The 70651-nt window shown below is 52.4% G+C and overlaps 1 protein-coding gene across 3 annotated transcripts; it reads right to left on the reverse strand.

Annotated features, from left to right (window-relative positions):
• Nucleotides 1-3188: 3188 nt before the first annotated feature.
• On the reverse strand, nucleotides 3189-50001 carry KY (kyphoscoliosis peptidase). 3 transcript variants are annotated; one of them, XM_057546056.1, is made up of 13 exons: nucleotides 49893-50001; nucleotides 48520-48851; nucleotides 45192-45254; nucleotides 41350-41412; nucleotides 36744-36833; nucleotides 30699-30773; nucleotides 28871-28933; nucleotides 25628-25710; nucleotides 21424-21532; nucleotides 19129-19246; nucleotides 10700-10888; nucleotides 8839-9029; nucleotides 3189-4957 (listed from the first exon to the last, which is right to left on the reverse strand). In XM_057546056.1, exons 2-13 carry the CDS (start codon nucleotides 48653-48655, stop codon nucleotides 4062-4064), a joined length of 2076 nt encoding a protein of 691 aa, XP_057402039.1. In that variant the 5' UTR covers nucleotides 48656-48851; nucleotides 49893-50001; the 3' UTR covers nucleotides 3189-4061. The 3 variants fall into 3 exon arrangements, with proteins under 3 accessions (XP_057402039.1, XP_057402038.1, XP_057402040.1); XM_057546055.1 differs by lacking the exon at nucleotides 49893-50001 and having other exon boundaries at nucleotides 48520-48906; XM_057546057.1 differs by lacking the exons at nucleotides 36744-36833; nucleotides 49893-50001 and having other exon boundaries at nucleotides 48520-48906.
• Nucleotides 50002-70651: the final 20650 nt, after the last annotated feature.

Below are 70651 nucleotides of genomic sequence, written 5' to 3' on the forward strand. Positions count from 1 at the left end.
TCACACGACAGCTATGAGAATGGTCTCCATGGTTACGGCAGCTTCTTAGAGGTGCCTAGATTTTCATTTTCTATATTTCCCTAAATGTCTAATTTATGAATAATCTGTTTAGGTAACCTGCTGGAAAGTTTCTGCAGGTATATGTATATCAAGGAATATATATTTATATGTATTCACAACAACAACAAAAAGTAGGCTGATAGGCATTTTTGGAACATGTTTTTTTTTTTCTCCCACTAAAAACAGAAATTAGGATCGAATTAAAACATTTCAAGTTAAACAAGATTCAATGAAACGAACACTGCCTTCATGTTCTTCAAAGGCACGTGAGCCGGAGAGGGGCTGGAGCTAACCTAATTATGTTTCCTTTAATGTGAAATAGCTATTTGCCTGACATTCTATTTGCATCTCACCATCACATTCAAATAGCTGGGACATTGATTTTTTTTCCTAGTGTTCCCTTTGAACATGAAAGTGTTTTTTCCTGTTCTTTCCCCTCCTTGTGAGAACAGTGATAAGAATGGATCGATAATTACATTGTTGGATAAAAATGAATATAAATTTTATTGAAAAACAACACGAGCAACAATGTGGGGAAAGCATACTCAACAGCCAGCGGCCCACACAACTCAATGCACACGTTATGAAAACTAATCACCTCTTCAGAGCTCCAACTACTCATCCAAATGAAAAGAAATGATCGACCTCAGATAAACTGACGGGGGACACAGATGCAGACAACCTCTGAATGCTTAGCCAACAGCAAAGGACGCGACCATACCATTGTGGTCCCCTGTTTGCTGTGGGTGATGGAGCGTATTTCAAGAATTAAACTGGTTTGGAAAGAACCTAGTCCTTCCAGTGAGTGTGGCATCAAAGACCCCAGACCACTGGGAAAACTTCTCTATTTTTCCCGTCCTTTAAGAAGAGGATTTCACAAACTTTCTTGGCAACTTGTCCCTCCTGCTTAACAACAGGAAATACTTTGTTATGTCTAGCCTAAATCTTTCATGCTTCAGTTAATCTATTTATTTCCTTTTAATCTCAGCAGGCTGTGAGGGGTTCGCCCTGGTGGGACAATGTAACATATGGGGAACACACAATGATCACAATCAGATTGAAAACGGAGTCCAGCTGTGCTGGTGGCGCTTCCGAAACAAGCTGAAAAGAAGTTAATTGCAGTTGTGTTTGTAGCCCATTTGCCCCATCCTACTCCCCCCACCCTCCACGACCTTCCATGCCCTTCTGGGGACTTGCAGCAAAAGCTCTCTGAGTTCGATCAGTTCCAATCCTTCAATGGCGCAGGAATGAGTGTGGTGAAAACTGTTCCATCCACTGCTACGGGATTTCCGGGCAAAATACTCCCCAATCCCATTACATTCACGTCGTCTCACCATGCCAGGCAGGCCCCAGTCTCGCCTCACAACTTGTGCGTGGCAACGACGTGCTCCACGTATACACGAGGAAGCGCTGAGAAGCCATGAGAAAGCACTCAGTGAATTTAACATAAACATCTCTGCTGCATTTTTCAAATTCTGTGAAAAACCCCGGTGATAGATTCAGCCTCAAGGGGATTTGCAGCGCCCGCAGCTCCGCACATCGGGCACCAGGGGGCGCCCGTGCCATTCCGCTGGCCGCTGGAACGCCTCGACCGGGAAACAAAGATAGGGATTTGAATAAAAGACTTCGAAATGCAACCCCGAATTCTACCCTGAGCAGCATGCGTGTAAAAATTCATGAAGATTGGATTTCATTTCATGTATTTTTACTTTAGTGGGAAGAAATGCACGTGTCGTCTGACTGTGCCTACAGCTGTCTTTACAAGGGGGGGGGCGCCTGGTTAAATGAGCAGGGAGGGCTGCTGACGCTCCCCAGCGCTTTGAGAGGCTGGGCCTCCGTCTCCTTCTAGGGACAGCTCCTATTTTTCTGGGTGGCATCCTTTGTGTGCTGTAGAATGTATAGATTAATTATATTGTTTTGTAAAGGATGCATGTTGTTCTCGGCAGGACCGGCAGCCAGCTCTGGGTCCCGGGAGGGACATGAGTCATAGAAGGCACTTATTATTTTGATGAAACACAGCATATTTCTTTCAGCCCATAAAATCAAAGGGGTGAGAAAAGGCTGTTTTCAGGGTGTAAAAACTCCCCTTGTTTCCCTGTTGTGGTGCACAGCGGTTTTGCGTCTGCGGCCTTTGTGCATTTTCCAGGCATGAGTGACACGGTGCTGAATGCCTGGGTGGCAGAGCCTATCAGAGGACGGCTGGACACAGGCCAGGGCAGCTTGGCCCCCTACGGTGTACTGCCCTTGAGTTCCAGGGCCCCCCGCCTGGTGGAGGATGGGCACCCCGCAGTAACATCTCTCTGGACCGGGTCCATACTGGGTGACAGTGGGGATTTTCGGGGGAGAGACCCTAGGGGGATGATGGACTGAAGTGTTAGGAGCCTGGAACTTGAAACAGGCCTGGGCAAGAGAGGCTGCCGCCACCCACCCTGAGCTCTGGGATGGCAAGGGCAGGGCCCCTTGGTTCCCTCTGTAGCCCCAGCGTGAAAGGTCAACTGACGTCATACCTGGTGCTTATCAAGTGCTCCATGAACATCTGTTGAATATACAAATGTGAGGATGAAGGCACAGGAGGCTGTGAGGATCCCCGGGGGCCCTGGCTGTAGCTGAGCCCGGGCATTTGGAGCGACAGTGTGGGGAGGAGAGTGCTGGGCAGTGCTGGCTCTCAGGGGCTGAGGCACTGATAGGCAGGGGCTGCAGAGCTGGAGAAGCCAGGAGGGCAGGCGGAACCACCTCCAGTGTCTCCATGTGCTGGGATGGTGCTGCAGTGGCCACGCAGGGCCTCTTGGGGCCTCTCCATCCTTCCCTTCCTGCTGCCCTTGCTGGAGCCAGCCTTTCTGCTGTTGCCATGGCAACGTTGGCCCGAGGTGCTGCTAAGGGCCGGCTGGGCAGCGATGCTTCTCAGGCCCGAGCAAGTAAGGGGCTCTGGACTGTCCCTACGGAAGGCGGGCCCTGGGGGTCTCTCTTGTCTGAGAAAGGCAGGAAGGGGCATAGGAGAGCGATCAGCACAGAAACTGCTCCCAGGACAGGTCGAGGTCCCCCCAGGTGTGGCTTTGGGGGTAGGGACCTTGGAGCTGGCAGGGCCCTGTTATCGTGGGGGCCCCTTGGCGCTGCGGCATTCTCACTACTTCACCCAAAGTCTTTATTTAGGGTTATCGTCAGGGCTCCCCAAGGGCCCAGCAGCCTCCTGGGGCTTCCTGTGAAGGGTGCAGGCTGGGGCCTGAGAGGACCTGGAGGGGCCGAGTGAATTGCTCTTAGACAGAGTGGACTGAATTACTCCCTCTGAGAGCAGAGTCGGAGGTCTTACATCCTTAGACTCAGGTGGCAGGGCTGCCAGGTATCCCTGCACCTCCTGGCCCCTACCCAGGACACCAAGAGCGGGCACTGGCTGCTCTTGGCCTTGGAGTCTCCCATAACTTTTCTGTTGCCACATTCCCAGCACACACTGGGATTGTGGAGGCCCTCAGCCCCCAGTCAGCTGGGGCGCAGTTAGTTTCCTCTCCACAGCTTCCTTCTCAGATCCTGGAAGAACAAGAAGTGGCGTCGGGAACGCGGAAGGCGGTCAGGTCTGGGAAAAAGATGACAGTCCAGCCTCCCCTGGGGTCCAGGAGTTGGTGAGAAACACCGTGATGCTCCTTGAAAGGGGCTCTAGGATTCAGGACGACTCAGCCCCGTGGAGCACGCCCTCTCCTCTCTCCCCATCACGGGAGAAGCTTTCGGCCCGGGCAACATCCCGGCTTTCCCACACCAGCCAGGTAACAACGACAAGAGCATCAGCACGAGAAGGGGGCGTCTGGGCAGTGGTGTACAGTTTACAGTACCTTAGATTTACATAGCACCTTTGTCTTCTAAAGGGCCTTTGCCTCTGTCCCCTCGGCCACCAGAACACAGACGTCAGAGCAGGGAGACTGAGGCAGAGGCCCAGAAGGGATTCCATGCAGACTCAGGGGTGTCTGGGGCTCTCTGCATCGCCCGGAGCAGGGGTGGCGGGGCCCCGGTCCTCACTGGGCGTTCACCTTGTATTTCAGGATGTAGGAGTAGAAGTTGTGGTTGGCATTCTCCAGCACCATGACGTAGACCTCCTGGCAGCCGGCCGTGCTGCAGCTGCCCTCCCAGTAGCCCTCGCGGTTCAGGGTCAGGGGCCACGTGTCCTGCCCCTTCACCAGGGCTTTGGCGACACCGTGCAGCTTCAGTTTGAACGGGACGTTGCGGTTGGCGGGCAGCACGCCCGACAGGGGCTCCAGCAGCTCATTTTCCTGCCCCCAGTTGCCGAAGCTCTCGGGGAACACGGGCCAGTTCACTTTGCTGTTGGTGCAGCACAGGAGGTAATTGAAGACGAAGACGTAGTTGCCCGGTTCCTGCCTCTTCTTGACGAAGATCTTGAGCGCGAACTTGCCGGCGTGGGGCAACTGGACTTTCAGCTCCGTCCGCTTCTCCCACTGCAGCTGGAAGATGTAGCGCCGCTGTGTCTCCTCGGTGACGGGGCCATCGTCCCCGTGCAGCGATGCCAGGACGCTGATGCCTTCCTCCACGCTGAAGCTGACGGAGCAGCGCCCATCGCTGGTGTAGATGACGGGCTCGGGGTGGGATGGCTTTGTGATGCCCATCTGCTCTGAGAACCAGCTGGGCCCCACAGGCTGGTGCAGCTCCGCGGGCAGCCGGACGTCGATGTCTGCGTAGTGGCACTTGAGTGTGTACTCCAGCACCGAGCTGTAGATCTCCGAGTTGCCCTTGGCAAAGATCTGCAGCTTGTGGGTGCCCACGGTCGGAGGGTACACGTCCAGCTTCATCCCGTTCTTCCTGAGGCTCAGCAGCCCATGCTCCTGCTTGCCGTTGAGCATGAACATGAACAGCGTCGGGGCGCAGCTCTCGATGGTGACTGTGACCTTCCCGTTCACTGTGGAGAGAGAGCCGGGGTCAGGTGAGAGGGGTCCGGCCTGTGCTGATGTGCTGGTAAATGTTTAACAATGGGATCTCTGGGGGGAAAGCGCTGACATATAGTGTCTGCCCATTTCCGTGGTGTAAATACCTTCACCGCGATAGTTTTAAGTCACCAGTGTGACCTCACTGAACATGATATAAGCCGGAAGCAGCACACCTCTGGAAGGGCTCCCCTACCCCCTCTAGGTGGTTCTCTTCGAGAGCTGCAAGCTGGGTGGGGGGGGTGTCTCAAGAAAAAAATCTGCCCCCAGCTGTATGTGCTCACCTTGCCCATTTGATTCGTATCAGATGAGTGTTGCACGAAGCCTTAACCTGATTCTAGGGCAGGGGAGAGGGCCGAGGGACAAGGAGGGCCCAAGACCCTGGCTGGAGAGCCTCCAAGTCTCAAGTCTTGCTTTCACACTGCTCCCTCCAGCATCTGGGCCTTACCTTATCACAGCTGTCATGTCAACACATCACCTTAAAAACGGGTTGGAATGGCTTCCCTCCTGGAGGCTGTGCTCAAGGGGCAGGGCTGCTTCCTTGCGTGTCCCCCACTCTCCCTGCGCCCCCCCTGCCACCCCAGGCCGCATGTCTCTAATGGGGTCAGTGAGTGCAAGGGAGGGTCTTCTGCACCCACCTTCCCCACTCCTTGCCTCTCCCCTTGCCCTCCAGCGCTGTCTTCCTCTGTCCTGGTCATTGCTGTCAGGGAGAGGGGCTGAGTTGTCTGGTTATCGCAGCCCACCAGCACTCCCCTACCTGGTCCTCCCTTCTTCGCAGGACCACAGGGAGGGGGAGGGCTTCCGTGAGAGCCTCACCTTCCTCTCAGAAGCTGATCACCTGCTCCTCCTCCCGGCCACCTCCCCAGTCCTGTGCGTGGATGAGCGCAAAGGAAGGAGACAGACTAGTGTCTGATCCATGCTCCCTAGTAGCCTTTCCCCAATTGGGGGTCCAGTGCTCTTGCTGGGTAGGCAGAAAGCCATGCCCAGGCTCTAGGACAACTGTCCCTGAGACTTCCTATCTAATCAGCCACGAGGTCCCCGACTCCAGGCTGCTCAGCTACTGCATTCAGTGCTACCTCCCATCGTGGGAGCGAGTGAGAATCCCCACACAGGCAGCAGGACCGGGATGGGGGCTCCATCAGCCTCCCCCCTTCCTTCTTCATGGCTCCTCCATCTGGAAGACTGTCCCTGCCTTCCCAGGTACTGCCAACTCCTCACCGACCTTACTCTCCCAAACACCTCCCCACTGCAGCTCCCCTCCACCCAGTCAGCTCTCTAAAATCTGGCCTCTGTTCCCGTGCTCCAAGTGTTCAGTGACTTCCTTGGAGGATCTGCGCCGCTGGCCATGCCCTCCTGGAAGTCCTCTCCTCGCCTTGCATCCACCACCCTCTCCAGCCTGGCTGTCTCCCCACCCTCTGACCACCACCTGATCCCTTCCCTTTCCCGTACACTAATTGTGGCATTCTTTGTGCTTATGTGTTATTTTCTTTGTCTACACTCTTTCTCCACTGCCACCAGCCACTATGGGACCTGGTGACCTCCAAAGGAAAGTGACCAAGAACAGCAAACGTATCAGCCTCTCGCGGTTGAATCCCTCCTCTCCCCTCACTTCCTAATCTAAGCCAGCTCAGAGGGCAGAAGCTGTCTCAGCTCTCAGCTGCTCGTGGACCCTGTCCTGCTCCATCTTGCACCAGTTGGTCGTGTGGTCCCCGTGCAGTTCACCTTTGATGCATGGAGTGCTCCCAGCATCTCCACATGGCAGCCCGGGGTCTCCTGAAAATATCCACCCGGTCACTCTGGGACTCACTTCACCATCAAACCGGAGGCCAGTGGAGAGGCCTGTCCCCTCCTGCCTTGCCTGAGTCAGGACCGTCTTCGGGCCCACACGGTATTCCCTCACATCCTCCCAGGGGACACCCCTTCACGTCCCAGGGCACTCACACATGCTCTTCCCCACACCGTTGTCCCCCAAACCTGGATAAGGCCTCAGTGTAACGTTCTGACTGCAAAGAAAGCTTTCCTGATGCCCTGGGGTGAGGCTGAGCTGCCTGGAAGCCTCTCTCCTGGCTCTGCATCTCCTCCAGGGAACTTAGCACCATAGTAATGAACTGGTTATGTGTAACGTCTGTCTGTGCTCCCTGCGGGCACCACAGGGAAGGGTCCACCTGCTTCCTTTCCTGCCATATCCCAGGCCTGGCCGGCGTGCCTGGCCCAGGGCGTTCTTGGCAAAGGTGAGTTGACTGGCTGGGAAGACTTGAAATAAAGGTTTGGAGACCCCTGGGGACCAAGTTGGAGCCTGTGACCTCCTCTTCCCCTCACCCCTCCTTTGCCCCCTCTCACTCTCTCCTCCCTGCCTTTTGCCCACCTCAGTTTTCCTCTCAGCTTTCTTCCCATCCCCAATCTTAAGAAAACTAGCTCCAGCAAAGAAATAGTCTATAAATATGCTTCATGAATATGCAATCACATTTTAGGTTTACTATATATTAAGAAACCCAGTGTTTACATTTCTCTGTCTCTTGAAAAGGCAAACCCCTTGGGGGCACTGTTTTGACGCTGGTGTGACCTGGCCCATTCCTCCCTGTGGCCCCGTGGCCCGCGACAGCTGGAGCAGGCCCCCATCTGATGTACGTGGCGGAGCCGCGCTCCTGAGACGGCAGCTTCACGCCGTCACCTTAGCAGCGGGAGCTGCCAGGTGTTTGTAGTGTTAAAAAAAGTATTCCAGAGCTCAGCAGCCTAGTTAAGGAGACTGTTGTGAGGTGGAAGGGACAAGTCAGCTGGGACTAATGTGGATGCCCCCATAGCCCTGAGTGTGGGGTGGGGGGTCCCCCGAAGACCCTCCCACAGACCCCGCTGTGCTCACACCAGGTGAGCTCAGGCCTTCTCTCCTGGGAGCACACAGGCCCCCGGGGGCAGAGATGGGGCCCGTAGGCAGTCCTTGGAGGGAGTGTTGGGGTGCACTGATCCTGCTGGGCTGAGCCCTGACTGTGGCTCTGGCACCCCTGGGCCCAGCCCCCCATAGGCCTTGTAGTGCCCAAACACACCCAGCTGGCTGCCCGTGGTCCCTGTGGGGAGGTGGGGAACAAAGATCAGTCCAGGCCAGCCTTGGGGACAGCTTGGCCGGGGATCCTGCATGCCCAGCCCTGGGGAAGTCGGCTGAAGAGGCTGGTTCTGCCTTCAGGAGGGAAGGAAACAGGGCAGCGGGCAGAACCGGCCGGCATCCAGGCGGCGAGGGGAGCTCTGAGAGGCCAGGCAGCGCCCCTGGAGCCCGGCCGTCGTCTGGGGTGCTTGAGCTCAGACCTTGGAGGCCTTGCTGTGTCCTTCCTGGAGCACTTCCTCCCATCTCCCGTGATGCCTGCTCTCCTCCAGCTCCCAACACCCAGCTCAGTGGCCACCTCCCTACTACAGCCCCCAGCGCTCTGTCCTGGGACACCCCCGCTGCTCGCCCACTAGCTGCTTAGGCCACTGACACGCAGACCCTGGCTCAGCCGGGTCAACACACATTCTCTGCCAGGAGTTTAGGAGCATCTGTCGGGCACCTGAGCTGGGAGGCGGGTGTAGCCCGGGCTGAGGCAGTCGTTTCCCTGCTGTGTGAGCTGAGAGAGACTCCCCCAGCTCGGGCCCACCAGCCCTGGTGCCCCGACCCCGGGCTGAGAACGCGGCCCACAGGCCAGGGAAACCTCGGACCCCCTACGCATCCCTGGTGGGAGGGGCTTCCGTCCCCGCAAATGTGACCTGAGGCTGCGTCCTGCCCTGATGGCCTGACGGCCTGGGCTGCCTCTGTCGCCCCTGCACAGCCCCCATCTACAGCGTCCAGCGAGCTGGGCCCTGGCAGGGCAGCCCCACGGGCCCTGGTTACCTGTTTTGATGATGGAGGTCTGCGGGTGGGCGCTCAGCATCCCCTTGTTGTAGAACTCACTCTTGTGGTACATGTTATTCTCAAACTGCCTCAGAGATTGAGGAGGTTTGAGCAGTTGCCAGTTCTTGTTGTCCGGGAAATGGTCCTCGATGAACAGCGCAGGGTGGGTGAGGAAGTAGAATTCATTGTAGCTGGAGGGGGAAAGCAGGTCAGTAGTCATGTAAGGGAGCAGGCCTCGGCTGTGCAGAGGGCCGGGGGGGCCCACAGGGGGTCTTTGGGGCCTTCTTTGGGCTAACATATCTGGGGGGGGGGGTCCCAGGCACTACCCAATGGGAAGAGGCACCATTTCCAACCCTAACGTGGGCGCTGCAGATGCCCCCTCAGTGGCTGCTTCCATAAATAGGAGGTGGGGGCTTCCCTGGTGGCACAGTGGTTGAGAATCTTCCTGCCAATGCAGGGGACACGGTTTCGAGCCCTGGTCTGGGAGGATCCCACATGCCGCGGAGCAAATAGGCCCGTGAGCCACAATTACTGAGCCTGCGTGTCTGGAGCCTGTGCTCCGCAACAAGAGAGGCCGCGATAATGAGAGGCCTGCGCACCGCGATGAAGAGTGGCCCCCGCTTGCCGCAACTAGAGAAAGACCTCGCACAGAAACGAAGACCCAACACAGCCATAAATAAATAAATAAAATAAATAAAATAAACCCAAAAGTTAAAAAAAAATATATATATATATAAAAAAAAATAGGAGGTGAGACAGGATCTGAGGCCCCTTTTAAGAGAAGGCCACTGCCCAGGCGGGGCTGTGACCAGGTGGGGAATGGGCTGCCCCTGCTCTCAAAGCCAAAGAGATTTGAAGGGAGCAAAGGCATGACCCACAGACCAGGTGCCAGTGGAGTGGAGGGAGGGCAGGGAGGGAAAGCCTGGTGCACCAGCTCCGTCTGCATGGTGACCTGATGTGAGCAGCTGTGCAGGTGGGAGGCCCTGATGTGGTCCCTGGGGCTGCCTAGATGCGGCTCTCTGGAGGTCAGTGATGGGGATCAGGAGAAGAACGGGGGACTCATCCAACGTGGGTGAGCCTTCACTCGACCCGAGCTGATGCAGCAAAGCAGGGGTGTGACTGAACGCGTCCTGCACGTACAGGCTCTGTGCACGCACTTGTATCTGCCCCGTGTGCAGGACCGTCAGGATTTTAACTGCACAAATGGGACAGCGCTCTCATTTTTCTGGATGAAAAGGCATCTGAGCTGCTGATGGACATCAAGATCCAGCACGAATGTCATGGCCTTAGCTTAAGGCCTGAGCCTGAGGACAGATGCGCTCCAGCCCCCGGTACCCAGGCCACCCTGCCCCGCTGTGGCCACAGGGAACCTGTACACCCCAGCACCCCTTCCCGCAAACCAGACCCCCTTTCTCAGAGGTGGGATTCAGCTGCATTCAGCCCAGAGAGCAGGAGGAGGAATCCCTGTGTCTGGGAGAAGCAGTAGGAGAGAATTCTGGCATCTGTAACACAGTCAGTGGCCAAAGGCCTGATGGGAACTTACGGACTCTTAGAGAAGCTTCTCAGCCCGGCCTTTCCTTGCACTTGGCCTGTGGGCAAACACTGTGCTTTTAGCGCTTGGGTGGAGGGAGTGCTGGGGAGCCAGAGGGGGGATTTAGACAGTGGAGAGTGAGGTGACAGAAAGGTCTGGGCCCTTATCATTGGCCTGGAGCTAGCTCACTCCCTCCACCAGGGGAAGGGTGGGAGCGGCCAGCAGCACACGGAGGCCCCCCAGCTCTCCTTCCCCTTCCATCCAGCCCTCTCCACCTGCTGCCTCCTCCATCTCCACCCACCAGACACCCCGCAGAACCGAGGTACTTACAGGAAGGTGAATTTGGAGGTGGTGGAATCCACCAGGCCGCTGCCCCAGGTGCTGTCCACCAGGTGCCATCTCCCCTCCAGGAACACGGCGTTCCAGGCGTGGTCGAACTCCCCAGAGAAGCTCTGCCCCGGCTGGTAGCCAAAGCCTTTGGAGTAGCCAGGCACGGTCATGCACTGCACGCCAGCGATCCTGGGGCGGGACAGGGCTCTGAGAGGCGGCTCCTGCCGGGGCTGCGTCCAGCACCACAAGTCTGTCTGTCTGTGGCCCCAGGCCTTAGGCGCATTTGCTGTCCGGCAGTCCCTCTGGGCCTCTCCTTTTCCCTGCCTCTCGCCCAGTCACACACACACAGCCTTTTGTCTGCAGAGCCGGGGGACAGGGGGACACAGGGCTGGCTGGTCCCTCCGGCGCAGCCTGGCTGCAGTCCCCGCTGTCTGCTCCCCCTCCAGCCTCTACAGAGCACTTGGGGATGGCTCTCCCCAGAGCCTGCCTGAGGGCTCCGTCGGCCGCCGCAGGAGGACACTGGTGCAACAGCGAGGAGCGCCTGGCGGACACGGAAACCAGGGGCATGCCAGTGCTCTCGACTCTACACGCGTGGCTGGGGAGCTGGGTCGAGGTGACACGGGTGGGGCGTCAGGCAGGGTGCTGCACGTGAGGGTGCGGGAGAAAGCTGAGCCCACCTCCACCGCCACGTCCTGCCCATGGACACCTGTGCGGGGACCCCTGGGGCAGGCCAGCCGGGGTCCCCATCTTGACCTGGGGAGGACTGGCCCACTGCCAGGGCCACCACGGTGCATTAAGGCCATTTGCTGACTGATCGCCCCGGCCACGGTTTCAGAGTCCCCTGTAGCTGTTACTTTGGGAGTGGAAATGCTGAGCGGTGAGCCCGAGCTTTTATCAAGACCCCCTTGACAGTGTGTTCCCCCACTGCTCACAGCCAAGCTGGCCTGGACAGTGGGGCGATGGGTGCTGGTCACCTATGGGGACCAAATGGCAAGCTCTAATCTGGGCACCTGTAGCTGGAACCCTGAGGCCCAGACCTGGGCTGTGGGCAGCACCCCACGGCCACGGCAAGCACCCCGAGAGCCTTGCCATGGCCAGCTGGCCCTCTCCTTCAGCAGCCCTGCCCCCACATGGCAGCTCTTCTGGCGCAGGGGACCCCCGGAGCTAGCCCTTCTGGGGCCTCTGTGTGAGTTAGAACAAGGTGCTCCTTCTTCAGGACACATTCCTTTCACTGTGGAAGGTTGGTGTAATCAACGCCCAAACCCGTGATATCCAGGATGTTGGTGACGGCCCATCGGATGGGGCTCAGCACGAGCTGCCCGCTGACTCTGCCCTCCCCTTGCACGAACTGGGGCTGTGCTCCGGGTGTCAGCCCGGCCTGAATCAGGGAAGCGGCCTCGGGCGGCTGGGGTCCCTCCGGGAGCAGGTCTGCAGCCTCAGTTGCTCTGAACAAGAGGCCACGGAGCCTCAGGCTAATGGGGTGAAATGGCCATGCACACAGGATAGGAATGGGGAAATTTTCCGTATAAAAACGACCATTTAATTAACAATTAGTAGAATATTGGATTAAATACGACTTATCTCTATTTAGATATCATTTGTTGAGAGACCTAGTGAGGCAAAATATGGAGCCTGCAAATCACCAGTTTCCACCTTGCCATGGGGGCCGCGCAGGTGCCCACGCGGCCTGAGCTCCCCTCTCCTGCCGGGGGCAAGCCTGCTCTGCTGACGCTCCTTATGGGCTGGGAAGTTCTGCAGCCCCCCACCCTTCTGCCTGCCAAAAGGACCTCCAGGCCTCCCAGGCTGCCTGAGAAATCCCATGGGAACAGACCAGCTGGGCCCGTGGGGAGGATTTCGGGAGCACCTGGGGGGCCGGGGCAGAGAACAAGAGAAACCAGATTCCGATGGATGTCAGGATTCTGCTGGTAAAAGCCAACACCGACTCCCTGGAGCAGAAGGGCCGCCCAGAGGCCCGAGGCCTGGGAGGGGTGGGCCCAGGACCCCAGGGGAGGGAAGTGCAGCAGGCATGCCTGGAGAGCCCCTTCCTCATTTAGCTGCAATGGGATGAGGCCCAGGGGGTTTGTTCTCAGCCTGTGTGACCTGACTGAGTTTACAGTCTTAGAGGAAATAGCCGGCAGAGGGGCGAGGCGAGGGTCGCATGCCAGGCCGGAAGGGTGGGACTGAGGTACGTGGGATGGGGGCACCTTCCATAGGAGGTAGGGCTCCATATACTCAGAGAGTGGACGAGGAGAAGGGATGTTGTGAAAAACGTTTAACGAGGTAGGAGATGCTCCTGCCACGCTAACTGACAAGAGCCTGTAAAACCCCACCATCAGCACAGGGCGTGTGTGTGTGTGTGTGTGTGTGTGTGGGTGTGTGTGTGTGCGCGCGCGTGCGCGCACACATGCATGGAAAACAAGAGATGGGGGAGGGCAGAGTGAGAGAGGCAGCACAAAAGTCATCTGGTCTCTTAGTGATGGGATTATGGGTGGTTTTAATTTTCTTCTTTAAGCTTCTCTTTATTTTTAAAATTTTCAATAATGATTATGCGTTACTTTTCGAATTGGAAAAAAATCCATAAATACTACTTGAAAATGACACTTTTAGTGAGTTATTTTCCTTTCTTGCCCAGACCGTCGGTGCATATGAATTTCTAGGATGATGTGGAGGAGCGTGGAGTACTGGGACAGCAGTGTTTACACACGGGGCTGCTTTGCAGGAAGGGAGGGGAGCTGCGGGCCTCGGGAGGGTGTCTACTCCGCTCTGAGCGGAGTCAAGGCGGGAAGGAGAGGTGCTGAGCGCCCATGCGGCCTCCAGGTGCTGTGAGAAAGATGGGGCTGGTGCTGATGTGGGCAGATGGCCGGCTCGAGCTCTGCCAGAGTGTCCTCCTGGGAGAAGCCGTGTCCCCGGGCAGAGGTATCCTCCCACCACGGGGGTGAAGTGGAGGTCAGAGTTGAGCACCAAGTAGGGGAATAAGAGTGAACACCCCGCCCCAAGCCTGGAAAGGGCCGGAGGAGGGAGAAGCGAGTGGCCAGCTGTCCTGCCAGAGGGCTCGGGGCTGGAGGCGGCGGTGACTGGGCTGAGCCGGGAGAGCGGGGCTCACCCCAGCGTGACCTTGCCAGGCTCACTGTGGGCAAAATGGAAGGTTGGCATTAAATGATCTCTAGGGGTTTATTCTCTTCTGACAGGCTGAGGAGAAGCTGGGAGGGCCGTGGGGAATGCCTAGGGCAGAGTAAAGATGAAAAAACCCCCTCAGCTGTAGGCTTCTGCCATGCTTGACTATGATATGAGGATATTTTATTACCTGGCAGCAATGTGCTAGATGAACTGGACAAAGAAGTCATAATGTAAAGCATTATTGTTAATAATCCATAACTCTCATGCAAGGGTGTGGACCTAGTAATTCTAGCTGCTGGTTGCTAGACAGATGACCCACCACCATCTCAGGTCATCAAAAGATCACCAACTGTATACACTTTGTGCAAAGCACTGTACCAGGCGCAGGCACCAGGGAATAATATCACATATCATATCATTTCAAAATGTAATAAATACTATAACATAATAAATTGTAATATTCTAAACATAAAGCTCACTGGCTACCCTAGATGTGCTCATAGTCGGAAGGGGGCAGATATGTGAACCGTCACGAAAATGCTAGTGATAAGCATGGCCCTTTCAGGGAACCCAAAGGAGCAGGAATTTGCTGGAAAGCTTGGGGAGAGCACTGAAGAAGGGCAGAGGGCGAGAAACGTTTCTGCCTCTCAAAGAACCCCAACCAGCCATCCTAGAGCCCCAAAGATCAGCCAAGGAGATGTATCTAATTAACCTCAGGCTGCAGAATCTTGGTTTTTACTTTTGACAGTTTTGAAAATCCCAACGCCAGTGGTTTGATTGAGGAGGTGATGGATCCAGACTGTGACTGTCATTTTAAACAGAGACGATCCGGGCCTCGGCAGCAGGGTGGCTGAGTGGCCTGGGGTGGGCGGTGTACCCTGCACATATCAGCCCCTGACCATAGTGGGCTTCCTCAACTCTGACCACTTCTCCCAGGATGTCTGAGCCACACAGAAAAAAAGCGAGGGTGGGAAGGCTATAAGAGAGGCAGTGAAGCATGCTCTTTTTTCTCATCTTGATGAACACATTGTGATTTCTAATAGTAAAATTAGGAAACATGGTTTTGTTAACGTTAAGCCCAAGGGCCAGTTTAACTGGGCAAACATGTGAATTAGAATTTTTAGGGCCTTGCTGTTCCTGAAATGGTCCTCAAGAAGGTCATAGAAAACAAATTTATGGTTACCAAAGGGAAGGTGGGGGAGGGATAAATTGGGAGTTTGGGATTAAAATATACACACTACTATATATAAAACAGATAACCAACAAGGTCCTACTGTATAGCACAGGGAACTATACTCAATATCCTGAAATAACCAATAATGGAAGAGAATGTAAAAGAATATATATATATATATATATGTATGTATAACTGAATCGCTTTGCTGTACACCTGAAACTAACACAACATTGCAAATCAATGTTTTTCAATAAAAACTAAGAAAGGTATATTATATAAATCCAAAAAAAGGTAAATTCTAAACTGGCAAAAAAATTGTGATTTCTACACTACAGCAGGACATGAATAACCATGATTTATGTTCACAATTTATGTAGTTGATTTCTTGTAAATTTGACGGTGTCTTTATATTTCTGCTATATGGTCCCCTTACCCTTTTCTTATACCACCACCCTTAGAGCAAGGTCAGTAACTGTAATCACGGTAATAATTTTCACTCCAAAGCCCCGTTTAGAGCCTTTTGAGGTTGACTTCAGCGGCCTCCTCTCTGACAAGTGAGGAGTTGGCAGTTCAGAGAGGGAGGCTGACTTGCCTGGGGACACTCAGTAGGCCAGGGGCCAAAGCAGCGCCGGGACTCATTTTTCCTGATGCACAGTTCAGGAGGCTCTGTAATTGCACCAGCCCTTTTGTATACCGAGATTTGTTTTAATCTATAAACTTCTGGGTGGTATACAGAGTGAAATTAAAGGCTGGTTTGCTATAGTGACGTAATTCATCTTCGTGAGCACTCTCCTTTGGTGTGTCTATAAGGACGGGAGAGTTTAGATGCACCTTTCAGAGGCCGTATATGGTGAGGATAATTTAAGGTTATTTAATGCATCCGGCCTTCTGGGCCTTTGGAACCAAGTGATGTTCTGGGATGGTCTGGGGCATGATGCCACGCAGCAGCACGCCACTGTGACAGCCGGAGGATGCGTGGAAAACGCACTGACATCTGATTGGTGGCAACCAGTCTCCTCAGCACCAAAGTCTCAAACTGGTAATAAGCTCCTGGCCTTATCAGAAGTCCCTGGAAAATCTGCTATAGCTGGTGGTGCTAGCGTGGTGATAACGGGGAGAAATTGCACCGGAGGCTGACTTAGTGGCAGAATTCTGGGGAATTAAGCTTGACCCTTGCAAGGAAGTGAAGCAAAATTCATGAAGGCTGTCGGGGAACTGAGGCAAAAGGAGAGACATCAATGCCGGACGAGAGAAAGTCAGAAAGAAACTGGTCCAGCAGTTACAAGCAACAGTGCTGACAAAAAAGGTATATTGGTTACTTGGGAAAGACAATGAAGAAATGAATGACGTTGCAAAAATATCTGAATTCCCCACCAAATTACTTTATTAAATCAGTCTTTAATGAGGCCATTGCAGGGAGGTGGAATGGACTGGCAGAAGTAATGACGGCCGTGTGGATACAACTCTTGCTAAGAGGCCACCTTGACAACTAAGCAGGGGCAAATCAGCAAGTGTGGATTACACGTCTTCAGTTATTAAGGAGTCTGCTAATGAATTTACCAAACCTTCAGCAGTTATTTTAAAGGGAAGGGGACTTAGGAAAGATGTATGGATGAGGTTACTGATCTTTAAAGCCAAAGTAAAGGAATTCAGCGAACTGTGAGCTATTGTTAAATGTCCCAGGCAATGTAGAGAGTATGTCACATGGTAACTGCCAGGTTGGAACCTAACTTTAAATGACGCAAAACGCTGGGATGTGTTTTAATGATCAGCTTCAGGCCAGAATACGGCTGTTGTTAAGCATCTGGACCAGGCCCAAAGAGCTGACAGTTCCACTCAAGGCCAATGTCAATTTTCTGAGCCTATGTGAGTCTACGTGGGTCTGTAGGAAAGTTCTACAGAGCAAAGACACTCCAATACTGTGGGAAGACAGGGAGGATTAAAAAACACAACAATCCCCAAGTCAGGTTAGCAAACTCCAAACTGCATGTTCTCATTTAGTCCTGCAGTCCTGCAAGTAGGCAATAAAGTCCCCAGTGTACAGATAAGAAAACTGAGGCTCCCAGAGGCTTAGTGCCTCCCAAAAGGAACAAAACTAAAAAGTGGTACATTAAGGACTGGAAATCAAGGACTGGTAAACTAACTGAGGCCTGGAAGTCTTTCTGCTATAAATCTGGTACTCCTTCCATACCATGCTAAGAAGGCTTCTACTGGATAAAGAAGGATATATTCTATGACTTAAAACCCTGAGTGTTTTCAAATTTGCAAATTAAGATGAAAATGCTGAAAGGTGCTAGGCACAAATAGAGCTGAACACAGATGGAGGGCTATTCCATTATTTAAAAAGAGAAGAAGGTCCATTTCATACAAGTCTGCTAAGAATATCCTGTCATTTCCTGTCACTGAGGGCCTACTGTGTGTAGGATTCTGAGACGTGTATTCACAGGGAAAGCAGAAAGGGTTGGGGGAGGCATATGAAGACATATAAGACCTATAAGACCTATAAGAAGAAATGAGCACAGGCAAAGCCTACATGATAGAACAAAGTCCAGAAAGGAATATGACAAAATGTCAAGTGTTATCTCTAAGTGGTAGGATTCAGGGTAACTTAATTTTCTTCTTTTTGCTTCTATGCACTTTGTAAATCTATAGTTAAGTTTTATTTTTAATTTACAAAAGTTAGTAAAGAAAAGCCTAAGCAAGACCTGAGCTGGCGTACGGGTGTGCCGACGGCATCCCGGGAGGGGAGGTGGGGGCCGTCCTGCAGCGGCGCCCGGAGAGCATTAGCAGGAGGAGAGCAGAGGAGCCTGAGGAGCTGGAAGTGGGGGGAGGGGCAGAGCGGGCGAGGCCGGAAGGGAGGTGAGGCTGGAGCTGGGAGGACATTATGGGGCAGTGTAAGCCTTTAGTCTTGTTCAGGAACCCAGGGCCTGGGAGCCTGGGCAGGGGGCCGCTGAGGACCCCGGTTTCTGGAGAGGCCCAAAGGCATGTGGGGTGCCTGGGTCTGGGGTGGGGTGGGAATGCGGGGTTTGGGAGACGGGTTGCACCTCTGCACCCTGACCCGCCGTGGTCCCCTCTGGGGCCGTGGTCTCAGGGGCGGGCCCTGGCGGTGGGGGAAGGGAAGAGCAGACGGTGAGCAGGGGGGTGGAGTGGCATGTCTGTGCTTGCTGGGCCTGGGAGGCTGGACAACTGGGGCTCAGACTGGGAGTGGGATGCGTGTCCCCCAGGAGCAGGACATCCTGTGGCCGCTGTCCAGCACGGACGCATCACGACTGCCCGCCCGTGGACTCTTAAGTGTCTGTTGCTACTCTTGGTTTGATGAATCGCCCCCTGCAGTCCTGGCTGGCTGATGTCTGGGTGCCCGAGAAGACCGGCTCCCAGAGGGCTGCAGGGGCAGTGGGCACAGTCTGTCTACACCCTTGGGGAGGGGCTTTTCAGTGGTCCCCAGGGCTGGCTGACTGTTTCCCGGGGAACACGGCAGACCTCAGAGAGCGGGCACAGGAAGCTGTGCGGGTCGGCGGGGCTGCCCCGGCCTTGAGTCTGTCTCCAGGTCACCTAGAACCCGCAGTGAGGTCTCCAAACACAAATGAGAGCAGCCACTCGCCTGCTCTCACCCGCCTGGGCAACCTGGCCAGATGCTCGCTCCCGGAGCAACGGAAACGGAGCCCAAAGGCTCCGAGAGACGAGCTGCTTCCTAGTTATTCAGCTTTTCCAGCTGACAGATCTTTTCAGGTGGGGGAGCTTTGGTGTCCCCCGAGGGGCCCCTGTGCCAGCCCCGAGGACAACCTTTCACAGTCCTCTTGGCGCCCGGAGTCACTGTCCTCGTGCTCCCAGATCTGCCATTCTTCTAACCTTCAGCTGCACAGAGATGGGAGAAGGTGGAAAAAGGGCCTTTTATAACCAAATTATCTCCGTGCATTCATCTGCCATTATGTTAATGTATCCCGAAGCCCGACAGATGGTACAAAGTCAATTATGCTGGTGTTAAAAAGGGAGAAATTGACCTTTTCAGGACTCACTTGGATTCAGAGCAGAGTTTGCAAACTCGGGTTTCAGGCCTGGCACGTGGGTGAAGGCGCAGGGCGCTTGGCAGGGGGAGGGGCTGGGTCAGGGTGGTCAGCCCGGGACGCCTCTGTACCTGCACATTCTCTCAAAGAGCCCAGCGTAGCCGTCACAGTTGGTCTTCTGGGTCTGCAGGATGGTGGTGGGTTTGAAGGCCTGGCGGTCCTTCTCCTGGGCGGCCTCGATGTCATACTCTGGAGGGCAGAGGAGGAGGCCGTGAGGAACCAGGTCCCTGGAGACGACCCGGCTGGTGCAGAGGAGAGAGGGGCCCACCATCTGTGGCACTGCCCCTGCCCTCCACTGGACTTCCAGCATCACTTGGGCTGGCCTCCCTCAGGCCGGGGAGAAACCGCTGTGGACTGAAGGGAACAGGGCCCCAGTCCAGGTGCCATCTGGCAAATGTCCCCTCTGTGTGTGGGTGAGGGCAGGAAGAGCAAGGCACTGGCTGAGGGGCCACCTGGCTCCTTAGGCCTCTGAGGAGGGGCTGGGAGGGGAGGGACCAAGACAGCACTGGGCTGGGGTTTGCCCACGTGTCCCCACCACAATGCAGCTCTGCAGGCAGGGCCAGTGAGGCTGCTCACCCATCCCTGCGGCAGCCCCCAAGGCCAAGGCCTCACACTGACCTGCAGGGGGCGAACTGAGCTACTATTAAAACTTGTCCCAAATAGAGAAGACAGTCACTTCAGTAACAGTAGAGCTTAAGGCATGGGGGAGGCCCTGAGGCGGAATCCCTGTGGCCTTTGAGGGCACAAAGGAGGTGTGTGTGTGGGGGTGTGTGTGTGTGTGTGTGTGTGTGTGTGTGTACGTGTGTGTGTGGTGTGTGTATGTGTGTATGTGTGGGGGGGGTGGGGTGGTGTGTGTGTGTGCGTGTGTGGTGTGTGTGTGGGGGGTGTGTGTGCACGCGTGTGTGGAGTGTGTGTGTGCGTGTGTGCGGGGGGTGGGGTGTGTGTGCGTGTGTGTGTGTGGTGTGTATGTGTGGGTGTGGGTGGATGTGCGTGTTTTTGGTGTGTGTGTTTGTGCATGTGCGTGTGTGGGGTGGTGTGGGTGTGTGTGGGTGTGTGTGGGTGTGTGTGTGGGTGTGTGCATGTGTGGTGTGTGTGGGGATGTATGTGTGTGTGTGTGTGCATGTGTGCATGTGGGGTGGGGTGGTTTGTGTGTGTGCGGGGGTGTGTGTGGGGGGGTGTGTGTGTATGTCGGGTGTGTGTGTGGGGGGTGTGTGGGGTGTGTGTGTGTGTTTGTGTGTGTGTGTGGGGTGTGTGTGGGGTGTGTGTGTGTATGTCGGGTGTGTGTGTGTGTGGTGTGTGTGTGTTTGTGTGTGTGTGTGTGGGGTGTGTGTGTATGTCGGGTGTGTGTGTGTGTGTGTGGTGTGTGTTTGTGTGTGTGTGTGGGGTGTGTGGGGTGTGTGTGTGTATGTCGGGTGTGTGTGTGTGTGGTGTGTGTGTGTGTTTGTGTGTGGGGGTGGGGGTGGGGGTGGGGTGGGCAGCAAACAAAGTCCTGACGGATGTTCTGTTCCCCATCCTGTCCCCTTAAAGCCCAGGCTGCGTGCCGGGGTTGGAGTTGGAGGGGGTGGCTCCTCAGGTCCTATGGCAGATGCCCTACCTGTGTCAGGCGAGTTCATCCTCTAAGCTGCATCCCTAACTGCTGCTCTGGGAGGACAAAGAGAAAGCCCAGTGGCAGCAGGTCAGGGAAGCCCTGCTGGTCTCTATGTCACAGGGAAGTCACTAGAAGTCCATCCCACCAGCCAGCTCCTCCATGGACTGCGGGGTGCGGCATCCAGCTTCCCCTCAGCAGCCGCCTGTGGGCTTGGCTTGAGCTGGTCAGACTCTCAAGGCTGTCCCATGCAGAGCTGTGGGCAGCTGCACAGGCCCAGGTCCCCCGGGGTGGCTCTGAGGACCTGGAGACTGGGCTGAGAGCAGCGGCCGAGGCCCCCACTGTGGGAGCAGGGAGCCGGGAGAGGGTTGCCCACCCTTCCTGGCGCGGGTGTTTTGAGAAACCTCTGGTGTTGCAGTGACTTTTCAAATAGCTGTGGCTCATCCCCAGCCTCCTCCTTCTCGGGGACGACCTTCTGCCCTGGGTTCTCATCTCTGTGGAGCAGGTCGCCCAGGAAGGCAGGACTGAGGGAAGGCTGCCGCTGGGTGAGGGGCCTCAGCTCTGGCTGTGGGCAGTGGGCCACGTGGGATCCCCGCCCATGCACCCTTCATGGAGACTGCTAGCACACAGTGAGTTAACCTTGGTTATTGAGCCCAGCCATCTGAGAGCCCCTCTCCTCCACCCTCCCTCTTCCTCCACACACATGGGTGATGGAGTCAAGCCCAGAGACGTTCCTCTGGGAACAGGGTCCCAGAGCCAGTGGCCCCACAGGCAGGCCTACCTATGTGGTGGCAGATCCAGATCCAGATGGCGCGGACCCTCTCCAGGTCGCTGTGGGCCTCCTGGAGCAGGTCGCTCACCAGCGCGTCCAGGCCGCTCTTGACTGTCACCTGGGAAGTGGGAGGGGTGTACCACGTCAGGGCCCAGACAAGGGCTGTGGGGAGCCCGGTGTCTTGCCACCTGCAGCCAGCACTGCCCTTCCTCTGGGCAGAGAAGGAGGAGAGGCCCAGAGGCTCAAAGGCTGGGCTTAGGGCAACCTTGATGCAGGGCTGGACGCGGCGGGCAGTGCTGACCAGCTGAACCACTGGCCCTAGAGCCATCACATCTTCTCTCTGCAGCTCCTGGGCCAGCCAAGTGGCCATCTGGGCGCTGTAGCAGCGCCTAGTCATGGTCAACACTGCCCGAAGCAATCGACAGATTTAGCACAATCCCTATAAAAGTCCAACAGCCGTTTTTTGCAAAAATGGAAAAACCAGTCCTCAAATTCATATGGAATTCTAAGGGGCCTGGAATAGCCAAAACGATTTTGAAAAAAAGATGAACAAAGTTGGAGGACACAGATTTCTGGATTTCAAACTTACTTAAAGTTACAGTCATCACAACAGTGTGATATCGACATAAGGGTTATATAGACTGATGAAACAGAATGGAGTCTAGCAATAAACTCATACGTCTATGGCTAATTGACTTTTGACCAGGGTGTCAGGTCCATTCAATGGGGAAAGAATAGTCTCTTTAATAGATGGTACCTGGCAACTGGATATCCATATGCAAAAGAAGGAAGTTGGACCCCTACCTTATACCATATATAAAAATTAACTCAAAAATATCAATGACCTAAATATAAGAACTTAAACCATAAAACTCTTAGAAGAAAACACAGGGGTAAATCACTGTGACCTTGGATTTGGCAATGGATTCTTAGATATGATACCAAAAGCACAAGACATAAAAGAAAAAATAGATTAATTTGGCTTCATAACAATAAAAATCTTCTGTGCATCAAAGGACAGTATTAAGAAAATGAGAACATAACTTATAGAATGGAAGAAAATATTTGAAAATCATATACCTGATAAGGGTTTAATATCCAGAATATATAAAGAACCCTTATAATTCAACAACAAAAAGACAACCCAATTTTAAAATGGGCCAAGGACTTGAATATACATGTCTCCAAAAATGTATAAATGGCCAATAGACACATGAAAAGATGTTCAACGTCATTAGTCACTAGGGAAATGCAAATCAAAACCACAGTGAGATACTATTTCATACCCACTAGGATAGCTATAGTAAAAAAAAAAAAGGCAATCATAAAAAAATTGGCAAAATTTGAAGAAATTAGAACCCTTGTACATTGCTGGTGGGAATGTAAAACGGTGCAGCTGCTGTGGGAAACAATTTGGCAGTTCCTCAAAAATTTCAACATGGGATTACCGTATGACCCAGCAATTCTACTCCTAAGTATATACCCAAAAGAACTGCAGACAGATACTCAGATACCTGTTCACCAATGTTCATGGGGCAACATTCACAATAGCCAAAAGGTAGAAACAATGCAAGTACCCATCACAGATGAATGGATAAACAAAATGTGGTCTATCCATGCAGTGAAATATTACTCATCCATTAAAAGGAATGAAATTCTCAAGAGATATTACAACATGGATGAACCTTGAAAACACAATGCTAAGTGAAACAAGTCAGACACAAAAAGACACAGTGTATGATTCTTACTTATATGAAATATCTAGACTAGACAAATTCATAGAGACAGTAAATAAATCAGAGGTTACCAGGGGCTGGGAGGAGGGAGAATGGGGAGTTATTGCTTAACAGGTACAAAGTTTCTGCTTGGGGTGATTTTGGAAGTAGACAGTGGTGATGGTTGTACAACATTGGGAATGTAATTGATGTCACTGAATTGTACACTTAAAAACGATTCAAATGGCAAATTATATGGCATATATTTTACCATAATACATAAAAAAAGAGCAAGTTAGGTTTTCTGCAGGGATCCTCAGGAGGAAACAGGGCTGGGGCTGCTGGAAAGGCAGCCCTGGCCACGCTCACTCTTTCTAGAGAAACAGGGGCACCTGCGCGCTTACCTCTGCAATGGTTGCCCACGCCTCGGTCAGCTCCCACCCTAGGTCCTCCTGACCTGTTCTCCCCTGGGACGGTTCCGCCGCTCACCCGGGAGCTCCAGCACCCACCCGCTGAGCACAGGGAGACCGCCAGGCCCCTCCGCGTCCCCCCTCGCCCAGCTGCTCCAACACCACAGTCCTGTCTTTGTCTCTCTCCCAGGGCCTAGAAGCACACATTGCAGGCCCACATTACAGCCTGGCTGACTCCTGACTTAATCCCCAGCTTCGGTTCTATGGCTTCTGGTCCTTTGGTCCCCACTCACTGCTCTCTGAGCCTGTCCAGCAGCCTGTCCATCCCTTCCGGCAGCCATGACAACATATCCCACCCTGCACAGACTCTGGACGCCCCCCCTTCCCTCCCCTCACTCTCGCAGATGACCTGGCCTCGGACTCAACAAGGCCCAGGCAAGACTTCCTTACCAACGAGCCCTCCTCCTGCTCAGCTGGGCTCTCTGCCGGCCTCGGAGCCCGGCCGCCTGCCTTGGCAAAGCCTGCGCTTCCTTCCTCAGGCACTGTCCTCGCTCGGCCATGTCCTCACCTCCTCCTCCCTGTCCTGGCGGCCCCAGCCTCTCCTGTCTGCCGTGTCTCTTCAAAACGCCCCCCAGTCTCTCTCTCAGGACTGCCCACATCTAGTCTCCCTTCCTTGCCAGGCTCCTGTGGGGTCTTCCCTCCACTCCCTCCCCCTTCAACCCCCATTTGCCCTTCAGCCTGCCGGAGCCTGGCCGAGGCCTTCAACCTCCTCTGAGCTGCCCCCCTGGAAGTACGAAGGGCCTCAGTGCTGAGCAGTGGAAGGGAGCCTGTCTAGCCTCGCCTGGTCAGAGTGAACCATGCCTGCACCTTCTAGAACACTGACCCTTCCTGGTCTCGCCTGGCCTCAGGTGGCTCCTGGCCCTGCCTTCCCCAAGACGGCACCCTCCCTATGGCTTCAGCTCTTAGCTGAATCTGACGGCTCCCAAAGCAGGGTTTCCGGCCCAGACCTCTGATACAGCTCCAGGCTCGGCTATCCAGCTGCCCAGGGGTCGTCTGCACAGGCACTAGAGCCCACTGCATCCCACACAAACCGTCACCCCCCGACACATGCTCCTGCCCCCTCGCTCCACGCGCCGAGGAGCTACCCTGCCTGCCCTCCACCACTCAGCGCAGTGACTGAGCAAGCCCTGCCCCGCCTTTGCCTCACTGCACACACACTGGGGAGGGGTCCTTCCCCTCTGCTTCCAGCTCCTCTCCGTTCTCCGTGTCCCCGCTACATCCAGGGATGCCTCCTCCTGCCGGGACAGCTGGACACCCCCTACTGGTGTCCCTGCCTTGAATCAGACTCTCTGATCCGAGCTCCTATCATCACTCATCAGTTCAGCAAACAAGGTTCCTGAGTATCCACTATGTGCCAACCCCAGGGTGGTTTTTCTAGGACTGTAGACGATCTCCCGGCTTATCGGCCTAGGCTTGCTCACTCTGACCTTAGCAACGGGTCCAGCTCCTTAGCTGCTCCAATCAGACTCTCTGTGGTATGGCTCCTTCCCGGCTCCCAGGACCCCAGTGTGTCCCTCGGGCATCAGCTCTTGTAGCTGCCCCCCCCGACACCCGCCCCAGATGTGCCCAGGCCCAGAGGTGTGGGAGCTCAGCCGCCCACGTGTTCGGGGTGAAGACTGCTGTGGTCATGTGGGTGCTGGCCATCTGCATCTGTGGTCCTCCCCCCATCCTCATGTCCCTTCCTTCATGGGCTGGGGCCGGCAGGGCTCAGCAGCAGCAGTGCCCCAATGGGCAGGGGAGGATGGGACAGGGCTGGCCGGAGGCGCCTGCCAACGGGGTGGCGCGGGGTGTGTAGCCTGGGGCGAAAGCATCAGGACCGTGGGTGGGGTGGGAGGGTGAAATGGCCTCTGTCCGGGGGCCTTCTGTCCCCCTCCCACACGCTGTGGAAAGGCGCTCCGTACTGTCCATCCAAGGGACTCAGGATACACTCAGGAGGGGTCTGGGGAGAGCCTTTGCCGCTCTGGTTTGGGAAACTCCAAGCCGCCTTATGGGGGTGGCCATCGCCGGCAGAGGGCCCGGCTCTCCTACCTGTGAGGCATAGGTGTCCAGTTTCTCAAACTGCCGCAGGTCCAGGGGCATGGATTTCAGGCTGGAGCGATCCCAGGGGTAGGCTGGAAACACAAGGAGGTTGGTCAGGGGCTGAGACTGGCCAACAGGACTGCCTGGCCCAGGGCTCCCTGTCTTTTTGAGGAGCTGTGACTGCCTGACCTTCAACATGATTCCCAGACTGCAACTCTCAATAGTTTAGAAGGGTTCCTCGGTCCAGCTGGTTTGGGAACCGTGGTAACTCCTCTGGTCCTCTGGGAGACTCACAGGGGCAGTAAGCAGACCCCAGAGGTCAGCAGTAAAGAGAGTGATGGATTGCACCTCAACGAATTCAGCAGCCCCAGACGGACTGATGACAGAATCCCTTCTCCCCACCCCACAGTTTCCTGCAGATTCCCTGCTAGCTCTTCCAGGAATGAATGCTCTGTGGGAAGCACCCAGGCAGCGCCGCTCGCCACTGATGTCCTGGCCACGGTGCCCAGGGGAGTCTGAAGGGCACCCGGCTGTGGGAGAGGGCATGATGGTCCTGGGCCACCTGGGCCTCCGTAGGGTGAGGTGCGTTTGGCACCCAGACAGGCTTCTTCCCTTGCCCATGGTTAGCTGGAGACTGACCACTTGCACCCCAAGAAAGTTAAGAGTTCTGACAACAGGTGCCCAAAGTACAGTGTGGGGGGGGCCCTGAGGGAAGCTGGGCCTCAGAGTCACTCTTCCACACACAGCCTTTCTCAGAGGAGGCCAGGACACAGGACAGCCCCAGGCAGCTGCTGCAGGGCTGACTGACCAGTGGTCAGACCAACCCATGGATGGACGGGCAGCAAACCCCTGTCCCAGCCCGGAGAAGAGCCTGGGATCTGGCTGGGTCTTTCTTATTCAAGGCCCTCTGAGCCAGGCTGACCAAAATCAGGCAAGCTGGATAGGAGGACAGGGCGGGGGTGAGAGGCGGATGCGGCCGAAGGGGCACTGATCCCCTGACTCCAGTGGATCAACTCTCAGCCTGCCATGTCAGGAACCTCTGGGTGCTGGTGGGACCCCAGGACATGACAGCAAGCCTGGGAAGAGCAGAGTAACATGGGAAAGTGGCTGGTGGGGCTGCACAAGGCCTGGGGTCTAGTCCGGTGACCTCCCTCTCCAGTGACTGGGCAGTAGTGCTAAAGCCAGCAGCCCAGCCTCAGGCGCAATCTACAGGGCACCTGGGGGAGTGAAAGAGACGGTGGATCACGTGGTAAGGTCAGCACTCGTCTCCCTGGGAGGGTGCAGGGTGAGGGTCCTTTGCAGGCAAGCGCAGAGCAGAGGTGAGAAGCCTCTGTGCCCGGTGCAGGGCTGCGCCTGCGTGTACCCACACAACCCCCGTGGACTCTGAGAGTCTTTTTTTTTTTTTCAGTTTAAGCAGAAAAATAATGTATTAAATGTCTTTAAGTAACTGCGTGAGCTACAGGGAGACCAGAACAGCAAGTGTAGAGGCTGCATAGCCAGAACCAGGGCTGTAAGTCAGACTGTAGAACAGCAGGGGACAGCATTTTGGAGAGTGCCGCCATTCCCACCGAGATGGATACAGTCGTTTCCTTGGTGCTATAGACCTGAGAGGTGTGCTGAGAGGGTGGGGACGCCACCAGCGCTGGCTGGAGCTGCTCCACGACCCTCTCTGGGCCAGCACTGGAGGTCAGGCAGTGCCAGCTGGTCAGGGAGCTGGTCAACGTCTGGCCACAGAGGAGCTCCCAGCCTCCAGCCAAGTTCAGCCGTCAGGAGCAGGCCACACGGGTCCTTCTGCACTTCCCCACTGCTGTGGGTCCCTTCCTGTTAGGACCCAGGCCTTCTCCCTTCTCAGCCTCAGACTGGATTTGGCCCCCTCTCTCTGCTCCCCCAGTCCCTGCTGATGCCCTGCAGGAGTCCTCGTGGGGGGGGCGGGGGGGGGGAAGGAGGGTGCAGGGCAAGGAGAGGTGCTGGTCCCTGTGACCTCTGACACATCCAGGATCCGAGGCTGTTCCTCTCCTAAGAGGGGACAGAGTGCGTGGTGGGCAGGCAGGCTGTGCAAACTCCACAGTGAGGCTGTGGCCTCGCCCGGCAACCTAGCATTTTCTTTCTTCATTTTCTGCTCCTCTAATAAGCACCAAGATTCCCTGGACGCCCCCTGCCCCCAGCCTTCTGTCCTGTCCAGTCTTACCCTGGCGCTCCCTAGAAGCCCAGCGCCATCGCAGCTCAGTGACTGTCTGGTACCAGAGCTGGGATTTCTCGCCTCCATCACTCAGATCACCTCAGGGCCTATCCTGGGTGGTCTACCCTGCGGCCCTTGTCCAGCCAGACCCCCAGAAGGGAGGGGAGACACGGCAACAGGCCCTGCCAAGCTTCCCCCCTTCTTGGTGCCCTCTTCCCCCCACGGACTCTGGCTCCTGCCATCCTCTGACAAGGGCCGTCACGGTGACCTAAGTGGATATGAAGTGGACTTACACATTTAACAAGCGTCAGCTCTGCAAATGAAGTCTCCCCGCCCCCATTTCAAAGAAGGATGGTGTTTCTAAAATGGGACTGAAAAACCCTATTATTAGTTTTACCCTTTCTTGGTTCCATTCTACAATATCTGAACATTAAGAATATCCATAATGATTTATGCCTCATTAAATTTACTTTCTGAGTAGATTATATAATATTTGAATATGATTTTGCATAAATACATTTAAAATACCAGTGGCATTAACTAAGTTATTCTAATTTTAAAGCAAAACAATGGGAAGAAGTACCAAACTGTACTAAACCTTAGATGCCATCTGGTCTTCTGAGGGGGAAACTGAGGCCCAGGGAAGGTGAGTGACGACCAAAAGCCGGATTCGAACCCAGGCTGTCTATTACCCATTCGGGATTTCTTCCTCTGCCCCACTCTGCTCATTCACATGCCTCCCTCCGTACAGATGCTTGGCATTCCATTTAAAGTTAATACAATTCTGAATTCTGTTTTTAATGTTTCCCATAATGGGCTGCCTTGTTATTGGTGGGGTTTATGCTTTAGCTTTGGGATCGCATCTGGTGTGTGAGCTTTTTACTTCTCTACCTGTGTCCATGGCAGACGTTGCCAATCAATCATGATACTCCTGTCCCCTGAGCCCAGAGGTGGCCCCAGACTCCAGGCACAGTGCTCCAGGGAGCCATTTCCAAGTGACCGCAGATTGGCTCATGAGGCTAAACCAACTTACCGTCTCAGAGAATGGCTCCAAAGAAGGCCCCGCAACTTACCATGGGCATCTTTTCCTCCAGGCTGCCGGGGTCTTGTGTTTCCATTTTTATCGCCTTGGAAACCTACAATATCCCAAAGGTCAGAAGTAGAGACACTTCAGAAGAAATAGAAATGCAAGCACAGATGATTCTCTGTGTGGGTGTCCTTGTTTCTGACCTCTCCTCTTCACTCTCCCTCTCACAGTCTTCTTGCTCCCATCCCCACCCACCACGGAATTGCTGCTGGGATTGCCCTGGGCTTCCTGCTGAGGAATAGGGAGGACTGGGAGCCAGTGAGGGGATGACAAGAGAGAGAAGTGCAGTCTGTGAGCAGAGGGAGAATTTGCTTGGGCATCAAGCCTTGCGATTATTCAGTGGGCCTGCCTGGAGCTCCGCGTTCCTCCCTCCTCTGGACGCTCCTGCCATCTTGGACCACAGCTGGGGATCCTGAGAGCACCAGTGAATTCACTACCAGATGACCCCAGGACAAGAACTGACCATGGGCAGTTCATGAAAGGGGGGAGAGGGGAATTATTCCTCGGGAAGGTTCAAGGACAACCAAATCCTATAAATCCAGGACTGTTAAGGCAGAATGGTCAGCAATTGTTATTAGACTCCACAGGCAGCAGGAGAGAATTTCCTGCTGATTTGAAGCCAGGTCAGGAAGATGTGGGTCCCTGATGGAACCAGGAGGAGCCAGAGGTGGGGATGCCAAGGCAAGTTTTTCTCTGCCCTTGAAGACCACTGTAGGCCTTCAAATGTACAGAAGTTTGCAAATGTGCATAGGCCACTCTGAGAAACAGTGGGCCTTGTCTTTCTTACACCCACATTTTGTTTCCACCTACATTCTTTGATAGAGTGATGGGGGTTCAAAATAGTAGCCAGATTTTTTGTGTACTTACTATACCTGGCTTGTGCATTATTGACTATCTCATTTAACCTCATGACAATCCTATGAGGGATGTTGAATTATTTTCCTCCTTTTATACATGAGGAAATTGAGTCCAAAATAGAGGTTAAGCCACTTGTCTGAGGTCACACAGCTGGGATCTGAACCCAGCCAGTCAACTCCCAGGGCCTGACCTCTCTACACCTGCCTGCCCTTCCGAGGGCCTGGCTACTGAGGGCTGCAGGACCAGGCAGCCTTGGAGGAGCTGCCTCGGCCCCCCCTATGAGCGGACATGAAGGTTCACTTCATGAACCTCAGCCTTGGCTGTTCTGCAGCCTCCATTCCTTGGCCAGCATTTCCCCAGGCCCCTGTTTACCCACAGGATGGACAGATGCAGGGAGAGGACAAAGAAGGGAGCAGAGGAGACATCGTGGGCCTGGGTTGGGCCTGTGCACACAGCATAGAAGGCAGCCAGGTACGGTGGTTAAGGGTACAGACTTCATTAGGACCTGGGTTCTGATCCGCTTCCTAACTGGGTGACTGGCAGTTATTTCACCTCTCTGAGCCTTTGCTGATCTGAAAGGTGGGGATAATACTGGTGCATATCAAAGAGTTAAAAGCTTATTGAGTGTACAGTGCTTAGCACTGTGCATGCCACTTTTCAGGCAGTCAATAAATGGTGTCTAAAAACAACAGCACTCTTGTGATGAAATTCATCTTTAGCTAAATGCCTTGTGTTACCCACACCTAATGGCAGAGACTTAAGAACAGGGGTTGTTGAGTGTGGAGAAGAGAGTGCCCCAGGATGAAGCTGTCCTGTCTCTGCCTCTTCCCAGTGTGTAGGCCCAGGTCACTCCTCTCCTTCCCCAAGAAGGTGTCCAGGCTGAGCTCTGGCCCTTCCAGCTACCCTCAATCCTCCCTGCCAGCCCTCCACACATGAGTAGCCCTGTACGTACGTACGTTTAGCCAAGGAGAACTTCTTGAGCAGTTGGGGCATGGCATCCTGAGGGTGGACCTCCACAGTCAGCTGTGTCCCTGCAAAGGAATAGGAGGTGATATTCTCAGCCAGACGCTGCCAGGAAAGGGTGCAATGTCTCATGACAGATGTTTGATCAATAAAACACAATTGGTTTTAGAGCTTTCTTTTGAATATGCAAATAATTTTGGTTTACAAAACCAAGAAATAAGCAGACAGTTTCCAGATCTGGGCGAGATGGAGTAAACAAATTCTACCCTGTCTCTCCCACCGAGTGCAACTGTAGGCATTGGAAAGAATGCATGGGCTAACTATTTGAGGACTCCGCAAAGTAAATGATAGGCAAATTGGGAAAGAAGATTAGAATTGAAAGCATCATCAAATTGGCAGAGTTGACCATTCCCCACCCCCAATGGTATTACCTAGACTGGACTCAAAGGCAGCCCCAAACCCAGCAGTGCACAACGGATGCAGAGAAAAAGTGCTCTAAGAGAAGCCCTTTCTTTTGGTCTGTGGAGTGAGAAAGGGAAACTCTTAAGAGTCAGAGTGGGGGAAATCCCCTGTTGTTTTTTACCCCTTTTTTCCATTATCTCCTGACTCAGCACCCAGAGAAATTCTGCTGGTATCAGTGCAGCAGTGAGTTTGGTGGCCCGGCAGGCACCTAAGTCTTTGAGGGGAGGTACCAGTGAAGCCATGATTCCCAAGAGTGTGGGGGAAAATACTCATTGCTTTTTTTTTCTCTCTTTGTTCTCTGCTGATTGGTTCCAGATGCAGGTAGAATTGTGAGAACTACCCAGAAGAGTGGGGAAACTAAAACCCCAGTTTTTGGGCCAGAGGACTGGGAAGTGGGTCATAAAGAGGAGGGAGCTCAAGAAAGCAATTCCATAAAGCTATGGATGAACTCCTGTGGTCACCTCTGCATGGGTGGACCTCATTCATGTTGTGCATGCTTTGATCTCATCCTAAGCATCATATCACAGTCTTTGAGAACTAAACCAGGGGGTAGACCAATGCCCAGACTGGCTGCTGGGTGGTACATGTGCGGGGCAGATCCGCATAGCATTGCAAAGGCTACAATCCCAAATTACTCAGTATAGAGAAACCCTAGAAAATATCAACTTAAAAAGGAAAAGAAAATCAACAGATGCTAACCCCATGATGACACAGATTTTGGAATTATCAGACAAAGACTTTGAAAGAGCCGTGATAACCATGCTCTAAAAAGTGAGGGCAAATAGTTTAAAATAAATGGAAAGATACAAAGTATCAGCAAAATGTAGAAGACATAAAGAAGAAAGAAATAAAAATTTTAGAACTGAAAAATATAGTCGTTTAAAAAATTATCTGGATATGCTCCATAGCAAAATAGAGATGACAAAGCAAAGAGTCAGTGAACTTGAACATAGATCAATAGGAATTATTGAAGAAAAACAGAGAGAAACAGTGAACAGAGCCTCAGGAACTTGTGTGACAATGCCTGAAGATCTAACATTCATGTCACCGAGATCCCACAAAGAGAGGAGAAATAGTGTGGTGCAGAAAAAAATATTTGAAGAAATAATGATAGAATAATCCACAAAACCAAGAGCCGGTTCTTTGAAAAGATCAGTAAAGTAGATAAAACTCTAACCAGAGTGACCAAATAAAAAAGAGGTAAGGCACAAATCAGGAATCAAGACACCAATATCAGGAATGAAATGAGTGATATCACTACAGACCCCATATATATTAAAATAATAATAAGGGAATAGTACAAATAACTCTATGAAGAGAAATTCTGCAACTAAAATGAAGTGAACCAATTCCTTGAAAGTTACAAACTACCAAAATTCACCCAATGAGTAGATAACCTGAATTTTCTTATATGTATTTTTAAAACTAAACCTGTAGTTCAAAATTTTCCAAAAACAAACAAGCAAACAAAAACCAGGCCCAGATGGTTTCACTGGCAAGTTCTAACAAAATTTAAAAAGAAATAACACCAATGACAATTTTTCACAAGATCCTTCAGAAAACAGAAGAGTATCGAATAATTTATATCCATTTTATGATACCAAAACCAGACAAAGACAATATAAGAAAAGAATATTACAGACCAATATCCCTTACGGACATAAACATAAAAATCCTCAACAAAATATTAGAAAAATAAAATCCAGCAATATAGTAAAGGAATAACATACCACAACCAACTGTGGTTTACTTTGGGAATGCAAGGCTAATTCAATATTTGAAAATCAATGAATGTAATTCACCATATTAGCAGGCTAAAGAAGAAAACCCACATGATCATATCAACTGATGCAGAAAAAGCATTTGACAAAATTTAACATCCATTCAACAAAACCTCCCAAGAAGCTAGGAATAGAAGGGAACTTCTTAATCTGAAAAAGGGCATCTACCAAAAACTCAGAGCTAAGAGCGTACCTAATAGTGAAAACTGGAATGCTCTCCCCCTAGGATTGGGAATAAGGCATGGATGACCACTCTCACTGTTCCTAATAAACATGGTACTGAAAGTCCTGCTCAGTGAAATAGGACAAGAGAAAGAAATAAAAGTCATATAGATCAGAATGGAAGAAATAAAACTCTTCTATTCACAGATTACATGTCTGTCTACAAAGAAAAATCCCAAATAAGCTACAAAAGAATTTCCTAGAACTAAAAAGTAAGTTTAGCATGGTCACAGGATACAAGGTCAGCACCCTAAAATCAATTATATTTGTATTGGAAATAAATTATTAGAAATTGAATTTAAAATTACTATTTCTCATATCTCTAAAAATGAAATACTTAAGTATAAATCTAAAAAAAAGTGCAGGAACTCTAGGCTGAAAACTAAAGAATATGATCACACGAATTAAAGAGGACTAAAATAAGTGGGGAAGCATATCATGTTCTGAACTGGAAGTCTCAATATTGCCAAGTTGGCAATTCTCCCTAAATTCATCTATAGATTTAATGCAATTTCAATCAAACTCCTTGAAGGAATTTTATAGATGGTAGATATAGGCAAGATGATTCTAAAATTTAGATGGAAAGGTACAGCAACTAGAATAACCAAACTAATTTTGAAAAAAAATTAAGAGGACTCCAACTGATTTTAAGATGTACTATAGGACTTCCCTGGTGGCACAGTAGATGAGAATCCACCTGCCGATGCAGGGGACACGGGTTCGATCCCTGGTCCGGGAAGATCCCACATGCCACGGAGAAACTAAGCCCATGCGCCACAACTGCTGAGCCTGTGCTCTGGAGCCCGCGAGTCACAACTACTGAGCCCACGTGCCACAACTACTGAAGCCCGCGCGCCTAGAGCCCATGCTCTGCAACAAGAGAAGCCACTGCAATGAGAAGCCTGCGCGCCGCAACGAAGAGTAGCCCCCACTCGCCGCAACTAGCGAAAGCCGGTGCGCAGCAATGGAGACCCAATGCAGCCAAAAATAAATAAATTAATTAAAATCACTTAAAAGGAAAAAAAGATGTACTATAAAGCTAGAGTAATCACAACAGTGTGATATTGGCAAAGGGATAGATATATAGCTCAATGGAACATAACAGCGTTAAGAAATAGACCCACGCAAATATGGCAAATTGATTTTTTACAAAAGTGCAAGGACAATCCGATTAGAAAATGGGTAAAAGAATAGATATATCACCAAATAAGATGTTCAACATCTTGCTGTTGTTCAACATGATTAGCCATTAGGAAAATTCAAATTGAAAGCAGAATGAGATATCACACCTATTAGAAGACCAATAATAAAAAAAATAGTGGCAATACTATATGCTGACAAGGTCATATATGCAGGTGGGATTGTAAAATGATACCGCAGTTTGGCAGTTTCTTATAAAACAAAACATGTACTTAACATATGACTCAATAATTACACTTTTGGGCTTTTATCCCAGAGAAATGAAAACTCATGTTCACACAAAGACATATACACAAATGTTTATAGAAGTTCTATTCATAATCACCCCAAACTGGAAACAACCTAAATGTCCTTTGATGGGTGAATGGATAAACACCTTGTGGTACATCCGTATCAAGCTGTACTTCTCAACAATTCTCTTAGGAATGACGGGAGGATGTGACTACAAAGAGTCTGCACAAGAGACTTTTTGGGGTGACAGAACTTCCCTGTATTCTGATTGTGGTGTTGGTGACGTGAATCTGTGCATGTGTTAAAACTCATAGAACTCCAGACCAGAAAATCCAATTTTACTCTATGTTAATTTAAATTAAAATAAAAATTTTAAAATACCAACCAAACACCAAAGTCAAAGCAGAATTAAAACAAAACAAAAACTTGCATGATACAGAAAGATGTAAAATAGAAGGTGACACTGAAAAGCAGGATTATAATAAACATGCTTTTTGTATCCTGCTTTCTTCACTTAAGTCTTTACATGTCAGTGAATATAAAGTCATCTTCACAAGTCATCATTTTAAATGGCTGCATAATACTCTATTCTATAAATGGTTTATAATCATTATAAGCAATCCCTTTTTGTTGGATAGTTAACATTTCCCGAATGTTTTGCTATTTAAACAATGATGTGATGAACATTCTGATACACACTGCTTTGCACACTCTTCAAATCAATTCCTTCAAATACATTCTTAAACATGGATCAAAAGGTATGGGGATTTTTAAGGCTTTTGTTAGATATTGGCAAACTTTTCTCATGAATGATTTTAAGTTTACGATCCTCTCAACAGTGCAAGAGAATGCCTATTTTGCTCATCCTTGCTGTGTTTGATGGCAAGATTGGCCACAATACTTTGTACTTCTTCCTAAGAAGAGGTCTTTTATTCCTTCCCTCACATTTGGCCCAGCCTGATGATGTGATCTGGCCAGTTAGCATGTGGTAGAAGTGATTCTGTGCATGCTCGGAGCCTAGGCCTAGAGACTTTGCAGCTGCCACTTCCATTCTTGGGATTCCAGCCACAACTGCCGTGTGACTGCACCCAGGCTAGCCTCCTGGAGGATGACAGACCACATGGAGCAGAGCAGAGCCATCTCAGGTGAGGCCACCCTAGACCAGCTGCTCTCCTGCCAACCCTCCCACTGACCACACACATGAACGAGCCCAGCCAAGACCTGCGATCAGCCAGGTGTGGCTCAGACGAGAATATCCAGCCAACCTGTAGACTTGTAAGTTGGTAATTGTTTTAAGCCACTGAGTTTTGGGGTGGTTTGTAATGTAAAAATAGATTACCAATACACTCACTGACATTTGATTGTTATTAATCCTTTACATTTTTATCAATGAACAATGACATCTCATTGCTTTTGTGTATTTCTTTAATTTTCAGTGTAGTATTTTTCATATACTTATTTGCCATTTTAAATCTTATTTAGTGAATCACCTATTTTCCTATTGATGCATTATTTTTTCCCCGTTGATTTTGTAAGAGCTCTTTTAACCCTTTGCCTGTTAAATGTATTTTCACAGAATAACAATGCTGACTTTCTTGTGTAGCTCATGAACTTGTTCTGCATGCCAAAGAGGGTAATTCTCAAACAATTTTAAAAGATACAATGTGGCCTCCTGAGGGATTACTTTAAAGGGGTTAATATTCATTTTGAGTTTCTAGTTTCTAGCACATTCACTGTCAAAGAAAATCAGCCTGTGACTTGACAAGACGTTAAGCATTTCAGAGTTCAAAGCATCATTCAGCTCTGGTCCCAGGATCGGGTACCATCGCCATGGGCAGCGAACTCTGCCTGTGTGTCTTCCCACGATGCACGAGGCACAGCCTGCTCACCTCTGCCTTTGTACTTTCTCCCCCAGAGACACTCGGAGTCAGTTTTCAAAGTGGATGCCAAGCTGTACTTGGCTGCCAGATTCCTTGTGAGAAAAATGCCCACTTTCTCCCCTTTTGTAGTTTGCAACACACAATGCTCTGAGAAGTCCTGCAGAAGTCTACTTGACCCAGTACTATTTTATCAAATAAAATCTGGAAAATGCTGAGCTGCAACAATCTCCAGAAGTGCAGGGAAGCTGCAAAACTGACCCACCTGTTGGTTTAGGGCTCAACAACAAACCTCTTCCCCGAACTTCTCCTAACGTCCGGGTACTTCCAACCACTCCAATCCAGCCACGTCGCTCTGTCAGAGAATGAGCAAGCCGAAAAATAAAATACTCTTTAAGCCCTTCCGAGGTGGGTGCTGAGGTGGTCTCCCACTGGGAACTCGCCCTGGCCGGAAGCTCCACCCATCACCGTTTCTCATCCCCTCCTCCTCCCTGCACTGCCTCTTCTCTCTCCCCTCTTGGACAGGGGCTGACGTCCAGCATCCTCCTGAGGCCCACTCCTGGCTCTGCCCCAAAGTGGTGCTGGTGATCATCACTCCCCTCCCCGCCTCCCTGATGGGTGTGGGAGTGTGATTCCCGCTCCCATTCACAGGTGTGTGAGAGCACTTCCGGGAGGCTTCTCTGCTCCACACGGGCCTGGGTCTGGGCATGCTGTCCCCAGGTGAGCAGGGTCACAGTACCCATGCTTCCTAAAGGTGTGAAGTGCTAAGAGTTTGCTGGCTACAACATTCCTGTATCAAATAAAACTCTTAATCTATGGAAAAAATTAATTTGGCCAATCTCCAATGATAAAGAGTGGAGCATTATTTGGAGCACAATTTAAAGTGAGATCTAAACCCTAAGTACAGTCAGATACCATGGCATTAATCTTAGTCACATCTAAACCCAAAGTAGCCCCTTCCTGGGATTTCGGGTCACCTGGCTGGCTCTCTCATGACACCCCTCCCCATTTCTACCAGTTGTCACCCAGGCAGCATTTTCTGAAGCTGAAACTCTGACTGTCTTAGTAAAAGTGTATTAGCGATTATTTTCTGCTGCATCTGAGAAGTGGTTCCCAGGCCCTTTTCCCAGATGCTAAGGGCTCTGCTTCGTCTCCCCACCCTCGCAGACGTGGAGATGCAGCAGGCAAGCCCAAGCCCCTCCCCTGGCCTGCTGTCCTGGGCCTGCCTTCTACCCCGTCAGGAGAGTCCTCCCACTCGAGAGCTTATCTCCAGGTCTCTGCGGGTTTGAATCAGGCTTTGTCTAAAGGCCTAATTTGCTCAAAATTCCTAATGCAGAGATGGCAAACAGATTTCGTGTTGTTCATTAACTCTGACTGATTGGAAGTGGCTGCCTGGAGCGCTTATCAATTAGCAAAGATTGTCAGGTATGTGCGTGTGTATGTGAATGTGTGTGCGTGAGTGTGCACACACACACGCGGGTGTATATCAGTGCGTGGAGGCTGCAGGATTCACGTCAGATGTTTGCCGTCATTGACTTAAGGTGGTCCTTAATGCTCTCTGTAACTGGCTGCTGCCTTTGCAACCTGGATCCTCTGCCTTGGAATTTTTTCCTGCCAAGAAAACCTCAGCTAAAGCATTTGTAATTATTAAAAAAACGACCCTTAAACAGCCCCTGGCTGGGTGTTCAACAGAGGTTTCTACCCAGAGTATGGCAGTCAGCTTTAGTGCAGGAAGCGTAAGCTCTGACATCCCAGGAACAGCGAGCTGAATGATGACCCGGGACAGACCAGCTCTGTAGATCCCGCACCGGGTACTGCAGTGGCTCTAGTCGTGGGATGACAGAGAGTGTGCAGAGCTCAGGGCCAAGACCTCAGGGGCACCCGTCAGGGGGTGATAAAGGGCATCTCCTGCAGCCCTGACTGACCCTGGCTTCCACTGGGCTCTTGAAAACCCAGGGCCATTCATGATTCTTTCTGCAGAATGGAGCTCGACAGGGATGTCACAAGTCTGGAAACACGGCAGTTGGAGCCTAGTGCATGCATGATCCAAGAAGGCACTGAGGGTCTGCGTGGGGAGGAGGGTGGGTGACCTGGAAGGATGAGGCCTCAACCCAAATCTGATTCGTCACGAATAACTTTCGGGGCCTGAGGTCACTGGGGCTCCTGTGATCGTTCCCCTCTCATTCAACGCACACACCCATTGCAGATGAATCCTCCGAAGCCCTTTTCTGCATGAAGATCCAAGATTCCAGTGATCTTTCCGTCACCTGTTGCATGAAGTTACCACACCCGGTGTCCCTCTGAGGGGAGCTCTTCCCCGGAGGCCGCATGACCCGCTGCTCTACCGCCTCCCTTACTCAGATGTCACCTTCCCAGGGAAGCCTTTCTCAATCACTCTATTTTAAATCATTCCCTGTGGTAGCTGCATGATGGCCCTTAAAGCTATCCATGTCCTAATTCTGGGAACCTGTGAAAGTTACCTTATATGGCAAAGGGGACTCTGCAGATGTGATTTGCTTAAGGATCTCGTGATAGGAAGGCAATCCTGGATTATCCGGGTGGGCCCGATGTCATCACCAGGATTCTTATAAAACAGAGGGGAATGTATCTACTTTACGGAGAGAAGGCAATGTCATAGTGGAAGTGGAGATTGGAGTGACGCAGCTACAAGTTGGCAAGTGCCAGCAGCCTCTAGAAGCCGGCAGAGTCAAGGAATAGGTTCTTACCCAGAGCCTCCAAAAGGAACCTGCCTGCCAACCGAGAGACTGATTAGCCCAGCGAGGCTGGCTTGGGACTTGTAGTCTCAGAACAGTTAAAGAGAATACATTTGTGTCAAGTTACCAAGTTTGTGATAATGTGTTACAGCAGCCATAGGAAACTAATCCACACCCATGTGCACCACCCCCCATCCCCCTTCCTGCTTTATTTTCTCCCCCAGCCTTATCTGACACCTTGCATTTTTCTTGTTAGGGTCATCTGTCTCCCTCGCTAGGTGTCAGCTCCACGGGGACAGGAGCCTTTGTCTGTTGTGTTCTCCGATGGACCCCCAGTGGCGGCATCCAGAGCTGCTTTTTGTGGAATGGACGGGTCACCGTCAGTGTGGACTCTGGCTCAGCCCCAGAGCAGGACAGCCTCTCCCTCGCTGTGGTCCAGGCTCCCTTAAGACCCGGGGGTCCCATCCTATCCCAACCTACATTGGACCCTGTCCTGTTTGTCGGATGCCAAGGCCACCCTCCTTCCTGCCCTCTGGAAGCCTCAGATGCTGGGAGGTGGCATGTGAGTGGCCCATGAGAGCCGGGGTATGGTGTGCCAGGTGAGGCTCTGGAGAGCGGCAGGCCCCATCCCCCTGGTCCCAGCACACAGGTCTGACTGCAGCGTCCCCGGTCCCAGACTCCTCCTCTGTAAGCAGGGATAACACCATGACCCCACTGGGGATGGGGCCAGAGCCAAGCGAGAGAAGTGGCTGCTAATCCACTCTCACTTTAGTGAGGTGTCACTTACTCTTGTTTGGGGTGAGCTGCGCTGCTAGTCATTCCAGAGAAGCAGGGGGCCTGGGTTTGTCCTCGCGGTGCTCAGGGGGGTAGCAGGTCGTCGTGGGCCCACGGAGTGCCCTGGGGTTTGTCCTGGAGCCATAGTCCCAGGAATTCTGCCCTAAATGGATACTGACCTAGATTGCAAGGACAGCTGGCCACCTCCTGCTGGGAACTTGAGCTGACAGGCCCTTCCTCACTACCTGCCAGTGCCTTTCCCTGGGGATGGTGGGTTAGCCGGTGTCTCAGAGAGCAATTCCCCGAGGACCTCCGAATCCTCCAGGGTCTCCTCCTTCCGCGCCGCACCCTGGACGTAACCCTTATAGATTAGGACATCAGTGCTGAGAGCACCAGTGGTGACAGCTTAGGGCTGAGTCTATGAGAGCTCTCAGGCACCAGGCCCTGAGCAGAAAAAACCGAGCTGGCAGGAGGGGAGGTTAGTGAGGGGGGGGGCAGTGGAGGTCTGTAACCTGGCCTCTCCTCCAGCTGTAGCTACGGAGCCAACCCGTCTCTACCCCGTCGTGCTCTCAGATCCAGTCAACTGCAGAGTCCGCACGGGGGTGCCCTTGCCCGCCCTCCCTGACCCCCCAGGACCCGTCCTGGCAAAGTGAGGATTCTTGAGGAAGGGCCCTCTCACTCCCCATTGCTGAGTTAAACTTGTCCCTGGGTGGAAGGCCCTGGAAGGCTCAGCCTCAGGAGGAGAGGCCAGGGAACCGCTGTGACTCAGTGGGAGGGAAGGCTTGCACGCGGTGAGCCAGTAGGGGGAGGCCGGTTTCTAGGGTGGCTGCAAGAAGCAGAGCTGTGAGAAGTGTAACAGCTGAGGCCCTGGTGGTGGTTGGGGGGGGCGCCGGGGGGTGGGCAGGGAGGGGGTCGGGCCGCTCCTGCTCTGACTCTTGCTGGCCATGTGATCTTGGACAAAAGAAAACCTTTCTAAGCCTCAGCTCACTCATCTGCGAAATGAAGATAGTAAGAGTACCAATCACATACGACTGTTGTGAGGTATAATTCACATGAGAATGATCATGTACGTGGTCTGGCAGGGCGGCTGACATGAAGTTAGCACTCTGCAAATGTCAGGTACAGTGATGACAACCAGGGTGACGCTGATGACAGCCGTGGACGCTGGAGCCCGAGGACTTTACTCCCCTGTTCCATGACACATGCAGCCTCTCACTGTTCTCCATGGGATGTGAGAGAGGGGAAGGGTGCTCCAGCATCCCCAGGACAGAGAGGCCCCCGCTCCCCACAGTCTGGGCTCTGCACCTTCTGTCTCTGGCCAGGACAGTGGATCCGGGCACACAGGAGCTGGAGGAGAGGTCACAGGTAGTGGCGGAGCCTTACCTTGGTTGTCGTAGGAGGTGATGACCTGGGTCTGCTGGGGGTGCTGCTTCTCCACCAGGTTTCCTATTTAAGGAAGACAGAGGGACCTGCAGTGACCACTGGGCCCACGGTGGGGTGGATTTTTCCCTGGGCGGAGGAGAGAGCTGCCCGGCTCGGCCTAAACATGTGTGAATCGGCAGAGTCGCACACCTGAACGCAGAGGCAAGTGACCGGGAGCCCATGTACGCACAGCCTCACGCTCTCGGCAGGTGCCGGCAGAGGCTGGGTTTTTCTAGAGAAGCTGGGGACGCCTCCCATGGGCTAAGTGACCACAGCTCCTGACTTTGCTGCAGCCGGGCCCAGTTCCCAAAGTGCAGAGGGATGCCCCGCTGAGCTCCACACCTTTCTTTGGAACGGCCAGGGAGGCTCCTATCCTGATTACGGGCCTGCAGCTTCGACTGGTTAACTTTGCCAAAGACCCCACAGCCAGGTGAGAGCCCGGACTTGAACCCAAGTCTCCAGCCTCCTGCCTCCCTCTGAGAGAAATGGGGGAGTACCCTGCCGCCTACTCTAGCCTAGGAGCTGGGGTGCTTGCAGTTTGGTTCAGTTTCACAGACACTTGCAGGGCACCTGTTCTGCAGGGTGAATGCCCTCCATGCACTGGCGATATTCATGTCCCGGGACACAGAGCTGCCCTCAGAGCCTAGTGGAACCACGCTGCTGTGGAGAGATGCCCAGCTGCTGCCACAGGTCATGGAGGGGGAACCCACAGGCTTATCTGCCCCTCCTACAGGAAGCACCGCCTTCCCTCCATCTCTCCCTTTACAGCTGCTGTGGTGGCCTGGTCTTGCCCTTGAACCTCTGCTTCAGAGGGGTGGGGGAAGGGCCACTACCACCCTGGCCTGCCATCTTCTCCCCTGGCCTCCCACTGGGCTGCAGAAAGGCTGTTGGGCCTGTCACTGGAAGTGACCACTGGCACATGTGCCTGGACCTGGTGCAAGCACTCAGGGGCACTGGCCTGACCTGGTTCCATTCATATGACATCCCTTGTGTACCCAACCAGATCTGCCACTCAGCGTTTCCCATGCCTGGGCTCAGGCAGAAGCCAGTCAAGGCGGGTGAGTGGGTGGGTCACTGAGCTGGGCTGGACTTGCGATCCTCCTGGTGGGGTCTTGCCCTGGGAAGCCCATCCTCTCCAGCCTTCTCTACAAGCAGGCCCAGCCAGGACCCTTAGCCCCACCCCGGGCTGAGGTCGGTTGGTTGGCCAAGGGCCAGGGCCGCTGTGTGTGCCAACCGAGGGTGATGCAGTATGCTGGGCTGGAGCTCCAGGCCAGACCCAGGCGAGGACAGGGCAGCTGCCTCCTGTGGGCACAGTTGGCCGCATCTCTGCTCGGCTGGCTGATGGAAGAAATAAGATCTGGGAAGGGAATCCTCAAGGAGGATGATTGGCTGGCATAGCTACAGTGGGCTATTTATAGTCAGGGTTGCACAGTTAGTTTCCCTGTAGCTGTGGGGCATTAGTCCCTGTGCTGCTAGGCAGACTTTGGCCAGGACCAAGGAAAGCAGCCAATCACAGCAGGGGAAGCCCGTTGCCGGGCAAGCTGGTGGCTCAGCCCAAACACCTGCTGCTTGGAAAAGTTTGGAGTACCCAGGCTCCCCCCACCCTGTCAACGCCCCAGCCCAAGGAGTGCACAGCGCAGAAAGAGGGGGGACATGTGCCCTTTTGGAACAACCCCACGTTCAGCCACATTTGTGCACACTCCACCAAGCACAAGCCATCAGCTGCTTCCTCCTCAGATGAAAGCCATCCAGTTTCCAGGGCTGGGCAGCCTGCTGGTTACCAGGGCTGGGTGCCTTGGGCACCAGCAAGGCAAGTGTGTACCCAGGACCTCACCATCAGAAAACACAGAAAGAAGCTGGAATTTTAACTTCTTCACGGATGCAAGCATGCCACTCAAAAAAATAAATAAAATTTGACTTAAATTTTAAATTGCGTATGTTGGTGGAGTGGAGGAACTTTCCCAGGCTCAAGGCCTTTCCATCCTTCCCAGGCTCAAGGCCTCTGTGCGGCCTCTCTCCAGCCCTGCACTTACCTGAAACTCTCAGTTCTTGGGTGGTTTTGCAAGAACTATAATCATTCTCTTTATCGGCTGGTACATCATACTAAGACCCACTTCATGCCTTAAGGAAGAGTCTTGTAAGAGTTATCTTGTCTCTTTGTGTTTTGTTATATTTTTCCACTAAACTTCCCCCAAACCAGGAACCCCGAAGATGGTAAAAAGAGGATGAATTCAGTATATTTCAATCCTCTCCTGAGGACTGATAACATTAATAACATGCCCGAGAAGCCATAAGATGAATTTCCAACAACTCAGGCAAAGTAAGAGCTGCAACAAACACAGACGCAGTGTCTCTTTCCTCCCACATGGCCTGTCTGCCCTCCACCCACCCGCACACTGGCCGAGCATGCCTCCCTGCATGGGCTGCTATGTGCTTCTGTGGCTGTCAGGTCTCTGGAGGTCTGATTCTTACTGTTATTCTCAAGAGCCCACAGCACAGTTTCGCTAACCTTGGCGTCTGCTTAGGTAGAGCTGGAACTGGTGCATCTACCATCTGATGACCCCGTATCAAGGTTTAGGAAGCCATCCCACTTATGCATGCCCATCAGCCAGGACTCAGAGGGTGGTCCCTGGTGGGGGGGTGTCTTGAGGATGACTTATCTCCATGCACAGTGCAGTGGACACAGGCAAGCTCTTCACCTCCAGGGTGCTGAGACTCGGCTGTGGTGAATGGCATTATGATGCAATCATTCTAACATGGCCCCAGGAGGGCAGGCGCTCCTGACTGTCCCGTTCACTGTTCCATCTCCAACAATTAGAACCCTTCCCGGCACAAAGTAATCACTGTCGACCTTTACTGAGGGAATGAATGAATGAATTTACTTTTAGAAGTTCATCCTCCCCTTTTGTTACTGTCAGAAGGATGGCAGAGCATAGGTGCTCTGTTTTGTTCACTTGGGGTCCTGTTTCCCCATTTGTGGAGGGTCATGGGGGGGTGGGTCCCCTCCTACTGGCATTTGATGAGTCAGTCATCCGATCCTGGGGCTCACACAGTCGGAATCTGACTGAATCCCCTACTGGGGCTCTGGGAATGGAGGTCTGATTCTTACTGGAATTCTCACATGCCCACAGTGCAGTTCCACAGTGTTTGTTCCTGGAGGCCGGGCTTATGAATCTCACAATAAGGGCACAGAATAAGGCCCAGTATAACGGTTCATGCATGGCACGGCCAGAGAAATCCTGGGCCTGCAGGGGGAAAGGCACCTGGCACCATAAAGAGGCTTTGGAAGCTGATTTCTTCAGATCTTATTGTATTCTGGATCCCAGGCCAGGAGCCAGAGAACCCTTGAGTGGCATCTCCCGAGGCCTTGAGTAACACCACCCAAGGCAGGCCGCTGTCTTCTCTGTTCAGAAATATTTTCAAAAGATGGGTGCCCCGAGATGCATGGGACGCATGACCTGGGAAGCCCCACCTCCCATGGGAACACACCCAAACCCACCATCCCAAATGATGCCAAGTTCTTTATAGCTCAGCCAGCGAACAAGTGGGTTCTCAGGGTTATAGCACTGCTCCGCCCGCCTCCCCGCACACCCTCCAGGAAATTGGTGGACCTGTTGCCAAGGAAAATGTTCCAGGGTCACAGTGGCCCCAGAGGCCTGGCTGAGTCACAAGCAGCCACTGTCTGAGTGGTTAGATGTCTAGACTAGTCCTCAAACAAGTGAAACCCAATGCTTCCAGGCATTTTTCCGTGTGTTGAATTCCAGAGATTGGAAAGAAAACAAAATGAAAATGAGAGAATTTACCATGTAGTTCATTTCTTTCTAATTTCTGCCATCTCCGGATTCCGTTTCCAACACCTTGAAGCCCTGTGAAGTAACAAGGACCGGCGTGAGGCTCTCTGCGGTGGGGAGACTCAGGTCAAGTGTGTGATGCACCAGTTGCAGACTGATCTGGGCTAAAGCGGGGCTGGTGGAACTTGGCTCTCCCGGGCTCCGAGGGAGGCTGCCCACGAATGAAGTGCACTTGGAGGAATGAATGCAACCCTCCACGTTCAAAACATTAAAAAAATATTACCACGGTAGTTTCCAAGGGTGGCGGGTTGGTTATCAGGATCATCCAGGGAGAATTTTCACAATAGAGATGCCCCTTTGTCACTCCCACATTTCCACTGCATAAATATGGAAGCATTATTGTGAAGACGTTTGCCATTCATTTTTCCTGCCTACTTCTGTATGTGGTGAATCTCCCACTTTTAGAGTCTTGATGTGGGGTGGGGGGTGGGCAAAGATGGAAACTGATGGATCCCTATGGGAACTGAAAGTGATGGTTGCCTGCCCTCCCAGCCTCCCTTGCAGCTAGAGCATGGACCTGTGTGGCCGAGGCATCCACTGAAATGAACCTGTGTCCCATTCTCTCTTGGGACCTAGTGAGGCAACAGGGAAGCGAATGGAACCGCTCTCTCTCTCTCTCTCTCTCTCTGGTGGCGGCTGGAAGTGATGGCTGCAAGGTCGAGTTCCTGGCACAGAACTGGCAAACGTTCTGGCAGCGCAAGCAGCTGCAATAATTTCAAGTTCCTGGCGCAGAAGGAGCGTCTAGGGCTCCTTGGTGGCAGCGGAGGCTTCCTCACCAAACCAGCCATTCTGCACAGCTTATGGTCGCGTTCCTGGAAGCTCAGCCTCCAGTCTGGGTCTCCAACCCTTTCCACCACTCTGAGCGCCCCCAGTCCTTTCCTGACACCCTTCTTTTCTGCAGAGCCCTCCATAGTCAGTGTCTGGGCCTTACCACTCGGAACCTTCACCGACACCCGGGGAGTGGAATGCACACATCCCATCCACTTTGGGGATAAAACCTAAGGCGCTGAAGCTTTTTCAGACCTGGTGCGACAGCTTTAGGCTACCTCCTCCATGGCCAGGGGAATATACAATAGGAGCTGAGGGCTTCTAGGCATGTTTTGGAGAAGTGCGGCTCTAAGGAAACTGCTGGGGGAATGCTAGGGCCCTGCAAGAAAGGGGAGGGGGTATTTGTTGCCTTGCAGCCCAAATTCCCAGTGCACACGCTCTCTGCCCCCTTGTCCCTCTGACTCTTTTCTGCCACAAGGAGACAACAGAAAGCCACCGGGTCACACCCTTACTCAGTCCTCTGCATGTGAGAGTAACGGAGCTTTGCTCTTTTCTCAAAGCAGAGCTCAGGCCCTCCTTTGCAGAGCCGGGGAACATTCCCTGTACAGCCGGGGGGCCTGGAGCGGGGAGGAGACTGGAGGAGACGCCTGGAAGCGGGGGAGGGGTGGGTTTTGGATGTCTGTGCGCCAACAGGAGGCCTTGGAACAAGCTAGTCTCAGTTCAGCATTTCCCCTCCTTAGCTTGTCCCAAGGAGTGGGCCCGCAGGCTGGCTTAGCCAGGGGTCTCCTGGACAGCTCTGCTGCCCAGCGGGCCTTGGAGGTCACACACGCTCCCTCTTCTCTGCTCTGGTGCAGAACTGTCTGATCGTCAACAAGTGACACGGGTCTCTCCGCTGCCATAGCGCCTGGGAGAAATGTCTGTCAGGAAAATATTTGGAGAAAAATATCAGCAGAGAGAGCTCAGCAAACAGGGGTCTTCTTTCCCCGAGTCACGGTCATGAGTGTGAAGTGCATCGGTCTGGCCTCATGTAGGCTTTATGCCGGGTGCTGGACACTTCTCTGAGCAGCCCCGATCCCTGGCATCTCTGGGCCTTCTCTGTGTTCTCTGCCCTCTCTTTCTAGTGTCAGAGCCTTTCGGAGAGATGTGATCAGAGGGGGAGAGGGAGGAGGGGACTCATGCGCTCACCTGGAGCTGCGCCTCGTGGGGGGCCTCTGGCCTTCCGGACCGCAGTCCGTGCAGTAGGGGCAGCCGCATTTCTATCAAGGAAGGCCAATGGCCTCTGCCAATTTCCTCATTACAAATACCCCTGCGCGGGCCATCTCCCCTTCTCCCAGGGGCAGCTCTGAGAACTAAAGAACCAACTAACCCAAACAACTCCTGGGCCCCAAATCCCTCAGGAGACTGGGGCACCTGTCAACATTCTCAGCTCTCCAGAATCTCTTTTCTTTCTCCTGCCTGCCTCCCCAGGAGGTCACCAGGAGCTGCGGGGCAGCTGCAGCTTGTGGGGCTGGCGGGGGGCAAAGCCACCCATGGCACCGTTGCTTCAGCAGGGTAGGTGGAAGGTGCATGTTCAACGTGCGTAGGGGCTGTGGGGACAGAAGAACTGGGGACAGACTTCAAGGAGCTCTGGAGCTGGAAGGGAGACGGGAGGCAGGTCATTTTACCTTGAGGGCTGTGAAGCTTCGCTCGCAAAGAACCAGGACACAGTGCGTGTAGTGTGCCCTCACACCAGCCTCCTCAAGGGCTCCTGAGGGCTTCCTCAGAGACTCAGGACCAGGGGGTTCCCAGATGTATGAGGGGCTGATTTAACCGCCATTGTTATCCATCTCTACTCTCTTCACGTTGTGTCCTGTTCTCTGGAGAGTACAGAGGCTTTCCACAATCACTCTATGAAAAGTCGCTTTATTTTACCAGTCTACCCTTCCCCAGAAAGTCTGTAGGACAAGTAGAATCAATAGATAAGCCAAAGTGGGGAGAGCAGATTTCAAGTCTAACCCTACCCAAGCTTGTGTGCCTTTTTACACCTGGCATGCCTTCTACTGTAGGAGGCTGGGAGAGGGCTCAAGAAAGGGGACAGTGAGGCCATGAATTGTGCAAGGACACCAAAGGAGGGTCCCACCTCAAAGTCAGACTCAGCACACGAATCCCCCTGGGTCCCCTGTGCCCTGCAATGTGGCCTGTGGGGAGCAGGCCTCGGGCACGCAGGAGTCAGGCCCGAGGTCCTTTTCTTCCAGGGCATCTCCCAACCTGATCTGCACCCTTCAAAGAGTGACCAGGAGGAGACCTACTGCCGGGGGTGACGGAAGCACGGCAGGCCTGCACGGGGTGTCAACCGGGGCAATCGCGGGGCTGCGCGTTGCCACGGGATGCCAGAGGCGCAGCCAGCCTTGGGGAGCGGGTCGGCCTCGGGGACCTCTTTCCGGGGCGCGTAGCGCGCCCCCCCGACAGGCGGGCCCTGGGGCGAGGAGGTCGAGGGGCCGGGGGTGCGGGGCCCGGGCTGGGGGCGCATTACCTCCTCTGCGCTGCGGAGGCGCGCCCGGGTCCGCCTGCCGGTCCGAGTGCGCGCCCTGTGCGGCGCGCCGCTTCTCCGAGTGCACGATCAGCAGCATGTCTATGGATACGGCGTTGCTGTCCTTCTTCAGCTCCATGGTGCCGCCCGCTCCGGCCGGTGCGCGGCGGCCGCTCGCCAGGCTGCCTGCGCTGCAAATGGCTCGTGCGCGCCGCTGCCCGGCGCGGGAGACGGCGAGGGCGCGGGAGAGGGCGCTGCTCGCCGCCCGGCCGCCGCGCCGCGTTTCGCTGACTCTGCCGAACTCGCCATTAGGGCCCGCCCGGGAGGGCGCTACCCTAATGAAGAGGCTCTATGTCACCTTTGAAAGGAAATTCCCGTCCGGCCGCTCTCCGGAGCCTCCCTCCCCGCGCCCCCTGTCTCCCGCCCCGGCCGGCCGGGCGCTGACCCATCCCGCGCTCCCCGGGGCCTTCCTGAGAGGGCCAGCAGCAAATCTCTGAAAGCCGCGGCAAATACAGAAATTGTACAGTGCTGTCAACAGGGAGAATCAGTGCAGGAAAAGAGAAACTGCAAGGGGGCTCCAGATTCAATTGCAAAATGTGGAGAAATTGGCCAAGTTTTGGCCTTGGCTCCACTGCCTCCCCGGGTGGGCTTGGAGGTTGACAGCTCCCTTCGTTAGAGGGAAGTGTGTGGGGCGTTGGGGTCAGGACACCCTCCCCCGTTATGGCCCCACCAGCACTTGGAACTTGACCACTGGGCGTCAGCCTAACAACCCTGTCTGGTCTGAAGTGAAAGTCTTAACATCTCTGTACCTTCTAGAAGCCTGGCTCTAGCCCGCTGGGGAAGGGGGAGGGGGAGAGGAGGAGGCTGGGTGTAGGGAGCGGCCTGCCTCGGTTGGCAGTCAGGGAGCTGGACCTGAGGGCCCGTCTATTTTTAGCGAGGCCTGGCCTGCCCAGCCAGCGGCAGCACGGCCTTTGGCTCTGGGACTCAGGAGTGTTTACAGCGCATCTGCTTGGCAGCCCTTGGCACCGTGGGCCTACCGGGCTGGGGTCAGTCCCCTAAGTTGAGTTTCCACCGTTAAGAAATACCGTGGATGCGGAGACCTTTGCTCTGGGACCCTCCTTGCTGTGGAGTTAAGTGACCCTACCTTGCAGCGTGGCCGCTGAGACCTCCCGCTACCTCTTGGAGGCAGACCGTGTGGCACAGGCCTGGGTTCCACACTTGCTGCCCCTGTGACCTTGGACAAGCCACTTCCCCTCATTTTGTCACTCGTATCATGGGCATAATGCAGATCCTCACCAGGCTGCTGTAACAGTGACATGCATGTGAGGTGCCTGGTGCATTGTAAGTGGTCTTCAAGTGGTAGCTGTCATTCTTACCTGATTCTGAGGGCGAGGAAAGGGACAGGTGAAGTGACAAGTCAGTGATGGAGCTGGGGGTCACAAAGCTGAACTCTCAGACTCTGAAGATCTTTCCTCGCTGACTGTGGCTCACAGTTTAGTCACATGTAAAGACCACCACCCCATTGTATCACCGCCGCCCCATTGCCCACCGGGCATCCGATGAAAGGAGCGGTCACTGGCTTCCGGAAGTGTTGACTGGAGTCCTGAGAGAGCTGAGCGCAGGACCAGTAAAGGTGATGACTCGCAAGGCAGTTTCTTCATGCAGCAAGCCCTGTCCTTCTCTGTCCTGTCTGCATGTGGGCATGTACACACACACACACACACACACACACACACACACACACACAGGGCTGGGAGGCTGGCTAAGCCTTGCTCTCTAGATGACTAGGGAAGTAAGAACTATGGATTATTCATTATCTGAAGCTGCTGGGGTCTTGGAGATTGCCCAGGCAGCTCTCTGGTCCCAGCATCACCTCACCACTGGGGCTAAGTCCTTTGAGGGTGCGGATCCCAACAGAAGCTCCTGTGCAGCACCTGAATGGGGCTGCGTGGGGGAGGGCAGGGAGCTGAAGCCCCCTCAGCAGACATTTGCGTTCCATCCCCCATGCTTACTCCCCTGCTGGGAGTGTCATTTTAGGAACTCACTCACCATGCCATACCTTCCATAGCTGCCTTTGGAGGAGGGGGTGATGACCTGGGGCAGGGGGGAGGGTGGTGGTGCTAGCCTGAGCTCCAGGAAGATGGTCTGCGACACCCTGCCTTTCTGGAATACTTGAAAACAGATCTTTTGGGGCAGGGCTTCTCCCCCATGGCACTATGGACGTTCGCGGCCAGAGAACTCTTTGCTGCAGGGGGATGTCCTGTGCACTGTAGGAGATTCAGCAGCACCCCTGGCATCTACCTACTAGATGCCAGGAGCACCCACTTCCCAGTTGTGACAACCCAGAACAACTCCAGTTGTTGACGTATGTTTCTTGGGGGACAAAAATGCAGTGAGAACACCGCTTTGGAAAAAACCCATAAATATAGGGGCTGTGTTGCCTTGACTGCTGTGGGACGTGCTGCCGCTCCTGGACCCTGAGGCTGCCCAGAACCTGGACCCACTCTGCAGAGGCTCCCGCCCACAGCCCTCAGTCTTTGGGCCTGCCAGGAGCACGAGCAGAAAGAAGGGGTGCCTTCCTCACCCCCAGCCTCCCCCATGCCCGGCCCCAGGTGACCCATGCCCTCATCCAGAGCTTCAGCAGTTTTGGGCTGAGAGGGAGACACCACAGGGAAGGTGATGTGGATGAGGGCATTTGGATGCATCTGGAAAGGCGAGGGGGAGCAGGAGTGAAGACTGAGGCTATGAGTTATCCGTCAGAGGGCCTATCCCTCTGCTTAAAATCCCTCTCCAGTTGTTCCTACAACCAGCGGGACAGAGAACAGACACTCAGCCTATGATTCACACCCCAGTCCAGCCTCCTTCTACAGACCCACGCCTTCCTCTTTCGCTGCCAACTCACACACGTTGCAGCCACGGCCATGCCCACTGCTCCCCGAGCACATCTGGCCTTTCTGCTTCCAGGCTTTGCTCTGCACCCCCTGGCCCCTCCATCCTGCCACCATCTTGAACAACACGGAATTCAAGGACCTCAGTATTCTGACCCAACTAATTAATCTACACCCTCGTCTTAGGATCTGACAAGCCAGGGGATATCTCCATTTTAGGGCAGAACTTAATTATTTTAATCACAATGAGTTGGAAATTCCAGGACACCGAAAGATAAAGAGCAGTCAAATGGCTGTATTGTCTCCTTTATCCTCTGTCACATTTAATACCCAGACACGTCCAGCTGTCACCGGCATCGCTTTCACGCCTTTGCTTGAAGGGGGGATTTGTCCATTGAGTGGTTCTGAGCCCCAAGCCCACTTTGCTGTTTTGGCGGTGGGGGGTGGTTGATGGGAGGAGGCTTGCCCTTGCCAGAAGGGGTTGTGTTCTGACTCACATTATTGTTTTTCCTCAGAAATAGTAGTTCCTCAGGGACCACCAGTCCTAACTCTAACTTCTCTAGAGATTCCAAGAGGCAAGTTTTTCCCTTTTCTATAGAGACCTAATAGGTAAGCCAACCCATGGAAGGCTCTTAGCCAGCAATCTGTAGACACAACATGCTTTTCTCCATTGGTGCAGTGGCGAAGGGGTGCACAGAGAGTGGGGCGACTCGGGGAAGGGCAGCCGACCAAGTCCCCGCCTCTTAACACTCTCGCTTCCCCTGAGATGGGCAAACAGTTACACGGGGGACCAGACATCTTTCCCAGAAACCTTTTTGACAGCTGTTGTGGGTTTCTCCTGGAGTCATGACCAGCCTGGCTTGGCTGGCTTCTACTTCTGAGTCTTTGTTATTGCTTTCACTTCTTCCTGGAAGACTTTTTAGACCTCCCTGGCAAGCACGGTCTAGCCATCCTTCAAGGCCTGACATGAGACCTCACCTCCACCCTGAAGTCTTCCTGGGCACCCTAGTTCCTGGAAATCCTAGAGAATGCCAGCTCTCTGTGGTGCCTCTCTTTGTATCCATCCCGATAGTTAACAGGACTTGGAAGATTATCCCAGCTCTGGTCCCACACTCATCAAATTTAGAAAACCTGTCAATTCCCACCGGAGCAGTTATGCCAGGAAAATGTATGCTTCCAGATTCCCTCCTAGCGGGGTGACCTTGGGCAATGTATTTAACCTCTCTGAGCTTCAGTTTTCCTCATCTGTCAAATGGGTGAGGGAGTTGAGATAAAGTGCTTAGCGATAGCTTAGTTAAAGCTATAGTGGCTTCCTGTATTCTGGTCAGACCCCTGTCTGTTCTGGTCTGAGGAGGGTCTCATGGATATGGTTCCACAGTTGGGGAGGAGGGACAGAAGAAACTGGAGGCATCCTTGACCCCCTCCTGGAGCAGGAAGTGGCCTTCCCTCCTGTGTCACTGTTCTCTGTCGCTGTTCTGCCATTGCAGAGAAACTCGGTGAGCCACAGAATCCATTTCTTGCACAACTGGCTTCAGATCTGTGCAGCGGAGTGTGGCTCAGCATAGCTCTTCTTCCTTCCCCCCCTCCCCCCGCACCTATACTCTGTGAACACGGTGTGCATCCAATGGGATGTGCCTCTGTATTATCTCCATTTTATGGATGAGAAAACTGAGGCTTAGGGACCTCAGCAGACCTATACAAGGTCCCACAATGTCTCATACATAGCACTGATGCCCTAATCCTTGACACCATACCCCGTATGACTCCAAAGCTCAGGTGCTGAACCACCCCCTGCCCCCTGAGACCATCACATGCTTGTGAGTTGAGGCTGCCTAGCATCCCAGCCGAGGGGAAGGACAGCCGTCAGCCTGCAGGGGAGATGCTTTCAATGGTCATAATGAACACACCTTGAGCCAGGAGCCCAAGACATCTGTTGAGGTTCTTGGGAAAATTCTCTGAGCTCAAGGCCTGAGTTGGGCCTTTGGGGACAGATTTCTTAGGCTCTGTGCCATCTCAGTGGGTGAGAACTGGTGGCAGTGGCAATAGACAAAAGCTGGTGGTGGGGAACACCCAGCAGCCTTTAGGAGCAGTGAGGGATGGAGAGCGAGGCAGAGTTCTGCCATTTGCAGAATCATTAGGAGGTGTGCTGCAGAGAGGATGGTTAATCTGTAAAGAAGCCTTGCTATTTCTGCTGGGTTTGTCTTGAGGATGCTTCCTGGTACCGGCTGCAGCTTGTTCCTGAGACCCTTCTATGGGCAGTGCCATCACGATGAAATGAAACAGTAAGCGCTCAGGGAGGGGGCACCTGTCTTCCTAAAGAGGAGGGTCCAGGAAGGCTATGAGGTGGGGCTGACATCTGAACAGTGTCCTTGGTGGTGAATGAGTCGGAAGAGCCCCAGAAGAAGGGCGAGGACTTTCCAGGCTGAGGAACAGCCTGTGGGGGAGGGGGTGGGGGGCAGGGAGAGTGCTGGAGGTGAGAGAGAAGATGACACGTTTCAGGAAATGAAAGCAGGGTGGTTTGGTTGATGCCGCACTACAGGGAGGAGGGCTCAGAGGAGAGCCCAAGAGCAGCAGGGGGTCAGCATGAGGGGAGGCCTGCAGTGGGTGGGGCTCCTGCTGCCAACCTGAGCCGTGATGGACTTTGTCAGCAGGGAAGGGAGAGCAGGGAGTGTTCACGAGGGGGAGGGGCAGGCCTGAGGGTACGTACTGTGGGCTGGGCTCCTGGAGAGGCTGCTGGGTAAGGGGATGCTGGTGTGAAAAGATCGTCAGACACCACACTTGGGCTGTGCGATGAAGGGGCGTCTGGGAGTGTGGTGCGAAGTGCCCAGGTAAGGTGGGGAGCTGGGCTCAGAGCCGGAGCACAGGCAGGGGGCAGGCGCTGGTGGAGCAAGCAGGTGACACGAGGAGCCTCCACTCCAGCTGGAGGGCAGACCCAGCTCAGCCCTCAGACACAGGTGACCGTTCCAGGTGAGCGCAGGACCACGCCCTGCAGGGCTCCCTAGAGGGGTCTGTGAAACAAGCCATCCTGCCAAACTCACGCTCATTATTGAAAAGTTAGGAAATGCAAGCGTTATATAGGGAAGAAAATAAAATCACCCAATCTCATCATCTAGGGATAATCACTTTTAAGCATTTTGTTATTTAGCATTTCCTTCAACTACAACATATAATTATTACAACATATATAATAAATGTGTGTGCGTATTTACCTATATACACACATATATATGTGTATATATTTATTTAAAAAATAAAACTGGGATCACACCATATAGAGTTTGGTCTCGTGAGTTTTTTGGTCTCAACACAGGTAGTGAATAGTTTACTGAAAGGTATTCAAAACCTAATTTAAAAGGCTGCTTCATCACCCACTATACCCATGTGCCATGATCCATTTTTCTATTTTCTTGTGGTTGAACTTTTATAGTTGGTTTTGCATTTTCCACTTTTATAAATAATATGTTGATAAATATCTGCGTGCTTATACCTTTGACCACATTTCTGATTATTTCTTTAGAAGTAGATTCCAGGTAGTAGAATTACTGAGTCAAAGGTTATGACTATTTTAAGGCTTGAGATAGATATAATGTCCAATCACTTTCCAGAGAAATCGTGCCTGTTTACAATCTCACTAGCTGTGTATGTCCACCTTCCTGTAGACCGTCACAAGCAGTGAATACTGTCATTGTGTGAACCTTTGTCATACTATAATTGATACATGGTAACTCTTCTAATTTTCATTTTAAATTTACCACTGAGATTGAACAATATCTTTTACATAAATTTACGTGTGTGTGTGTGTGTGTGTGTGTGTGTGTGAAATCATTAAACCTTAAATAGTTTGTATCCTTAGTTCCTTTTTCCTACTGGAATGGCACAAACATTTAAATATTAGTTTGAAAAAAGAATACTCTTCCAAACTACCTAGAGCTTTCCTATTTCATAGCAAAGTCTATGGTGAGGTCATGACCACGCTGGGATCACGTTGAAATCTTTGAGGACCGACTCATGGAATTCCTCATTCCTGAGTCCCCCTTCCTGTGCCTCCTATTTGTCTTGCACACAAGAGGTGCTCAATAAATGTTTAAATCAAATGGGGTGTAATGAGTGCTCCCAGCCAGCAGGACCTCTCCCTTTAGCCCAGAGGGGTACCAGCCGTCCAGAGAGTGGTAGCACTTGCTCTTCTGTGTTTCCCTCGGACCTTCAGGGGATGGAGGAGAAGGAGGTTAAATGAGGACAAGCAGCTCTAAAGCGCCTCCCCCGCTCCTGGCGGAACCATCTGGAGCACGGATCTGGGGAGAGTTTGGTTCTGACAGCGCTGCTTAGTCCCACGCAGCCGCCCCACCTCACCGCAACCGGGAGCCAGAGCTGTGACATTTCTGTTAAACACGGTTTCCGTTCTCAGCCTTTCTGGTATGTCTCTCCCCGATGGCCCGTCAGCCGCTCCCTGTCAGTATTTCTGTCCATGACACCCTCATCACCAGTCCCTATTTTTCTGTCCATGGCTCATTCCGACCCCCTCTTCTTGCATATAATGAGGTGCACCTGTGGGAAGAACCACATCCAAGTTCCAGGTAGTTTAAATTTTCGAGTCTTTATACTCGCTGGCATTCTTGGCCTTTTCCTGTGGTTGGATATGATGAAAATCAATTTGTCTTTCATCATCACTTCCAAAATATCTCAGGCCATGCCAAGAGAGGTATCCAGTGGCACATGAAAGCCCATGGAGAGATTACCTCTTCAGCTTCACCAAGTGTTTATTGCCGAGCTATTGAAATGCCCCCTGCATGTTCCTCGATCCGCTTCTCTCTCCGATGGAAGCAAGGCGTCCTCACACCTACTTCCTGCTTCAAAGTTCGTCCACCTGCCGTCACCTACTTCTGTGCAGAATTCTGCATTTTTACTTCCATGAACTCATGTCGTCCTCGCTCTAACCCAAGGCTGGGCTGATGCCTTTGTGTCTCTTTTATTGGTAAAGAAACAAAGGAGCAAGAAATCTGTTCACACCGTTTCACTAGTGTGCCAACTCTGGCTTCTAGATGGGCCCGGTGCTCACACCAAGCCTCACACACTTGCCGTCCTGCGTGTTTTAATAGAAAGGGCACAGATGTCTTTTCCGGGAGCAGGCTAAGACTTGGGTGGGCCACTTGCGGGGCCCAGAGCTGTGCTTCCGGTGACGCGTGTCCCCTGGGGAAGAGCCCTCGTGCCTCATGGTGGGAGGCTGTCTGACGGGGCCGTGAGGAGACTCCCAGAAAATGGCTTTGGAGTATCTGAACAAAAACACACCTGAAGTCAGAACAACCTTTTGATCATTACTGGAGATCCCTGGGGACTGTCGGGAGGAAGCTGGTGCCCATCTGCCCCAAGCGGGACAGGCCCAGTGGCCTAGATCCCAGGGGGCACAAGGGAGCCGGTTTTCAGTGTCAGTGAGCGCTCCAGCCTTTCCTGTTCCTGGGCAGAGCCTCTAATAGGAGACATGGGTATTTTTAGTCTCACGTGTGCAGGCACAGGACAAGGCGAGCTGGAAGGGAACAGCTAATAAACCATGGTCCTTATTAAGTTGGGAAGGATGAAATGAGGGGAGGGTGGGGAGCCTGGTGGAACTTTTTTGCACATGCCTCATTTTCAGAGAACTCTCTTTCCATAATTCACAGAGAAAGATTGAGGTCAGGGCGATTATGCACATCCCTGGTTACAGAAGCCTGAAAGTGGAGCAGCCTCACCTCCTGCAGCCTGCTGGCCCCCTCCCCACGGGCCCACTCTACCCTCTGGTGAGCAGGTGGGATGGATGTTCAGCTTTGGGGTTTGGCTATCAAGGCTCTCGTGGTGGCAGGGTCTTCAAAAGGACCAGATTACAACCCATGCCCAAGATGATCCTCGCAGCCTCAGGAGATAGTTGAGTGGTATCAACTATTATCCTGATTTCACAGGATTTGGAAATGGAGGTTCAGAGAGGTGCAGGCACTTGGGTAAGGCCACGCAGTTGGGAAGTGGTGGAGCTGGGCTTGAAACTCAGTGTTCTAGATCAAGGTTTACTGTTGTTTTCCAATACATTCCGCTTTTCCCCAAATGATAGTCAGTTGTGTGTAAGACTCATTATCCATTTTAGAAACCATAAACTTTTTTTTTCTATGCCAACTCTGTGTCTGGAACTCTATCATTGGAATGAGGCAGTGATCAGTGGCAAGGATACAGCTGTTGCTCTCAAGAGCTCTGGTCTTGTTGAGGGTAACATAGACCCATCCCCCTCATTCACCTACTCCTCCATCCCCATCCCATTACCAATTCCTTCATTCCATCTAGAACCAGACACTGCGTTCCAGGCCTTGAGTCTGGTGTGGTGGGCACACACAGATGAATGAGTCTCTCTCTTGTAGTCGACCTAGAAAACAGTGTGCAGATCCACGTATGAAGGAAACAGTGGAATTTAAGAGGATCCTGAGAGGAGCAACAGAAAGAATATTGCTGCAGGATAAGGAGAAGAGAGGGGGCTGAAGGAGGATCAACTAAGGTCACTAGCTTCTGCTTTGGGGGGAAGATGAAAGAAAGAAAGAGAGAGGGAGGGAGGGAGAGGGAGAAAAGAAGGAAGGAAGGAAGGAAAGAAGGAAGGAAGGAAGGAAGGAAGGGGGAGGGAGGGAGGGGGTAGGGAGGGAGAGGGAAGGAAGGAGGGAAGAAGAGGGGGTAGGGAGGGAGGAAGGAAGGAAATATGTATTGAATATCCACTGCATGCGAGACCCTGTGCTAAGTGCTTTCATTCGTCTTAATTATCTCAACAACACGCATTCTGGAGATGAGGAACTGGGTCTCAGATAGGGCATCTGTTTAACATGAATAAAACCTGAAGAGCGGGGCTGGGTTGAGTATGCCTGCTATCACAAAGCATCAGAGCGAGAGCCTGAAGCGAATCGGTCTAGGACAATTGAAGAGAGTGCTATTTGACGGTTCACTTCGGGACTGTGTTGCCTGAAGTTGTGCATGTGGACAGGAGCCACGAAGCTGATCGGCTCCTGTGGTACTCAGAAGGAGGTCATGGGGGCACGCACAACTGCTGGAGTTTAATGCCAGGTGGTATCTGTTTGACGTGGAATTGGAGCCTCCCTTGGAGGCTGCTCCAGATTCAGGGTCCTCCTGGAAGATTCCTGGCCCTGGACCCTCTCTGCAAGGATGTAGGCTCAGGCCAGACCTACTGAACCGCAGCCAGTTCAGTGTCCAGCTTTGCTTTGCTTTTCTGGTTCAAGACCTCCTCCTGGGGGTAGGGTCTTGTGAAGACCCAATAGAGCCCCAGAGAGGAGAGTTCACCTTTACTTCCCACCTGTTAGGGCTTCAGCCAGGGCTCCATGAGCCCCAGCCCCAGGCCCCTCTGACACCCAGGATGTACAGTTTTCTGCTGCTGACACATCAGTCCTGGCACTTTCTGGATCCACACACAGTCCTCATTGTTTGATGTCACCAAATAGTTCCCTGACTGTTGTGATGAATCTCTAAGGACACTGATTGTCAATCTCTGTCCCCAGGCTGGAGTGTCCCCAAATAGGTAGGTGGTCCAATCAACCAAGGACTCTAGTGACAGCTCAAGGTGAAGGGGCCCTGTGGTTTCCCAGGCGGATGCCTTCCAACAGGTGCAGAGCTGTGGGGTTAGGGAACAGCACGGAGGCTGGGTGGGGATGGCAGTGTTAATTAGAGATTCTAGAATTACAGAGGTCTCATTCAGTTGAGCCCTGCTGCTTCCTACAAACTAGTGGGTCTTCTCCCTGGTGTCAGTCTTTCTGTCTGTTGAGAAACTGCTCGCTAGGCCTTTGCCTGCCTGCCCTGGAGAGCAGGTTTGGGTAAAGGGAATGCAGGTGCCCAAGTATCAGTCCGGGGCCCAGTGGCTCGGCCCCAGCACCCAGGACTGGGAAGGGGCATGGGTGGGGAGAGTGGCTGCTCTGGGCCCAGTTCCCTTGGCCGCCCTTCCCCCCCAGCTCTCCCCTCGTTATGGCCAGCCCACCTGCCAGCTCAGCTGTCCTTGCGCACCACGGAATCCCTGCCAGGAAGGGGGGAACATGAGCCGGGCCAATGCATCCTGCCATCCTGTCCTCCTTCTAGCCAGGAGGGACGGGAGGGGTGCTGGGGACAGGGAAGGGCAGGGCGCAGGCTCAGCTGCCTCGGGCTGCTGCAGCAGCGGCGGCCTCCTGGATGCGCAAACCCCACAAAACCAGGCCTTCCCTCTGGAGCCCGCGCATGCGCAGGGCCTGCTCTGGTTTCTGGCACCTGGACACCTGCTGGGCCCGTTCAGCCCAGGAGAGTCTCTCCTGCCTCCCCTTCGCTTCCCTGGGTCTGGGATGCGGAGCCCTGCTGGGTACTTTTATTTCCATCTTAAAAAAAACACTTGGGACCTAGGGAGCTCAAAGTCCTGGCGTGGACAAGCAAGTCAGAGCCTCAGTCTCCCCATCTGTAACCCAGCAGCCATCTTGCCTGCCGCCCCGGGTAGAAGACAAAGTGACGTAGTGCAGACCGTGGCCCAGCACACGCTGGCGCGGGGTGGTGCCTGTGTACAAGCCGTTCAGGCCGGCCCTGAACCTGGACATGGCTGCTTCCCTCATTGTCAGGGGCGTCTCTGTACACTGCACGGGAGGAGCACCTCTCCATGGGACCCCAGGGACAGCAGGGTGGGGCGCAAGTACTGCATTCGTTGTGTGCTCTGCTGCCGGGGCTGTCTTTTGTTTGTGTTTTCCTAGAGCAGCTGCTTCCTGCACATGACCGGTGCTCCTTTCAGGCAGTTCCGAGTGTGTATGCATGTGTGTAATGAGGCCGTTTGTGTCCCCCACTAGTGCTGTGGGACCTTGGAGCAGTCTTGTCCCTTCTCTGGGCCTTGGTTTCCTCATCTGGACAATGGGTGTGCTGATTCCTGCCTGACGCAGCTGTTCTGGATTCTGCAGCGGGCCCCCTGCGTGGCACAGTGACCCTCCCCATCTAGTGCAGAGGTTTTCTCAGCTGCCTTAGGGTCTGCTCCAGGGAAGAAGGGGGGACTGGGGGGGGACACTGCATGGGCAACAGGGGTGTGGGGGACCCTGGCTTTTCACCAGACACTGACGCTCTCTGCAGACAGAGGCGGGGCAGCGCTGGCTGCGGGTCAGGAGCACAAGTCCACTTCTGGCCACCCCCTGCAGGTCTGGGAGATATTGGGCAGGGGGCTTTAGGGCATGCCACCCAGCCTGGCTTCTCCCTGTCTCCTGCTAAGGGAGGGGGCCAGAGCGGAGGCCTTGACCTTGCCTCTTAGTAAGAGATGGGGCTGACCAGTTTCCATGGAGGACCCCGACCTCCGCGTGATGCTCCGGGGAAGAGCTGGGAAAAGCCTCCTGGGTTCAAGCCCCTGCCCCCTCCTCGAGGCCGGGCCTCTGGCTCTGGAGCAGCTGTTGCGCAAGCAGAGCCGGGAGCTTGGCCTTGCACAGGGTTACCCGAGGCAGGCTGGGCCCCGGGCTGGGCCAGGCCCTGGATCTCGGTGGTGACAGTGACCTGTTTGTGGCAGGACAGTTTGCACTCTCCCCAGGTGGTTGCTGAAAAGCCACCAAGGAGGGAGGAGCCTGTGTGATGAGACGGGCCTCAGGCCAAGCCTGACAGCCAGCTGCTCCACCACCAGCCTGCAGGCCTCCAGGGAGGGAGAGGGCAGGGGAAGACACAGAGGGAGAAGCAGAGGACAGAGAGGGACAGACACAGAGAGACAACGAGACAGAGACAGAGACAAACACTGAGAGACACAGAAACAGAGACACTCAGAGACAAAGGGACAGAGAGAGGAAGAAGGAGCCACAGAAAGGCAGAGAGACACTAAAGAGGAAAGGTGCTCAGAGAGAAAGAGGCAGACAGAGGACGGGAGAAATGGAGGACAGATGCAGAGGCTAGCGAAGAGAAATAGGACAGAGAGAGAGAGACAAGGAGACACAGAAGGAGAACAATAGGAGCAGAGGAACCAAGAGAGTGATGGAGGGACTGGGGGGGAGGGTGGTGGGGCAGAGAAGGGGGCAGGGGATAGAGACAGAGACAAGGAGGAACTAGAGAGACACAGGGAATCAGAGAGACAGGGGAAGACGGACATGGAGAGAGACAGAGAGACAAAGAAATGCCTGGAGACGGGTACAGAGAGGGTGCGTGCTGGGGGGGCTGGGGCTGGAGTCGGGGAGACGGGCAGATGCTTCTGGTCAGGCTCCTGGTGGAAGGAGCGTCTTCAGAAGGAAGAAGTCACACTTGGCTGGGGGGTCCTGGGTCCAGGGTCCTAACAGTGGTTCTCAGATGTTAGTAGGCAGCAGGATCACTGGGAGGCACGTTCAAGTTCAGGTGCCGGCTCCATCCCCAGTCTAATCCACTGGTCAAGGGGAGGCCTGGAATCTGCATCTCCAGCAGGCTCCCCAGGAGAGTCTACTGTGGGGTCACACCAATCACAGTCAGGATGCTGCACTAGAAGGGCCCAGGGCCGGGTCCCTCTCCCTCCCTCTCCCTCCCTCTCCCTCCCTCTCCCTCCCTCTCCCTCACTCTCCCTCACTCTCCCTCCCTCCTCTCCCCACACTGCAGGGGGGGGCCCTAGGGGGGCAGGGCCAGGGCTGGGAGGGCTCTGAGGGAACCGTCTCCACAGACCTGGGGGCTTCCTACCTCTTTTGTTTCATCACCAGCGATCCCAAGAAGGGTTGGGGGCCTGTCTAGCCCTGGACGGGCAGTCTGGGAAGCACCTTAGAGCTCATGATTCAGCCCTGGCCACTCTGTGCAGTTGGGGAAGCTCCATGGCTGGGCCAAGGCAATGGAGATAACATGAAATGTTAATTTATCAAGCCCCTGCCCAGACTGTGTGCTCAATACTATTTCATTTCATCCTCTTGAATAGGGTAGGGGTCATCACTCACTCCACCTTAGAGGTGAAGACATGAGGCCCAGAGGTGACAAGTAACATGCTCAAGGTCACAGAGTTAGCAAATGGCAGAGCCTGGACCAGAATCCATGTCGGTTTTACCTTAAAATCCATGCGCGCTCCCAACCTCTCCCTTATTTCCGCTAATGGCTCTTTTGCCTCTCAGGCTGAGATCCCAAACTCAGCTACCTTGGTTCCTTCCGCCTGTTCCCATCCATTCGGTGTCCAAGGCCTGCCGACGCCAACCCCACAATAGTCCCTCATCATCACCATCTTTTCCCACTGTAATGTCTCTTCCCAAATTCAGCCTACATATCTCTTGCATATCTATCTGGACAGTAATCTTTCAAACCAATTTTTCCCCTAAACTTGTTACCTGTACCACTGGAAGGGAGAGAGATGATTTTAGGCAGCTGTCTTTCCAGGTACCCTAGAGAACAGAGCCAGAGGCAAATTCCTCCACTGACACTTTCTGAGAGGAGGGTGGTGGGTGGGATGCAACCCCAGGGCAACAAGGGTGAGGGGGGATTGCCACGAGGCAGAGAGAAGGGAGAGGACAATCAGGAGGGCGTGTTACCGAGCTGACCGCAGTCTCAAGAAGCAGAGCTCATTTCCTCAGGCACATGGGCTGTTTCCAGAGAAAATCAGTGGAACGCCTTCCCTTGAAACACTATGTCTGTGGTTGAAAGGGCCAGGGGTTCCTCTCTCTGCTCCTTCTTGTCTTTTACTCTCACCTCGAAAGGCATTAATTAACTTCCCTGTACTTCCAGGCTGTTACCTGGCTCCTCCTGGGCAGCCGTGGGACACCCTGACTTGGCGCTGGAACTGTTGCACGCCTCACCGTGGAGGGTGTGACAGGCTGCGCACCGGCTGGCCCTCGCCCCCGGGAAGGTGGCAGTGTTAGGAGATGGCGTGAAGGCACCAGGGGCTGGGCTCTCCTCTGAGCAGACGTGGAGTAAATTAGACAACAAAACATATACCAGTACGGTTAAGTTCACGTTGTATTTAGAAACAGGTGCACTCGTGTCTGGAAGCGGCTCACTGTGTTTTCTTCCTTTCACACTACACCACACTTACAGTGCTCAAACCAGCGCCAGATGTGTGGCTTTCCCACACCAAGCAATTCTGACGCTAACAGCCTGGAGCTAGCGTAGACCCCGTAGGTTAGGAGCTCAGTCCCACAAGACTGACCCCACTCCAGACACCAATTAGAAGTCGTAGGTCCCCAGGTTATCCACTTCTATCTGACTTGACTGCAAATTGGAGATTCCCGGGACCCCTCCACAGGTTTAATAATTTGCTGGAGGGGCTCACAGAACCCAGGAAAACATGTTACCTACTATTGCAAATTTATCACAAAGGATAATGTGTACAGATGAACAGTAAGATGAAGAGAAACACAGGGCGAGGTCTGGAAGGGGCCCCAGCACAGGAGCTTCTACCCCCATGGAGTTGGGGTGCATCACCCTCCTAGCACCAATCTGGAAGCTCTCCAAACCCCACGCTTTTGGGATGTTTATGGAGGCTTCATCACATATCCATGATTGATTATTAACTCATTTTCCAGCCCTTCTCCCCTCTCTGGAGGATGGAGGGTGGGCCTGAAAGTTCCAAGCTTCTAATCATGGCTTAGTCTTTCTGGTGACCAGCCCCTATCCAGGAGCCCACCCAGAGTCACCTCACTGGCGCACCTATCCTCCTATTACCCAGTACCTCACAAGGGTTTGAAGAGTCTGTGTTGGGAACCAGGCACTGGGGCAGAGACTAATATGTATATTATATTTATTATTTCACAACTTGACCATATGAAAAACCCAGTGAAACACCCATGCGTCTGCTTTACAGACACATCTGCCTCGTGACACTTCCTGGAAGGGGACTCCCTGGCTCAATCGTAGTGGCCGGCAAACTTCATGATCCAGCCACTGGGGAAGGGCTTGCAGGGGGCTGCCCCCTTGCCAGACCACAACCTCTGCCTGGACCCATCTGATGGAAGGGCCAGGGACCAGAAGTGTGGGCTCCAGAGGGCTGGGGCTGCACCGTGAGGTTGCCTGGCAAGGAGGGTTGTGAGGCCCGTGAAAATGTGACATCCAAGTCTGCACTTTGTGAACTCTTGGGGTGCTCTGACCCGCTGTTTCTCATATGCCCCTGGCCAGGTCATGGGGGCGAGGAAGCCATGAAGCCCACAACCATGGCCTTCCTGTCTGCCCAACCATCCACCTTGGTGTAAGGAGGAAGTTGAGGACTGAGAAATGCTGTCCAGGTGTGAGCCAGCCAGGAGGGGAGCTGCCAGTCCACCCTTGGCTCCCAGGAGCTAGGCCTGCCCAAAGCCAGGAGCAGAAATAAGAGGTGGCATTATGAGCTCACCACCTCCTTGACCTTCAAGACAAGTCAAGAACAAGTCCTGGAGCTGCTGCTTATAGCAAAGAGGGCTTTCCACATCTTCTGAATGGCTTTCTGTCTGATCTGAGTGCTGTCCAGTTAATGCTCATGAGAAAATAATTTCTGTTTCTTCTTTTAACTGAACTCAACAGCTCTTCAGGTAGATGGCCGCTCACATCATGTATATTTCCACACAGGTGGATGCACTCTCTACTTTTCCCTTGGACTGGTCCCTTCTTAATAAGGCACAACTTATTGCCACATTTCTATCAAGAGGTCACCACCTCCACCTCCACCACCATCATTATCGCTACCTCCACCTCCACCTTCACTGCCCTCATCATCTCCACCTCTACCACTCCCCTACCACCATTGTCATCTCCATCTCCATCGTCATCTCCACCTCCACCACCATCGTCATCTCCACCTCCACCACCATCATCATCTCCACCTCTACCACCATCGTCATCTCCACCTCCACCTCCACCTCCACTGTCACCTCTACCTCCACCACCATCATCATCTCCACTTCTACCACCCCCCCACCAGTATCTCCACCACCCCCACAGCCTTCACTCTCACTCTCACGAACAAAAGAGTTTGTCCTACTCCTCAGAGACCCTCAATCTTCAAATTAGCCACTAATGGAAGTGGGGCAGACTTCCGTCAGAGGTGCACACACCATGGATGCAGAGCAGCAGCCCTTTCCCTCCTCTTTGTGAACCTGTTCTTGGGGTTCTGGTTAGACACTGTGCTGGCGTCATGTCCTGGCTTCCCTCTCTACCCACTCCTCCAACCCTGAGGCTTGTGGCCCACATAATGCAAGAGTCTGGCAGTGCTGTAATGACAGGAGCTCTCTGGCTTTGCTTACTCTTTAGCTGATTTTCATGGTCTGTCTGCACCAGGCTGTTGACAGGTGCTATCTGGTGGATTGATCAGCCTCTGTGTGGTACAGATCATTAAGTATTTTGCACAACACCAGTGCTGTCCAGGCTTACTGTGACTCAGTTCATGTTACTTATTGATAAGGCTGATGGTGACTTCCTTCATGATAAAGCTCTTTAGTCTTGTTCTGTAGTTTTTGGGGACTAAAATGCCTGGGTAACTGGATCAAAGAATCTTAGGTAATAATAGAGCCAGCTCATGTTAAAAGATGGAATTTGGGGGGCTGACAAATTATTTCTGAGCACAAGCAAATGTTTTCAACCGTTACCAACTAGATAATCCAAATCAAATATGATTTGTGAGGCTCTCTGAGCTACATTAGAGGACAGTTTTGCAAGTTGTTGCCCTCCAATGTGAACGTATTCCTCCCAAATCCACACACAGCCCCTCTGCATCTAAAATTTAAATTTGGGTGAAAAATCAGTTCTAACTAGGGGGTATCTGATTTGATAGGAGCACTTGGGGAAATGCTCTGGAGGATCTTAGATGGTCACAGTCTGAGTTTACAAACAGGGAAAGTGCATCCATCACTGTAAGGTAGTTCCTTCAAGAGTCAGCCATGGAAAAGAAACGGTGCTGCAGAGAACAGCAGTGAATTCCCTCTTTCATGTTAGAGGATAGAGTGGTCAGCAACACCATGGTTTGCTCTGGGTAAGTGGACTGCTCATAGCTGACTGGGGGGAATATAAACTGTTATAATACTTTTAGAGAGCAATTCAGCAACGTCTAATAAAGTTGAAATATACATGCCCCATGACCCAGCTCAGATCATTAGAGGTTGTTTATTATAGTAGCATTTGTAAAACTTACAAACTGGGAAGTGTCCATGGTCAGGAGGGTTGTACAAATCATGATGTCCTCTCGCATTGAAAGTCTATGTGGATGTTACCATGGATGAACTAGATCTCCATGGAACTGTATGGGTAAACATCTACAACAAAAAACTGAGTGAATGAACTAGGGTTGGAATATTATAACATGATATCACTTAGATATAGTTTTAAAGCATCCAAAACAATATGTATTGTCCACACATGTATACATGTGTGGAAAATGTTTAAAGAATGAGTAGAATGTTCTGTTACTTGTGGATAGTGATTCCATGTGGAGAGAGAGAATTGGGGAGGGATTCATATAGATCATCAATACATCTGTAATAGTTGACTTTCATTAAAAAAAGATCTGAAGCAAACATAGAAAAATGTTAGCCTTTATTCACTCCCAGTGGTGGACACATGGGTATTTGTTATGTTATGGGTGTCAACAGTGCTTTTCTGTGTGTTTGAAATATTTCATAATGAAAATAATAGATGTGAAAGGAAAAGGAAAACCAGGAGTCCTGCATTTGTGGAAGCTTTTAAACAGAGGCTGTACAAGTGTCTGTGGGTACAGTGAGCCAATGCTTCTTGCATGAGGGGTGTTGGGGGCTGCAGAAATGCCCTATATATCAGATAAAAGGGTTTGAACATGATTTGTGGGATGTCACAAGTGGTGGGGTTGCCCCCATCTCTTTGAGCCAGTTTCCTCATCTAAGAAATGGAATGCTGTGAACTGAGGGAGGTTGTGTGTGGATGTAGGTGGGGAGCATGGAGTCATGTACAGTAAACATTATGACCTGGGCTGGCTCAAGGTCTCCCTTGGGAATCTCCAGTGACAGACAACTTGTCAAGTTGAGTAATATTTAAACAAATGTGCAGGGTGGAGCCTTTAAACAGATTTTGAAAATGGTGTTCCATTTTCAAGGACCACAAAACCCATGCTGTGTAAAAAAGGGGTGCACTGGGCTTCCCTGGTGGTACAGTGGTTGAGAATCTGCCTGCCAATGCAGGGGACACGGGTTCGAGCCCTGGTCTGGGAAGATCCCACATGCCATGGAGCAACTGGGCCCGTGAGCCACAACTACTGAGCCTGCGCGTCTGGAGCCTGTGCTCCACAACAAGAGAGGCCACGATAGTGAGAGGCCCGCGCACCGCGATGAAGAGTGGCCTCCACTTGCCGCAACTAGAGAAAGCCCTCACACAGAAACAAAGACCCAACACAGCCAAAAATAAATAAATAAATAAATAAATAAATAAATAAAGGAGTGTACTAATTCCATCACTGAGAGTTCAGAAAAAAATCCATACATCTATGACAATTGATTTTTGACATGGATGTCAAGACAATTTAATGGGGAAAGAATAGCCTTCCACAAATGGTGCTGGGATAAGTGGATGTCTACATGAAAAAGAATGAAGTTGGATACCTGCCTCACAACATAAATGCAAATTACATTAAGATGTATCATTGGCCTAAATGTAAGAGTTAAAACTATTAAACTCTCAGAAGAAAACATAGGTATAAATCTTTATCACTTTGGGTTGAGTTTCTTAGATATGACACGAAAAGCATGAGTAATCAAAGAAAAAAATAGATAAAATGGACTTCCTCAAAACCAAAAATGTTTGTGTTGTCAAAGACACTAACAAGGAAGTGACTTTTTACAACTCGCAATATGGTAGAAAATATTTTCAACTCATGTATCTCATAAGGGACTTATATCTGGAATATATAAAGAATTCTTACAACTCAATAATAAAAATGACAACCCAACTAAATAATGGGCAAAGGATTTGAATACACATTTTTCCAAAAAAGATACATGATGATTAATAAGCATATGAAAAGACACTCAGCATCATTTTTCATTAGGGAAATGGAAATTGAAACTACAATTAGATATGACTCACACACATTAGGATGGCTATAAAAAAAGATAGATAATAATAAGTGTTAGTGAGGATGTGGAGAACTTGGAACCCTCATTCATTGTCAGTGGCAATTTAAAATGGTGCAGCTGCTGTGGAAAACAATTAGGCAGTTACTCAAAAAGTTAAACACAGAGTTACCATATCACCCAGCAATTTTACTCATAGTTACATATACAAGAGATTTAAAACCATATGTTCACAGGCCTCAGGAAGGGAAGTTGGCTAATATGGTGAAATAGAAAGACGCTTAGCTCACCTCTTCTTATGGGCACACAAAAATTATAACTATTTGGCAAATTGGTACAGCCACTATGGAGAACAGTATGGAGGTTCCTTAAAAAACTAAAAACAGAGCTACCATATGATCCAGCAATCCCACTCCTGGATATATATCCAGAAAAAACCATAATTCGAAAAGATACATGCATCCCAATGTTCATTGCAGCACTATTTACAATAGCCAGGACATGGAAGCAACCTAAAGGTCCATCAATGAACGAATAGATAAAGAAGATGTGGTACATACATATAATGGAATATTACTCAACCATAAAAAAGAATGAAATAATGCCATTCACAGCAACATAGTTGGAACCTAGAGATTGCCATACTGAGTGAAGTAAGTCAGACAGAGAAAGACAAATATCATATGATATCACTTATATGTGGAATCTAAAAAAATGGTACAAATGAACATATTTACAAAACAGAAATAGAGTCACAGATATAGAAAACAAACTTATGGTTACCAAGGGGGAAAGTGGGGGAGAGATAAACTGGGAGATTGGGACTGACGTATACACACTGCTATATATAAAATAGATAACTAATAGGAATCTACTGTATAGCACAGAGAACCCTACTCAATACTCTGTAATGACCTATATGGGAAAAGAATCTAAAAAAGAGTGGATATATGTATATGTATAACTGATTCACTTTGATGTACATTAGAAACTAACACAACATTGTAAATAAACTATACTCCAATAAAAATTAATTTAAAAAATTACAACTATTTGCAGGATAACCACTGATGAAAAAGATATAAAGAAGAAACTACAATGAGATGGGTAGGAGGGGTGGAGTAGGGATACAGTCAAGTCCCATATTATCCCCAGGTAGGTGATCCACAAACAGGTGAATAATTACAACTGCAGAGGTTCTCCCAAAGGAGTGAGAGGTCTGAGGCCCACATTGGGACTTCTGTCCAGCCCAAGAGTCCTGCACCAGGCAAGTGAACCCCCAGAGCATTTGGCTTTGAAAGCCAGTGGGGTTCACTTTTGGGAGTCCCACAGGGCTGTAGGAAATAGAGACTCAACTCTTAAAGGGCACACACAAAGTCTCACATGCTCTGTGACCCAGGGCAGAAGCAGTAATTTGAAAGGAGCCTGGGTCAGATCTACCTGCTAATCTTGGACAGTCTCCCAGAGAGTCAGACAGCAACTGTAGCTCACCTTGGGGACATAGACACTGGTGGCTGCCATTTGGGGGACCTCATTCTATCACATGGACACTAGTGCTGGCAAGTGCCATTTTGGAATCCTCCCTCTAGATTATTAGCCCCAGGACCCAGCCCTGCCATGACCCAACAGTCTATAGCTGCCAGTGCTGGGATGCCTCAGGCCAAGCAAATAACTGGGCATGGGCATAGCCCCACCCACCAGCAGACAGGCTGCCTGAAGATACCAGGAGCTCACAGCTGCCCCTGGACATGGTCCTACTCACCAGAGAGCCCAGGACATAGCCCCATATATCAATATGCAGGCACAATACCCAGGAACCCCAGGACCCTGCAGCCTGAGATGTTGGGACACTGCTCTACCCACCAGTGGGCAGGCACCAGCCCCAGAATCCCGTCAACTCCAGTCCCACCCACCAGCAAGTCTGTTCTATCTTTGGAACTTGCTTCATGTACCAGTGGGCAGACAACAACCTCAAGACAATTGCAGTCCTGCAGCCTGTAGACCTGGCCCACCCACCAGCAGGCCAGACCCTGCCCTGAGACTGGCTGAGCCCTGGTCCTGCCTGCCAGCAGGCCAACACAAGCTTTGGGACACCCTGGACCCTGCAGCCAACTGTGTCAGGAACCAGCCTCACACACCAGCCATGTGACACCAGCTCTGGGATGCCTGGCCCTGGAACCAGACCCCAGGACCCATCTCTGCCTGCCATTAGGCTGTCACTAGCCCCAGGATTTGGCTTTACCCACCAGTGGGTGGGCAAGAGGCCTGGGGTCACTTGGACCCTGATTCCACCCACCAGTGAACCAGCACTAGCCCTGGGGCCCC

The sequence above is a fragment of the Balaenoptera acutorostrata genome, chromosome 4, assembly GCF_949987535.1.
Source record: "Balaenoptera acutorostrata chromosome 4, mBalAcu1.1, whole genome shotgun sequence".
Classification (NCBI taxonomy): domain Eukaryota; kingdom Metazoa; phylum Chordata; class Mammalia; order Artiodactyla; family Balaenopteridae; genus Balaenoptera; species Balaenoptera acutorostrata.

Bases quoted from the DNA above. Each gene is read 5' to 3' on its own strand.
- KY (XM_057546056.1), bottom strand. From the start codon at position 48,655: ATGGAGCTGAAGAAGGACAGCAACGCCGTATCCATAGACATGCTGCTG. The intron at 36,834-41,349 runs GTAAGGCTCCGC...ATTCTCTGACAG, and splicing joins CACCTCCTACGACAACCAAG to AGCGACGTGGCTGGATTGGA. The intron at 19,247-21,423 runs GTAGGCCTGCCT...TCTGCCCTCCAG, and splicing joins CTGGATCTGCCACCACATAG to AGTATGACATCGAGGCCGCC.